A 72,089-nucleotide genomic window follows, 5' to 3' on the forward strand; every position below is an offset into this window, starting at 1 on the left:
TTGAATGGGGTAGAAAGGCTCACAATAACTTGAAAGTCACACAAGACTCGAAAAGACAAGATATTAGTCACAAAGCCCCACCTTTTTAGTAATGGACCTTTTCAAAGTATCATTGTCATAATACAGAAAATGATACGAGCACGCCCCGCGAACTCCATCGAACAAGTCTGTCAAGCCGAGCATTGACATGTTGGCAAGCTGATCCCAGCTCGTTTCCAGCTCCACGAGCTCCGTCCAGCTCAAATCCAGCTTATTCGAGCTCAATCCAACTTGCCTGAGCTAAACCGAGCTCACTCCTAGCTCATATTCAGCTCACGAGCTAAACCTTAGCTCAACTTCAGCTTAGGAGTTTAATCTTAGCTCAACTTTAGCTCACGAGCTAAAGCTTAGCTCATTTTAGTTTAACTCGGTTTTGTCTTTAATGCATTAAATAAAATTTGCACATATTTATTTAAGCATTAAACTTGTCTGATATTAATATTTGTTATTAATATTTCATAGATATCACATAACTTAAATGTGTTCACATTGTGCTGAATTTATGTGTGTTCACATGATGTCTTATGAATTGTTTTATTTCTTGTAGGTACAATGCTCATGGATGGCGCAATGAATGCTTGAAGAAACATCTCTTTGGACATCCCACATGCATGAATGAACAACATTTAATTAGGTGCATGTATGACCAGATTCAAGGTGTTTACAAGTTCATGTATTTGTCAAATACATGAATGCACAAAATACATGAATGTTTGGGTTCAAATGCACATTCGGTTACATGAATGATGAAGATTCATGCATGAATGTATCTAGAAGATCCAATCCCTTTGGACGGTACACATGCATGCATGGAAGGAAATTAATGCAAGTTCATGTAGGGCTTGGTGCAATGTATGAAGAGGTGCATGTAGAATTGAGGTTCAATGGACGGCATTTAAGGGAGTACATGTACTGGGGACGTTCATGCAAGTAGGGGCTATTTAATGTTCATGTTCTGAAGGTTCATGGACCGAATTTATGGAGGAACATACATTGGGACGTTTCATGCATGATCCATGCATTTTCAAGCTAACCATTCAAGTATTCAAGGTGCATTAAAGCTTCATTCGGCCAAGGGGGATGATGGAACATTAAAGGGCTGCACATTCATGGATATTCATGATTTTTCTTCTGGAATTATCTATGTGTTTATGGCCGAATTTATTAGCTTCTAAGCTTGTCCATTCAGCTACTTTTATTTAGGCTATAAATATATATTATTTCATTTGTAAGAGGTTAGACTTTTCACTTAATGAAACTTTGTTAAACTTTTATGGAATTTGTGAGATTTCTTTCTCTCATATTTCGTTGAGGACTTCGTTGGCTTATCTAGGAAGCCTAGTGGCGTCAACCTTGTTCTTCACTATCCCGAACTTATCACTACCAAATAGTGTGGCGTTCACCCATATACCGAGGTTTCTACTTTGCTAAGTAGCGGGTCGAGGTTTATCACTTTCATCCTCCACCTTAAAAGCCTATAAGCATTTGGGTCGATATTTTCTAATATTGGTTCGTGCTTACTTTTAAGAACCCTTTTCTTCCATATCCATCCTCTATTTACTTCTTTCACTTTCCCTTCCAATTTAGCCGAACCTATACATATTATTCTTATCCATAAACCATCATAGAACCATTATACATAGCTTTCGTCCTATTTTTCCATCAACTTCATTTCAAAAGTGAATTGAACGATACTTTCTAGAGCGATTGGGCAACTCAAAGATACGACTCGACTCTCCCCGAGGCGTTCAGACGTAAAAGGATTAGGGACATATCGAATTATGAACTTACAGAACCATGCCAAATCTTTAATCCAAACTAGAGCAAGTAAACCATTGCCGAATTTAAGTGTATAAATAGGTCTTACCTTGTCAAAATGGATCTTCAAGGTCGGCAAAAATGAAAGCTGAGGAATCAATTTGAAATCAGCTTGCACAAGTGTCGTTTTCTTAACTAAGTGCCAAACATCAATTAGGCACACTTCGCACTCAAACTTATCTTCACAAAGTTTGTATGGATTGATCTTTCTCATACTAAACAAAGAAGATGAGATCAAGTAATCATATAACCCAAGTCTCACTTGATCAGACTTACATAAACATGCAGGATTTATGAAACAAAGCAAAAATGACACATCACTATCAGAATCAAATAAACTAGGCATTTTACATGTAAACCTTTTATCATACAGGCTCAAGATGTGTTTGTGACGATTTAATCTTACTTCATCCACACATTGGTCAACGCAACAATTTTTATTAAAGAAACTCTCCTTGCCTTTATTGAATACAAAAGAATCAACATTGATCAAAGAAGGGCAAATAACCATGTTAGAAATACAATCACAATCATTTAACTTTAATTTCCACAATTCAAAAACAAAGATGGGCCTTACCTTTCCGTGGTGAATCAAGAATTTCTTCAATGGTAAAATACCAAAATCATGAAGTTTTCGAAAATTAAAACTTTGGACTGCAGAAAACCATGTCTAAAATCCCTTGATCAATAACAAGAAACAATTTAAAATCATAGAAAGATCATGGAGTAATTTGAAGTCATTATTAAACAAAACATTCTCAAATCTTTTAAACCACAATTTTAAATAAATTCCAGAATCAAGAACATGATTTTGACTTTGCAAGTCAACTACATTCATGTGCTTTACCTTCAGACAAAAGGATAAAATTTGGAGCACACAGAAAAGGACAACACGTTTATTCAACATACAATCACAATGCTCACACTTACTTGGCATCAACTTAAGAAAACACGCTCCGAGTTTGAACACATGATTTTGTTCACCCGTTCCAAAACGTAGCATAAAATTCGTTGTCACCAATAAATCACTCATGCTAGGCCAAGGGAAATTAAGCACACACATACTCAAACAATCGAATCTCTTAGATCTCATGAGAACAGACTGGCATAGACATGTGAGTTTTGCATAACTTAAAAGAAATTCAATAACATCACAAGGAAGAATATTAGGTGTTTTATGTATCAACTTTTTATTGCATGAGATCATATGTGGCTTGTGCTGAATTAATCTTTCTTCAACAAGCTTGCCACTGCCATACTCTATAATAAAAAAATTAGTCAAACCATGATTTCCTTCAAAAATCAGAAAGTGACCCGTGAACAAATCATGATGACGAGCTCTTTCAAAAGTTACATCTTCGGTGGTTTGTTCAACAACATTCAAGTAGGATAAATGAAACTCAAATGTTATAGAACCCTTACCTTGCTTACCTTTAAGCAATGGTGGGTGGATATCATTCTCATTCATACCTTTCTCAAGCAACTGAAATCGCCTCTCGTTGGGAAGGTAATGAAGTTGGAGCTCGTCACATGAACCATTAGAAACCTGAAAAGAAGAAACAGAACAAGGACAACTCACATGTGGTTTAGTTGAAACAACATTCACTCTCGTTCTCTCTTTTCTTTTTCTAGCTCACGTTCTCTTTTAACAACACTCACTTCTTACTCATTTTTCTTTCTTTCTTCATACTCACTCTCTTTTTCAATTTCCTTTTCTTGATCAATTTCTTTTTCTTTTTTAATTTTCTTTTTCTTTTTCTCTCTTTCTTTTTGCTCTCTTTCACACTCTTTTTCTTCCATTTCTTTTTTTCTTTCAAATTCTTTCTCATTTGCTTTTTTGATTTTATTACAAGAGGAAGAATACAAGAAGGAATCAGAATGAGAGACTTCTCATTGAGAATGAGAAAAGGGGTCTTCATACAAACGACGATCATCTCTTCGAGATTGATTCTTCATGGATGGATAACTTGGTGTACATGAAGATCTACTTGGACCTTCTCATTCATCACCATAATAGGCTTCAAACTCGAAACTTGTTTGATTTTGTCTCGAATTCCTTGATGAAAAAGAATCACGATATAGGTCTTTTCCAAAATAGTCATTGGACGATTGTTTTCTTGATAGTCTTGAATCTGTCCCTTGACTTTGCTCTCATTGGGCTCTTGCCCGATGATCTCGATTTTCTTGGATGGGCTTGATTTTTCGGTCGAGCATGCACTCCATCTCTTTCAAAAATACTGAAATTCAAATTCTAAAAATTCTTCTCGCAACATGATTTAGAAACAAAAAAAAAATTAAAATAGAAAGATGAAATCCTCGCCACAAACCTCACTATTTCACTCGGAAAGAAAATAATGGATGAGCACTCCACTCGTGTTTGCACTCATTTTAGGCTTTTTCAACACTCGAATGCTCTCACACTCTCTAGCCTTTTTCCACTCAAGCTTTCTCTTGTAACCTCGTATTTTGTTTCTCTTGACTCGTCTTGGTGCTTTGGGGTTGGCTTCAAAATTGGTTACAAGGGATAAATACGTATGGTGATGTGATCCGGCCCGGGTAGGTGAGTCGAATTCACGTAGTTGCTCAATCGTAGTTCGAGAGAGTCGTTCGTGCCTCTGACTTTAGTAATAAAAGTAAAATAATGGATTAGGATAAGCGGAAGGTTTCAAGAAGGGTAAGTTTAGTAATAGGTTCGGTTATGTGTAGTAAAGATGGGTGATGGATAAATGGGTCGGTTTGGTTACAAGAAGGAAAGTTGAAAGATGGGGGATGGAAAAACGAACTCAACGTCAGGAATGATTCAACACTAAGAAGTGTCACCCCGGTTCCTATATTGTTAAGGTGAAGTATGGATAGATGGATAGGTGAACGCCACACCAAGATTGGTGATAAGTTCAAACAAGATGATTGACGCCACTAGCACAAGCCAGATAAGTCTTTCGAAACTTGTACGAGATATGAGAGGAAGGAACCTCACAAGAACAAATGTTCATTAACAAATTTGGCAAAAGTCCCTTTACAATGAAATGTGCAAACTATTTATAGGCTAACAAGTAGTAGCCAAATGGACAAACTAATAGCTTTAAAGACTAAATAAATTCAGCTATGAATGCACTAGAATAATCTAGAACAAGTCTTTAATGTGCTAGGACTAAATTCGGCTGATGGGAACTCCATTGGACAGCTTCATGTTAAGCAAAGCATCTTGGATGAATGTGTAGTCTTGGGAACTCAATAGCTTGTCTAGATTCGGCCATGGAAGGAATGAATCAATCAAAAAGTGTCTCTTGGCTGAATAGGTGCTTAGGGAAGTCATTTGGGCAGCGAACAATTCATGTATTTCACCCACATACATTCGGCCATGCATGAACTAGAAGGGAGCTTGAATCTAGTCGTACATGAACATGCAATAAATGCCTTCATTCATGCATGTGTTCCATTCAAAGTGAATGTATCTTCTTAATCCACATGCATGTAATTAACCTCCCATGTATATGAACTTAATTCCCTCCAAGCATTGAACCAGGCCGTCATGAATCTTCCCATTCATTGAACTTTTTCGTTCATGCATCTCTCCATGAATGTACCTTCCACATTCGGCTAACCTACATGAATTAACACACAATTAATTAAAATATAACTATTCATAAAAATCATAATTAATAATTAAACAATTTAATGAAATTAACTAAATTCAAATATAATAATTATAAGTCAACTTATGAAGCAAATTCGGCTAGCTCAAAAATAGTCAAAACACTTAATGAGCTGAAATTGAGCTGGTGGTTTCGGCATGAGCTGTAGCAAACTTAATTATAAACTAAATTAAGACTTAGTTTATTGAAAGGAAGAAAGAAGGAGCTGAAAGTAAGCTCGATTGAGCTCAAACGAGCTGAAACGAGCTCAAATGAGATGAGTTGAGCTGGACGGAGCTCGAAGAGCTGGAAATGAGCTAGGATCAGCTTGCCAACAATGCACGGGTCCTTTGGATAGTTGCTTCAAGCTGATTTTGTGAGCCACCCTTGTTTCGAACCAAGGTTTTGCATTAGAAGCTAAAATAGCTTCTAGGAAATGTTTAGCATGAGCTTGAGTTATAGGTCCTTTAGGCAGCTAGTTTAGATCTTGGTTTGCACTCGAAGATGCCCCGGGCGTGCTCACATCATATGGGTTGCGGGTAGGCTAAAAGAAAATAAGCTTAATGTAGTGTGGCGTTTTGGGAGGGGTTAAAATTGATGAAAAGATTACAAAACGATCGGAACAAGATGTAAACAGCAGAAAAGAACTTACTCACTTCAATTTTTTTTTATAATTTCATAATTCTTTTTTTTACAACTTCAATATAGCACTTTTACAATGATAAAATGAAAATACAACTTGAAGAATTTTTTTAACTCGAAAATATTTTTTACAACGAACCTATTTCGATCTTGATACAAATGTCGGCGCCTCTTGTTTTACAAGCTCTGATACCAAATGATGTGATCCAGCTCAGGTGGTTGAGTCGAATTCACTTAGTTGCCCGATCGTAGTCGAGAGATTCGTTCGTGCCTCGAATTTAGTAACAGAAGTAAAAGAATAGAATAGGATAAGCGGAAGGATTCAAAGAAAGGTAAGTTTAATAATAGGTTCGGTTATGGGTAGCAAAGGTGGGTGTTGGATAGTTGGCTCGATTTGGTGAAAACAAGAAAGAAACTCAAAGGATGGGGATGGAAAACGAGCTTAACGTCAGGAATGATTCAACACTAAATAGTGTCACCCTGATTCCTATATGGTTAAGGTGAAAAGGATGAATAGATGGATAGGTGAACGCCAAATCAAGATTGGTGATAAGTTCAAACAAGGACGATTGACGCCACTAGCACAAGCTAGATAAGTCTTTTGAAACTTGTACGAGATATAAGAGGAAGCAACCTCACAAGAACAAAGTTCATTAACAAATTGGCAAAAGTCCTTTTACAATGAAATAAACAAACTATTTATAGGCTATCATGTAGTAGCTGAATGGACAAACTAGCTAGCTTAAAGACAAAGCAAATTCAGTCATGAACTAACTAGAATGTTCTAGAGTGAAAACATTAATTAACTAGTCTTGATTCGGCTGATGGGGATGTGTTTGGACAGCTTCATGTATGAGCTTTAATCACTTGAATGAATGTGAACCTTTGGAAGCTCAATAGGCGCCTAGGTTCGGCCATGGGGTACATAAAGCTTCCAAGAGGTGTCTCTTGGCCAAAAAGGTGCATAAAAACTCCAAGGGTCCTCCCACATACATTCGACTATACATGGAACTTGGAAGGGAGCTTGAACCTAGCTGTACATGAACTTGTATTAATTATCCTTCATTCATTCATGTGTGCCGTCTAAAGGAGATGTATTCTTCAATATCCAATGCATGCAATTAATCCTCCATGTTCATGAATGTAAGACCTCCAAACATTGAACCGAACCATGCATGAATCTTCCCGTTCAATGAACATTCCCGTACATGCACCTTGCCATTAATGAGCCTTCACATTCGGCTGAACCTACATGATTAAATAACATAATTAAATAAAACACAACTATTCATATAATCATAATTCAAACAACAACTAGACAACTTAATGACACCAACTAAATTTGGGCATATTAATTATAAGTCAACTATCATATTAACTTCGGCTAGCTCAAATAATCAAAAACACTTAGTGAGCTAAATTGAGCTAGGGAATTCAGCATGAGCTGTAGCAAATTAGATTGAAACAAATTTTAAACTTAGTTTATTGTAAAGGAAAAGAAATGAGCTGAAACGAGCTAAAATCGAGCTCAAACGAGCTGAAATGAGCTCAAAAGTGAGCTGATTGGAGCTGAATTGAGTTGGGGGACCTGGAAAGGAGCTAAAGTCGGCTTGCAAAAGAGTGCATTGGGTCTTCAAAAGAGTGTCCATAGCTTCTCCAACGTCTAGGGCCTTGTTCTCTTCCAAAATGCGCATCACCAAGGCTGATAAAGTGTCTTGAAATTGCTTGGTTTGAGCTCGAGTCATGGGGCCTTTTGGAAGTTTTATTAGTTCTTGATTTGCATTCGACGATGCCCCAGGCATGCTTACATCATTGAGCTAAGGAATTTGGCATGAGCTGTAGCAAATTATGCTAAAACAAAGTTAAAACTTATTTTATTAAAATAGAATAAGAAACGAGCTGGAAGGAAGCTAAAACTAGCTAAAACGAGCTAAAACAAGCTCAAGTGAGCTAGTTGGAGTTGAGTTGAGTTGGGGGAGCTGGAGAGGAGCTGAAGTCGGTTTGCAAAAAAGTGCATTGAGTCTTCAAAGAGATGTCCACAGCTTTTCCAACGTCAAGGGCTGTTGTTTCATCCCAAATTCGAGACAACAAAGCTGTTAAAGCTTCTTGAAGTCACTTGGTACAAGCTCGAGTCATGGGACCTTTTGGCAGCTTGATAGGATTTTGATTCGCACTTGAGGAAGCCCTGGGCGTGTAAAACATCATCTACAAAATAGATTTACCTGGTGAGTATGGAGTTAGCACTAGTTTTAATGTTGCTGATCTCTCCCCTTTCGATGTAGGTGATGATTTGGGGACAAATCGCCTCGAAGAGGGGGGAATGATGAGAGCTTGGCTGTGGAGCTAAGTGCAAAACCCTTGGAGCTGACATCAGGACCAATCACTCGAGCTCGAGCAAAGAAATTCCAAGAGTCTATTTCAAGCTACATAAATCAGACTTGGAAAGAAGGAGTGTTCGAACAGCAAGTGAACAACTCAACAAGCTCATGTTACAATGTCCTACAAGCTGACGTTCGTTTCAGCTCAAAGGAGTTCAATTCGATACAAAGCTAGCTCGTTGAGCTGATTTCAATTTATTTAATTTTATACATTTTTGTGTTGAAATAAATTTATTAAGTTGTGTTAGTTAATTAGTTAATTTTCAGCTCAAATAATTAATTATTTTAATGGTGTCTTAAATCTGGACTTTTTTTTTAGTATATTAAATTTGTCTCATAGTAACATATGTTTAATGTGGCTAGCTTAGTACATAATTTAATGTGTCTAGAATAGAACAAATTAATTAGCTGTTGCTAATTTAATTTGTCCAGCCGCATGACATAAATAACATTGGTTTTAGTTGCTGCCTATTTTAATGTGTCTTAACTCATTAAATTGTTGTTTTATTTTGCAGTAAATGCAAAGCATGGGATGGCAATAACAAGGGGAGCATGCTAGTTGATGGATTTAATGAGCTGCTGGTGGACTCATTTAAGTGTGGTTTAAATTGCAGCAGAACACATGCATGGATCAGCCTAGGGAAGAGATGAATTAACTTCACTTTCCAGCTGAGTTTTTGTGAATAGCAATAGTCAAGGAGGATTAAATTCAACAGCAGCCTTTTCCTCTATTCTAGGTGACGCCTTGAGCCAAGTAAGGGACACCCTTCTACATTAAGCAATCAACTGAAGAAGGGGCTGACATTTGGGGTCTTCCAAGATATTTTAAATACCTCCCATGACCGTTCAGCTCAAAGAAGCACCACCAGCTAGCTGCTTGCATTCGGCTGAACCTTCCAATAGGCTATTTGAACCCATTTAATTCACCAGAAATTGAGGAAGTTTCAAGGAAACTTCCATGGACTATTCTAGCATGTTCTAGCTGATTTTCAATGTCCAATGAGCTGCCAAGAGTGACCATTCTGATACAACCACACCTCCCGAGTTGTCGGCTGCCAATGAAGATCCTCTCGAATTGCCCGTAGGACCGATCACTCGAGCTCAAGCAAAGAGATTCAAAGATGCAACAACAGCCTTAGTTGATAGAGTTTGGGGTGAAACCGTTGCTGGACTTCTTGAAAGCTCTTGGACCAGCAAGCCAAGCAAACCATGCATACTCCTTCAAGCTCAAATCAGATCAACTTCAACTTAACTTAGCTCAACGAGCTCATTTCAGCTCATTTCATTATTGCGTTTATTATGCTAGAATAAATCATTTAAGTTGCTGTTAGTTTTATTAGTTATTTGTTTTAATAATTAATTTGTCATAATCTGGACATGTTTTAATTATGTTCTAAATTAAGTACTTAATTAATTAGGACCAATTAAATATGTCTTAACTATTACAAAGATTAATTATGTCCAGCCTAATTTATGGTGCAAGATTTATTTGTCTATGTTGCCGAATTTAATGTGTCTAAAAGGGATTTAATTTGCTGAATTAAATGTTGTAGGTACATTATTCCTTGGACGGCATAGGTGCATGGATGATTTAAAATTGGTGTGCTGATCTTTGGTGTCCCCTAAGTGACCATTCAGCCAAACCTTACAACTCTTCAAGAAGACCAATTGGCTGCCCAAGACAAATTAAGGCTGTTCACACCCACCCGATTATTCGTTTCACACCAAGGGCTGTTCGGTTTTGTTTGTTCACACATGTGTGGCTGTTCAAATCGATTTGTTCACATTCTAAGACTATTGAAGTGCTCTAGACAACTCCTTAATCACATGAACATTCGACTGAATCAAGCAGCAGCCATTAATTCCAAATTCAAGCATTTGGCCGAACCTATTGATGGCATTTCAGCTCCCAAAGAATTCATTATATTTTTTGATTGAATCAAGGCATCTAGAAGCTGCCCCTTACCATTCTCCATGCACAAGAAACTTCAAGGAAGCTTCATCAAAAATTCTGGAATTTTCAGCAACCATCTAGCTACCTCAAGAGCCTATTCGGCTATCCCTGGCATTCACTATAAATTGTGGCTTGTGTTACTTTGAAAAGAACTTTTTTAGACTTTTGTTAATGTTATGCTGCCGAATTTGTTAGGCAAAACTTGATACGAGCACGCCCCGTGAACTTTATCGAGCAAGTCTATTAAGCCGAGCAATGACATGTTGGCAAGCTGATCCCAGCTCGTTTCCAGCTCCCCGAGCTCCGTCCAGCTCAAATCCAGCTTATTTGAGCTCAATCCATCTTGCCCGAGCTAAACCGAGCTCACTCCTAGCTCACTTTCAACTCACGAGCTAAACCTTAGCTCAACTTCAGCTTAGGAGTTTAGCCTCAGCTCAACTTTAGCTCACGAGCTAAAGCTTAGCTCATTTTAGTTTAAACTCTGTTTTGTCTTTAATGCATTAAATAAAAATTTGCACATATTTATTTAAGCATTAAACTTGTCTTATATTAATATTTGTTATTAATATGTCATAGTCATTACATAAATTGATTATGTTCACATAGCTGAATTAATGCATGACATTAATGTGTTCACATCATGCCGAATTTATGAGTGTTCATGAGATATCTTAATGACTTGTTTATTTCATGTAGGTACATCCCTTTGGACGGTACAATGTATGGATGAAGAAACATCTCTTTTGGACATTCCACACTCATGAATGAAGAAGTATTAAATGCTGGTGCATGTACGGCTAGATGCAAGGTTTCTACAAATTCATGCATGTGTCAAATGCATGTATGGACATTAAAGGCTAGTCCATGAATGGATCAAATGCATGGGATGATAGACTGCATGAATGGCTTAAGTGCATGTATGGTGGCTTTCTCCTAACTTTCCAAGGACTTATTTGGCCAAGAAGTAGCTGTTCACACTTTGAATCGACCTATAAGCTACTACACATGCATGGATGGGTTCAAGAACGTCCAAAGGAAGGAATTAGCTCAATAATTCAACACATTGATTGAATTAAGTGTATGCACAAAGGGGAGAACGAATTTACTAGGTTCATGCTGCCATTTATGAACCTACATGCTATTAAAGAGTTTAATTATGAGGATACATGTTCCATACAAGTGCATGAACGTCCCAAGGAGATGAATGCAACCTTTGGTGCACATACAAGTCACTTGAAGCCTTTCTTTATGATTAAGCATTCATGCACACACTTAGGGGGAAGAAAGTGTCCATTCAACTAGTTCATGAATCTGCCGAATTTATAAACTATTTTAATACATTAGTGTGAACATTTTTATTATTGTGTGAACACCTAGTTGCCGAATTTGAATGGTCAGCTATGCGCCTATAAATATTTTTTTTCTTTCAATTGTAAGAAACTTTTTGCCAAAATTTTTATTGAATTTAATCTTGGGAGAATTTTCTTCTCTAAACTTTGTTCGAGACTTTGTTGACTTATCTACCTAGTAGTGGCGTCAACCCTGTTTCGTTCACCCATATACCGAGGTTCCTACTTTGTTAAGTAGTGGGTCAAGGTTCTATCATTTTCATTTTCGCCTTGAAAGCCTATAAGCATTTGGGTCGATATTTTCTAATATTGGTTCGTGCTTGCTTTTGAGTTCCTTCTTTCCATTCTTTCATTTACTTTAAACCGAACCTTAATATTCATATTTTAACCCCTTCATTTGAACCCCTTGAATAGCTTCCGCATAATTTATTTAGAAACATCTTTTTTGAACAAACTGAACGATACTTTCTCGTAGACGATCGGGCAAACTCGCATACGACTCGACTCTCCCTGAGGCGGTTCGTATCAAAACTTTTTCTCAAATTTCGTTCAAAGATTCGATTGGCTTCCTAGCGTCTAGTGTGTCAACTGTTGTTCTTTGTCGAAACCGAACTTATCACTACTCGTAGTGTGGCGTTCAAACATACCGAGGTTCCTATCTTGTTAGATAGTGGGTCGAGGTTTTCATTTACCAATTCCAAACCGAACTAAAAGAGCTTATAAACAACGGGTCGATACCAAATCGGTATTGGTTCTTGTTTGCACTTTTTTTTCAACCCCATTTCTCCATTTACCAATTGTACCTAAACCGACTATTCCATTCAAACCATTTCTTAATACCATTTCGTTCTTACCCTTCATTCCATTACGTCCTTTTCTTCAATTCCCCCTTACCTAATTGAACCAATTCATTCATCCATACCTATTCGGACTCCAAACCCGAACTTTCAAATTCTTCTTACCTATTCTAATTCGAACCCAAAACCAATATCCTTCCTTCCTTCATCCGACCTTTTCAATTAAACCTAACGTAGCTTCTTGTTGACGATCGGGCACACTAATACGACTCGACTCTTCCGAGGCGGATCGTATCACATTTGGCTAGCTTTTCATTTGGCCTATAAATAGTTGTTCAAATTATTGTAAAAGGGACTAATGTCGAATTTATGCTAAAATTGTTATTTGTGAGATTGTTCTCTCGTTTTTCTCCAAAGACTGATCTGACCATCAAGTGATCCTTGTGTTGTCAAACCGTCTTTGTTTACGAACTTATCGGTTTTTACCAAAGTGTGGCGTTCACTTATACCGAAGGTTACTATCAATCTTAATAAAGGGTCTCGGTCTTCAATTTATCCTTCAAATATTCCATTGCCATTCTTTCATTCACTAAGTGTTCATATAAGTTTTGGGTTAACACATCAATATTATGTTAGTTCACACTTGAACCTTAGCCAAAACCATATCCTTATTCCTTAACCGACTTTGCCATTTCTTCCTCAACCATTCCTACTTTGAATTTTTAGCCTATTTGCAAACCACTTAAAGCTTACCCAATTTAATGATCGGGCAATCTTTTACTACTCAACTCTTCATCAAGGCGAGCGTATATCATTTGGTATCAGAGTTGGTTAGATTGAGGTGAGATTCATTATTTTAGTATTCTCGAGATTGCAATTCAGTAAAAAAAATTCGTAAAAAAATTCAAAAAAATCGTACCAAAAAAAGAATATATATAGAAAAAAATATTGAAATATACATAAAAAATTAAATGAAATTAAAAAAAAAAAAGAGAGAGAGGAAGTGAAAATTTATTTAAAAGAGTTTTTCTTCTTGAGATTTTATCATTCCTTTTTAAACCCAAAAATGCCACATTTCTATCCGTCCATTTCTTTTTCAAGCCTACCTATTCGTCCCACATTATTTCCTCTCCCAACCAGCATTATTTTTGCAAGTCGACTCACAAACGGACGTTGATTTGTCTAAGTAGTCTGCGGAAAACCTCGAGAGGTGAAATTGAGCGAAAAAAGGCACGAGAGCGTGAGACTATTCGAGAGTATAAAAGCCAAAATTGTGTGTTTTTCCTTGTGAGTGAAATTGCGAGATTTGCTGTGTGCTTCAAACTTATATGTCGAGAAGTCCAGAAAGAAATCCAATGGCTAGAGAAGGATTGTGACCTCTTCGCAATGTCATTGGCGGAGGAGTCCCTGACTTAACTTTACAAGCCCTCATGTGAGAAATGGAGTTGCTGTTTGACCGCAAACTCGAGCCCATTGAAGATAGGCTATATCGGGTCGAAGCACGGGGACAACGCTAAGAAGATCCTAATGAGTCAAGTGAGGAAGAAAGAGATTATTCTCCTATTGATGTATGCACGCCCGGGGCATCCTCAAATGCCAATCAAGATCTAATCAAGCTTCCAAAAGGCCCCATTACTTGAGCTCAAACCAAGCGAATACAAGAAGCTTTATCAGCTTTAGTGATGCACATTTGGGAAGAGAACAAAGCCCTAGACGTTGGAGAAGCTATGGACACCCTTTTGAAGGCTCAGTGCACTCTTTTGCAAGCCGACTTTAGCTCTTCTCGAGCTCCCCCAGCTCAATTCAGCTCCAACTAGCTCACTTGAGCTCGTTTCAACTCGTTTGAGCTTGATTTTAGCTCGTTTCAGCTCATTTTTTTTCCATTTCAATAAACTAAGTTTTAGCTTTGTTTTTAATTTAATTTGCTACAGCTCATGCCGATTTCCCTAGCTCAAATTAGTTCATTAAGTGTTTTTGATTATTTGAGCTAGCCAAATTTAATATGCTAGTTGAATTTTAATTAATGTGTCCGAATTTAGTTACTGTCCTTTAAGTTGTCTAGTTGCTATTTAAAATTATGATTATATGAATAATTATATTTTATTTAATTATGTGTTTATTTCTTTGTAGGTTCAGCCGAATGTGGAGGTACATTAATGGCTAGGTGTATGTACAGGTTTGTTCATTGAATGAGAAGGTTCATGCATGGTTCGGTTCAATGCTTGGATGAATTATGTTCATGTACATCGAGGATTAATTGTATGCATTGGACTATGAAGAATACATCTCCTTTGGACGGCACACATGCATGTATGCATGGCATTTAATGCAAGTTCATGTAAGGCCAGATTCAACCTCCCTTCCAAGTTCCATGCATAGCCGAATGTATGTGGAAGGACCTTTGAAGTTTCTATGCACCTATTCGGCTAAGAGACACCTCTTGGAAGCTTCATGCACCCCATGGCCGAACCTAGACAACCCATTGAGCTTCCAAAGCTTCACATTCATTCAAGGGGTTTTGCTTATACATGAAGCTGTCCAAATACATTTCCATCAGCTGAATCAAGACTTTGTTAATTAATGTTTTCATTCAAGAACATTCTGGTTAGTTCATAGCTGAATTTACTTAGTCTTTAAGCTTGTTAATTTGTCCATTCGGCTACACATGTTAGTCTATAATAGTTTACTCATTTCTTTGTAAAAGGACTTTTGCCAAATTATTGAATGAATATTGTTCTTGTGAGGTTGCTTCCTCTCATATCTCATACAAGTTTCGAAAGACTTATCTAGTTTGCGCTAGTGGCGTCAATCGACCTTGTTTGAACTTATCACCATTCTTGGTGTGGTGTTCACCTATCCTTCTATCCATCTGTCCACCTTAACAATATAGGAATCGGGGTGACACTTTTTAGTGTTGAATCATTCCTGACGTTAAGTTCGTTAATCTATCCCCACTTTCCCAAATTTCTTTCTTTCATTACCAAAATCGAACCACCCTTCCAACAACCATCTTTTCTACCCTTAGCCAAACCTATCACTATTCTTACACTTATTTGAAACCTTCTACTTATTCAAACCTATCCATTCACTTCTATTTCCAAAATTGAGGCATGAATGATTCTTCTCGTTTACGATCGGGCAACTACGTGAATTCGACTCAATCACCCGAGCCAGATCACATCACCTGTTCAAGGTAATCGACAAAGGGGTCAAAGAAACCTGGGCCATAGGGAAAGAGATCATCCTGACGATAATTTGAAGAATATCAAAATAACAATTCCTCCATTCCAAGGCAAGAATGACCCCGAAGCGTATTTGGAGTGGGAGAAAAAAATAGAGCTCGTCTTCAAGTGTCACAATTACTCAGAGAGAAAAAAGGTGAAGCTCACGGTAATAGAGTTTTTAGATTATGCAATTGTGTGGTGGGATCAACTCGTGACAAGCCGTAGGAGGAACGGAGAAAGGCCTATTTCAACTTGGGCTGAAATGAAGGCTATAATGCACAAACATTTTGTCCCTTCATATTACCACCGAGATTTGTACTAGCGGCTGCAAAATTTTAGCTATATTGGATTGGAAACCTCTGAAGAATGTTTCTAAAGTCTGAAGCTTTTTGGGACTTGCTGGTTATTATAGACGGTTCGTGAAAGGTTTCTCTATGATTGCAGCCCTGATGACAAAGCTATTATAGAAAGATATTAAGTTCGAGTGGTCAGAGAAGTGCCAGAAAAGCTTTGATCAGTTGGAAGCCCTTTTGATCGAAGCTCCAGTACTAGTTCAGCCAGAATCGGGTAAGTAATTTAGCTAAGAATGCACTAGAATATTCTAGAACAAATCATTAAAATGGCCAAATCCACATTCGGCTGAACATAACTCCAATGGGTAGCTTCATGATTAAGGAAAAATCATTTGAAGGATGATGAATGAATAGCAGCTTAATGGCTTGTCTAAATTCATCCATGGATTGAATGGAGCATTAAAGAAGTGCCTTTTGGCCGAATAGACACCTAGGGAAGTCATTTCGGCAACAAACGATTCATGTATCAAGAACTAGATGCATTCTCCCATTCGTTGTAACTTGCTGTCCATGCATCTTCTCTTAATCTTCATTCATGAATTGAATTTGGAAATTGATTATGCAGCTACCCCTTCGCTGAATAAGTACTTAGGAAACCCAATAGATCACCCACATACATTCGGTCATGCATGGAACTAAAAGGGGTCTTGAATCTAGCCATTCATGAACATTCAATAAATGCTCTCCATACATGCATGTGTGCCATCCAAAGGAAATGTATGACATTAATCCATATGCATGTATCCAAGCCGTCCATTTACATGTACATGATTCTTTCCAAGCATTGAACCAAGCTGTGCATGAATCTTCTCATTCATTGAATTAAACCTGTGCATGCACCTAGCCTTAAATGCACTTCCATATTCGGCTGAAACTACGAATGAAATGAACACATTTAATTATAATATTTAGACATAATTAAACAGCAACTAAAAAACTTAAATAACAACTAACCAATTTGGACACAATAAATTAAAACTAACTAGCATATTAAATTCGACTAGCTCAAATAAACAAAAACAATTAATGAACTGATTTGAGCTAGGGAATTCAGCATGAGCTGTACAAAATTGAATTAAAATAAAGTTAAAACTTAGTTTATTGAGATGGGAAAAGAAATAAGCTAGAAAGAAGCTAAATTGAGCTCAAACGAGCTGAAACAAGCTCAAATGAGTTGATTGGAGCTGAGTTGAGCTCGGGTAGCTGGAAAGGAGCTAAAGTCGGTTTGCACAAGGGTGCAATGAGTCTTGAAAGAGTTTTCCATAGCTTCTCCAATGACAAAGGGCTTTGTTTCATCCCAAATTCGAGTCAATAAAGCTGTAAAAGCTTCTTGAAGTCACTTAGTGCGTGCTCGAGTCATGGGGACTTTTGGAAGCTCGAAAGGATCTTTGTTCATAGTTGTGGAAGCCCCGCGTGTGCTTACATCATCATTATATTCAAGACTGCCCAATGTTAGCTAAGGAAAATCCTGATGTGATCCGGCTCAGGTGATTGAGTCGAATTCACGTAGTTGCCCGATCGTAGATGAGAAGAGTCGTTCGTGCCTTGGTTTTGGAAGTTGAAGTGATTGGATAGGTTTGAATAAGTGGAAGGTTTCAATAAGTGTAAGAATAGTGATAGGTTTGGTTAAGGGCAGCAAAGATGGTTGTTGGAAAGGTGGTTCGGTTTTGGTGATGAAAAAAAGAAATTTGGGAAAGTGTGGATGGAATATCGAACTTAACGTCAGGAATGATTCAACACTAAAAAGTGTCACCCCGGTTCCTATATTGTTAAGGTGGAAAGATGGAATGGAAGAAGGGTGAACGCCACACCAAGATTGGTGATAAGTTCAAACAACGTCGATTGATGCCACTAGCATAAACTAGATAAGTCTTTCGAAACTTGTACGAGATATGAGAGGAAGCAACCTCACAAGAATAATGTTCATTCAATAATTTGGCAAAAGTCCTTTTATAAAGAAATAAACAAATTATTTATAGTCTAACAAGTGATAGCTGAATGGTCAAGTTAACTAGCTTAAAGGCTAAGTAATTTAGCTAAGAATGCACTAGAATATTCTAGAATAAATCATTAAAGGGTTAAATCTACATTCGGCTGATTAAAACTTCAATGGGCAGCTTCATGGTTAAGCAAAATTGGCTTGGATGAATCTGAATGAATGGTAGCTCAATAGCTTGTCTAAATTCGTCCTTGGATTGATTGGAGCATTAAAGAAGTGTCTTTTGGCTGAATAGACACCTAGGGAAGTCATTTGGGCAGCAAACGATTCATGTATCAAGAACTAGGTGCATTCTCCCATTCATTGTAGCTTGCTGTCCATGCATCTTCTCTTAGGCTTCATTCATGAATTGAATTTAGAAATTAATTTGCAGCTACCCTGATACGATCCGCCTCGGGGTGAGTCGAGTCGTATGTGAGTTTGCCCAATCATCTACGAAGAAGTAGCGTTCAATTTGTTCAAAAGGATGTTTTAACGTAAATAATGGCGGAAGCTATGTAAAAGGATTCAAAGATGGGTTTATGGATATAAAGTTTTTGTAGGTTCGGTTATAATGAAATAAAAAGATGGAATGGAATGGAAATGAAAATGATCTCAAAAACAAACACGAACCAATATTAGAAAATATTGACCCAAATATTTATAAGTTTTCAAGGTGGTCGGATGGAGAATATGAGAACCTCGACCCGCTACTTAGCAAAGTAGGAACCTTGGTATGTTTGAACGCCATACTACGAGTAGTGATAAGTTCGGTTTTCAACAAAGAAAATGGATGACACAACTAGAACACTAGGTAGCCAACAAATCTTTGAACGAAAACAGAGAAAAGTTTGCCTCACAAATTTGGCAGAATACCATTAACAAAAATATTCCAAAAAGTGTTAAAGTATTCTTTCAAAAGGCTGGTTACATGAATTTATAGTGTCAAAAGGAAAGCTAGCTGAAAGGTCACTTTTAATGAAGCTAATAATGAGGCCTAATGAAAAGTCAGAACTATAGAAATTCTATTCCAAGTAACTCCAGCCTTCAATGTGATTTACTTCTTCAATTAAGTTGCTTTCAAAGTCTTTTGAAGTCTCCATGAGCAACCGAAAAGACACCAGCTTCTTTGATGGAGAATTGAATGCATGTAGTGATTACTCATGAAGCAAACGGTTATGGAAGATGAAACAAAGTTGCTGCCCAATTTAAAGAAGAATAATGCTCTCCTTTAATTGATAGAAACAACTTCTTAATGATATTTAAAGCCTCTTTGTAACAGCCCTCTCTTTTGTAACTGAAATCTTTTGAAAAGTCAACTTATTGAATGCATAACAGTCCTTAATAATAATAGATGGGAGCTAAAAAGTCACCCTGCAATTAACACATGTAACCGTCACATTTATTCATTTATTAAGCTTAAAACAAATTAACAACTAACTTAAATAAATGAACTAACACTTATGCATCATTTATTCCAGCAACTAGTTTAATTAAGAGAAGCATTATTAAATGAACTTAAATTCATGCATCAATAAATTATCCTAGTAACTAGATTATTTAAAGAAGCAACTATTAAATAAAGTTCAACAAAAACACTTATTAATTAAACTAAGATGAGTTGAATAAATGTCCAGCAACTCATTTATTAAACTAAGATGCTTAAATGAATGGTTTAAAATGCAAACTAAATGAACAAATGAGTTACTTAATGCAAGACTTAATTTAATGAAGCTGACTTAAACTAACATCGGAGTCACATAATGTATGGCTTTATTAAATGCAGAACACATAATGCATGTCATAATTAAAATATGTATTTAATAAATAAGATAATTAAAGACTAAAGTAACTAAAATAAATCAAGTCTTTATTCCAACAACATAAATGAATTTAAAGGTCTCATTTTGCATTTGGGCCCCTCTAGTTTAGGCCAATCTCGATGTCGTCAAGATGTACTGAAACATGATGCAACCGGGATCGCATCATACCCTTTGGCTGAATAAGCACTTAGGAACATCAATGGTTCATCCACATACATTCGGCCATGCATGGAACTAGAAAGGGGACTTGAATCTGGCCGTACATGAACATTCATTAAATGCTTTCCATTCATGCATGTGTGACGTCCAAAGTGAATGTATCTTCATGGATTCGTTGTATCATCCAAGTGGGAATGTATGGCATTAATCCATATACATGTATCCAAGCTGTCCATGAACATGAACTTAATTCCTCCAAACATTGAACCGAAACATGCATGAATTTCCTAATGCATTGGACTTGTTCGTACATGCACCTAGCTTTTAATGTACCTTCATAATCGGCTGAACCTATAAAGACATGAACACATTTAATTATATCATTTAATCATAATTAAAAAGCAACTAACAACTTAAATAATAACTTAACTAATTAGGACAAATTAAATTAAAATTAACTAGCTTATTAATTCAGCTAGCTCAAACTAAATGAAAACATTTGATGAACTTATTTGAGCTAGGATTTTCGTTATTGAGCTGTAGCAAACTAATTAGTATAAAACTAAAACTTAGTTCAATTTATTGAAATAAAAAACGAGCTGAAAGTAAGCTCAGTTGAGCTCAAACGAGCTCAAATGAGCTGAGTTGAGCTGGACAGAGCTCGAGGAGCTGGAAATGAACTAAGATCAGCTTGCCAAAAATGCACGGGTTCTTCGGATAGTTGCTTTGAGCTGATTTTGTGAGCATTGGCCCTTGTTTCAAACCAAGGTTTTGTATTAGAAGCTAAAACAGCTTCTAGGAAATGCTTAGCACAAGCTCGAGTTATGGGTGCTTTTGGAAGCTCAGTTGAATTTGATATGCACTTGAGGGAGCCCCGGGCGTGCATACATCAAATCTAGTGCAAAATACAAGATCGGGTAACATTGCAGCTCGAGGTAGACCACCCAGAAATTATGGTAATATGAGTGGCAGTCAGAGAGGGACCAAAGATATGGCAATCAGATCTGAGGCTCATGCACTTGCTAGGGCCTATGCTATACGTGCACGAGAGGAGGCTTCATCCCCAGATGTTATTACTGGTACATTTACACTTTATGATACTAATGTAATTGCATTGATTGATCCTGGTTCTACTCATTCTTATGTATGTGAAACATTAGTATTCAGCAAGACTCTGCCTGTTGAGTCTACTGAGTTTGTGATTAGAGTGTCAAACCCCTTGGGCCGGTGTGTTATGGTTGATAAAGTGTGTAAGAATTGTCCCTTGATGGTTTGAGATCTGATCTTTTTGGCTGATTTGATGTTGCTTCCATTTGATGACTTTGACATAATTCTGGGTATGGATTGGCTGAATTTACATGATGCTGTTGTAAACTGCAAAAGAGAGACCATTGATCTATGGAGCCAGAATGGTGAAATTATTCGGATTGAATCCACTGATTTTTATGGTTTACCAGCAGTAATTTCTTCGATGCTAGCTCAGAAATATGTGAGAAAAGGGTGTAAAGCTTATTTTGCCTACGTGCTCGATAGTAAAGTAGCTGAAAGAAACATCGAATCAGTACCTATTGTATGTGAGTATCCGGATGTGTTTCCAAAAGAATTACTAGGTTTGCCACCTATTCGAGAAGTAGAGTTTGAGATACGATCTGCCTCAGATAAGTCAAGTCGTATGTCAAGTGCCTGATCGTCAACGAGAAAGTACCGATAATTTAGTTTGGAAATTTAATTAGAAGAAGGAATTTTAGAAGACCTGTATTTGAGAAGGTTTTAAATCAGTTTAAATAGATGGAAAGGTTCTATGGAATAGAAATTAAGGGGTTGGAAGAAGTAAGGATAAGAGAAAGTTTTGGTTCAATATAAGGTGTACTGGATGGAATGATGTGTCTTGGTGAATTTGGTAAAGGAAAATAATAATGATCGATATGGTAAGAAATGGTTTGAACAAAAGTGCAAACAAGATCCAATACCTGATGTGATCCGGCTCGAGTGGTTGAGTCGAATTAATGTAGTTGCCCGATCGTAGAAGAGAAAGTCGTTCATGCCTCGTATTTGAGAAATGGAAGTGAATGGATAAGTTGGGATAAGCGAAAGGTTTCAAAGAAGGGTAAGATTAGTAATAGGTTTGGCTATGGGTAGCAAAGATGTTGTCAGATAGTTGGCTCGGCTTGGTGATAACAAGAAAGAAATTCGAAGAATAGGGATGGAAAACGAGCTTAACATCAGGAATGATTCAACACTAAATAGTGTCACCCCGATTCCTATATTGTTAAGGTGAAAAGGATGAATAGATGGATAGGTGAACGCCACACCAAGATTGGTGATAAGTTCAAACAAGGACGATTGACGCCACTAGCACAAGCTAGATAAGTCTTTCGAAACTTGTACGAGATATGAGAGGAAGCAACCTCACAAGAACAATGTTCATTAAACAAATTGGCAAAAGTCCCTCTTACATGAAATGAGCAAACTATTTATAAGCCTAAGATGCCTATTGATATTTGGCATCTATGATGTTCACACTAACTTAAATTCTATTCACATTTGTATTTAACATGTTCACACAAAAGCATTAAAATTTAGTTCACGCTTAGAGATGGTGCATGAATTGGCTGAACCATCATGTTGCTTCACTTGATGCATTCATGCATACTTAGCCTAGAAGAAAAGCCATAGTTCATGAATGTGCAGCCCTTTAATACTCCTACATCTCCCTTGGCCAAATGAGGCTTGAATGTACCTTGAATACTTGAAAGGACATCTTGGATATGCATGATACATGCATGAAACGTCCCAATGCATGTTCTTCCTTAATTACGGTCCATGAATCTTCAAAGACATGTACATAAAATAGCCCCCACTTGCATGAACATCCCCAATACATGAATTCCTTCAAATGCCACCCATTGAACACTAGTTGTGCATGCATCCTTCCATACGATGTATTAAGCCATGCATGTACTTGCATTAATGGCTCCTTCATGTATTCGGTCACTTTGTGGAACTTAACTCTTGGCCAAAAGGTTGCTTAGGGATCACCAATAGCCAACCCACCATGCATAAATTCGTTCATGCATGAACTCTTATATTCCATGATACGACCACGCCTCCCGAGTTGTCGGCTGCCAATGAAGATCCTCTCAAATTGCCCGTAGGACCGATCACTCGAGCTCAAGCAAAGAGATTCAAAGATGCAACAATAGCCTTAGTTGATAGAGTTTGGGGTGAAACCGTCGCTGGAGTTCTTGAAAGCTCTTGGACCAGCAAGCCAAGCAAACCATGCATACTCCTTCAAGCTCAAATCAGCTCAACTTCAACTTAGCTTAGCTCAACGAGCTCATTTCAGCTCATTTCATTTTTACGTTTAATTTGCTGGAATAAAATCATTTAATTTACTGTTAGTTAAATTAGTTAATTAGGTCTTAATAATTATTTGGCCAAAATCTGGACTTTATAACTAGGTATAATGGTGTCCTAAACTAGCTTAATTTATTAGCTAATTAATTTGTCAAGTTTAAGACCGGTTTTAAATGTGCTGCTCATTAAATTTGCCCAGCCGATTTTTGCTATTAAATTTGTCTAAGTTCCAGCCGATTTAATACATGTCTTAACCTTGCATAATTAATTTGCCTTAGCTATTACAAGTTTTAAATGTGTCTTTAGCACCCAAAATTAATGTGTCTAAATAAATTAATGTACTGAATTAATTTGTGTGTGCAGGTTGATACGATCCGCCTCGGAAGAGTCGAGTCGTATTAGTGTGCTTGGTCGTCAACAAGAAGTTACGTTAGGTTTCCTTGAAAATGTCAGATGAAGGAAAGAAGGGTATTGGTTTTGGGTTCGGATTAGAATAGGTAAGAAGAGTTTGAAAATTCGGGTTTGGAGTCCGAATAGGTATGGATGAAGGAATTGGTTCAATTAGGTAAATGGAGAAATGGGGTTGAACAAAAAGTGCAAACAAGAACCAATACCGATTTGGTATCGACCCGTTGTTTATAAACTCTTTTAGTTCGCTTTGAATTGGTAAAGGAAAAACCTCGACCCACTATCTAACAAGATAGGAACCTCGGTATGTTTGAACGCCACACTACGAGTAGTGATAAGTTCGGTTTCGATAAAGAACACGGTTGACACAACTAGAACGCTAGGAACGCCAAACGAATCTTTGAACGAAATATAAGAAAGGTTTGCCTCACGATTTTGGCAGCATAACATTAACAAAAGTTTCAAAAAGTCCTTTACAAAGTAACACAAGCCACAATTTATAGTGAATGCAAGGGATAGCCGAATAGGCTCTTGAGGTAGCTAAATGGTTTCGAAAATTCCAGAATTTTGATGAAGCTTCCTTGAAGTTTCTTGTGCATGGAGAACAGTAAGGGTAGCTTCTAGATGCCTTGATTCAATAAAAAATTGAATGAATTGTTTGGGAGCTGAAATGCCATCAATAGGTTCGGCGAAATGCTTGAATTTGGAATTAATGCTGCTGCTTGATTCAGCCGAATGTTCATGTGATTAAGGAGCTGTCTAGAGCACTTCAATAGTCTTAGAATGTGAACAAACCGATTTGAACAGCCACACATGTGTGAACAAACAAAACCGAACAGTCCTTAGTGTGAAAGGAATAATCAGGTGGGTGTGAACAGCCTTAATTTGTCTTGGGCAGCCAATCGGTCTTCTTGAAGAGTTGTAAGGTTTGGCTGAATGGTCACTTAGGGAACACCAAAGATCAGCACACCAATTTTAAATCATCCATGTGCCTATGCCGTCCAAGGGGTAATGTACCTACAACATTTAATTCAGCAAATTAAATCCCTTTTAGACACATTAAATTCGGCAACATAAATAAATCTTGCACCATAAATTAGGCTGGACATAATTAATCTTTGTAATAGTTAAGACATATTTAATTGGTCCTAATTAATTAAGTACTTAATTTAGAACATAATTAAAACATGTCGAGATTATGACAAATTAATTATTAAAACAAATAACTAATAAAACTAACAGCAACTTAAATGATTTATTCCAGCATAATAAACATAATAATGAAATGAGTTGAAACGAGCTCGTTGAGCTAAGTTAAGTTGAAGTTGAGCTGATTTGAGCTTGAAGGAGTATGCATGGTTTGCTTGGCTTGCTGGTCCAAGAGCTTTCAAGAAGTCCAGCAACGGTTTCACCCCAAACTCTATCAACTAAGGTTGTTGTTGCATCTTTGAATCTCTTTGCTCGAGCTCGGGTGATCGATCCTACGGCAATTCGAGAGGATCTTCATTGGCAGCCGACAACTCGGGAGGTGTGGTTGTATCATTCCCCTCTCTTGAGCGATTTGCCCCAAATCGTCACCTATATCATAGAAAGAGAGATCAGCTACATTAAAGGGAGCACTTACATTGTACTCACCTAGGAGATCAAGTTTATAAGAATTATCGTTTATTCGTTCCAAAACTTGAAACGGCCCATCTCCTCTCGGCAATAACTTCGACTTTCGCTGAGCCAAAAACCTTTCTTTTCGCATATGAACCCACACCCAATCTCCGGGTTCAAAACTACTGTTTTCGGCCTTTGTTCGCATTACGCACATAGGACTCGATTCTAGCCTCGATATTGGCCCTCACCTTGCTATGTAAATCCTTGACAAAATCTGCCTTTTCTTTGCATCTACATGGACAAATTGATCAGAGGTAAAGGCAATAGATCTAAAGGAGTCAAGGGATTAAAATCGTAAACAATTTCAAATGGGGAGAATTTAGTCGCAGAATGGATGAACGATTATACAAAAACTCAATATGGGGTAGACAGTCCTCCCGTCTTCAAATTCTTAGAACGATGGCCAAGCAAAGTAGATAGAACTCTATTGACAACTTCATTTGGCCATCGGTTTGGGGGTGGCAGTGGTCGAAAATAGAAGTTTGGTCCCTAATTTACCCCACAAAGACCTCCAAAAGTGACTTAAAATTTTGCATCTCGGTCCGACACGATCGACGAGGAATGCCATGTAGTCTAACGATATCCCTAAAAACAAGTTCGCAACATGAACGGCATCGTCGGTCTTAGTACGAGCAATAAAATGAGACATTTTGAAAATCTATCAACAACAACAAAATAGAATCCTTCCCGTTTTTTGTGCGGAAGTCCGAGAACAAAATCCATGGAGATGCCAATCCACGGTGCTTCAGGAATGGGCAATGGTGTGTACAAGCCATGGGGTTGAACCTTTGATTTAGCCTTTTTGCAGGCTATACACCTTTCGCAAACTCGCTCCACATCTTTTCGCATCCGCGGCTAATAAAAATGTTCATGGAGAGTGGCTAGTGTCTTATTGACTCCGAAGTGTCCCATAAGCCCGCCACTATGCGCCTCATGCACTAATAGGTCTCGAACAGATCCACAAGGAATGCATAGTCTACCTTCTCGGAAAAGATAGCCCTCGTACCTATAAAAATTTTCAAAAGGACCTTTCTCGCAAGAAACAAATATCTCTCCAAAATCGGAATCGTTTACATAGGAATCTTTTAATAATGTAAAACCAAGAATCTTAGAATCCAAATATGATAACAGAGTATACCTTCTTGAAAGCGCATCAGCCATAATATTATCTTTACCTTTCTTATATTTGATGACATACGGAAACGACTCAAGGTATTCAACCCACTTCGCGTGGCGTCGGTTCAACTTATGTTGGCCTTTGATGTGCTTCAAGGCTTCATGATCGGAATGAATAACGAATTCCTTAGGCCACAAGTAATGTTGCCATGTCTCAAGGGCTCGTATGAGTAGCGACATCTCTTTATCATACACCGGATAGTTGAGTACGGCTCCATTGAGTTTTACACTAAAGTAAGCCACAGGACGTCCGTCTTGTGTCAACACGGCCCCGATTCCAATGCCTGAAGCATCGCACTCGATCTTAAAAGTCTTCGAGAAATCTGGAAGGGCAAGCAAAGGAGCATTAGTGAGACAATCTTTGATTTTTATAAATGATTTCTCTTGTTCATCGTTCCAAATAAAAGGAGAATTTTTCTTAATAACACTCGTAAGTGGAGCAGCAATTGTGCTAAAATGAAACGAATCGTCGGTAGAAACTTGCTAGGCCATGGAAACTTCGAACTTGCGTAACGCTCGTAGGCCTTGGCCAATCTCGTATGGCCTTAATCTTCTCTTGGTCTACCTCAAGACCATCCGCACTAACTACAAATCCTAGAAAAATAGTTTTGTTAGAACAAAAAGAACATTTCTTTAAATTAGCATATAAGGTTTCTTTCCGCAAAACTTCTAAAATAGATTTGAGATGACTTACATGTTCTTCCATAGATTTGCTGTAAATCAATATATCGTCGAAATATACCACACAAAACTTACCGATGAAAGGCCTTAAGACATGGTTCATTAGTCTCATGAACGTACTAAGAGCGTTGGTAAGGCCAAAAGGCATAACCAGCCATTCGTATAGTCCATGCTTGGTCTTGAATGCTGTTTTCCATTCGTCTCCTTCTCGCATCCGAATTTGGTGGTAGCCACTCTTCAAATCGATTTTTGAGAACACTTTGGCCCCACTAAGCTCATCTAACATGTCATCTAAGCGAGGAATGGGATGACGGTATTTGATTGTTATCTTGTTAACGGCTCGGCAATCCACGCACATGCGCCATGTTCCGTCCTTTTTCGGTACCAATAATACGGAACAAAGACAGGACTTAGGCTCCATGAATGTAGCCTTTTTCCATCAGCTCATTGACTTGTCTTTGCAACTCCTTGGTCTCCTCCGGATTGGCTCGGTAAGTAGGTCGATTTGGAATAATCGCTCCCGGCATGAAATCAATTTGATGCTCGATTCCACGAAGTGGTGGAAGACCACTCGGGGTTTCTTCCGAAAAAACGTCTTGGAAATCCTGCAACAAAGACAAAATAGGAGGGGGTAGGGTATCGGGTAAATCGTTAGTAGAAATTAATGCTTCCTTGTACAAGAGTACAAGAACAGTTCGATTCATCACCAAAGCCTTCCTCACATCACTAACTCTTGCAAAAACACTCATTTTCTCGATTTTCTTTTCTTTTTCTTCTTTTGCTTGGATATTTTTCTTGTCACTCTCTTTTGTTTTCTTTTTCTTAGTTTTCTCTTCTTTTATTTTTTTACAACTTTCTTTTTCTTTTTCTTTTTCTCTCATTTGCTCAATAGAAGCTTTTAGCTTGATTTGGTCTTCATACACTTGTTTGGGAGTCAATGGCACCAACGTCACATTCTTTCCCATGAATTTGAATGTATACCGGTTGGCATACCCGTCGTGTTGAACTCGTCTATCAAACTGCCATGGTCGGCCAAGTAGCAAATGCCCTGCATGCATCGGTACGACGTCACAAAGAACTTCATCCGAATACTTGCCGATGTTGAAAGAGACAAGTACTTACTTTGTTACCTTAAGCTCTCCTCCGTCATTGAGCCATTGTAGTTTGTAGGGGCTCGGATGCTTGGTAGTAGGTAAACCAAGTCTTTCAACCATCATGGTACTTGCTACATTGGTACAGCTGCCTCCGTCGATAATGACGCTACAGACTTTGCCTCCGACTTGGCATCGAGTGTGGAAGATATTCTCTCGTTGGAGATCATTCTCTGCGCCTTAGAGACTTACACTTCGTTTTACAACAAGTAGTTCTCCTTCCATGGGTTGTTCCACGTCCTCCTCGACTTCAGAAGCTGATTCAGATTCTTTCTCCTCCTCATCCTCCATTTCGATCTCGCCATCGGCTCGCAATACCATGGTCCTTCGATTTGGGCATTGGCTTGCTATGTGGCCTCTTCCGAGACACTTAAAACACTTAATATCCCGATTTCGATTGTATGACGATTCGAGTGCCTTGCCTTTGTTCATTTCGGCGATGGGCTTGTTGGTTTTTGGAGGTACCGTGGTCTCCTTCCCTCGAGGATTGACAGGTCCTTTGCTTGATCCTTGGCTCCACCTTGAAGGGTTGGAAGTGGGAAACCCTCGACTTGGGCCTTTTCTCTTGAGTTGTCTTTCCACCTTGATGGCCATATGGACCATATCAACCACTTCAATGTAGTGTTGTAATTCCACTACGTTTGCTATATCTCGATTTAGACCAGCCAGGAATCTCGCCATCGTTGCTTCGGGATCTTCTTGGACATCCGCTCAAATCATCACGATTTCCATCTCTTTGTAGTAATCCTCGACACTTTTGGACCCTTGTGTGAGATTTTGGAGTTTTTGGTGCAACTCCCGGTGGTAGTACGCAGGGATAAATTGTCGCCTCATCACCGCCTTCATTTCGGTCCATGTAGAGATAGGACGTTCACCGTTACGCCTCCGACTAGTGGTTAGTTGTTCCCACCAAATCATGGCGTAGTCCGAAAACTCTATTGCTGCTAGTTTCACCTTTTTATTCTCGGAGTAATTGTGACAATCGAGCACCAACTCTATCTTTTTTTCCCACTCAAGATAGGCCTCCGGATCCGATCTACCTTGAAACGGTGGAATAGTTAGTTTAATGTTCTTGAGATCATCATCTTCGCGTCTTCGATCTCGTTGTCGGTGTTGCCTACGTCGATCACTAGCATTAGACTCTTGTTCACTTTCAAGATCACTAAGGTCATTTGCTTCATCGTCTTGGACCCTTCGTCTTCCCCGGTTCTGATTTGGTCTCTCCCATCTTGGTCTAACCCCCTCGGGTGCTCTTTCACGTTGGCCATTCACTTCAACTTGGAACAAACAGTCTTCGATGGGATTGAGCCTTCGATCTAGGAGTCGCTCCATTTCTCGTAATAAGGCTTGCATGTTTAAGTCGGGGACGCTATGAATGGGTTGTCTTGCGGACGATCTTCCACGCTATGATCGACTCTTGTGACATTAAAATGTTGTTAAAGTAAACCTCACCACAAAAGCTCACAATCTCGAAAAGGAAAAGAAGTTGTTTCTCTCACACTCGTGTTTACACTCGAAATTAGGCTTTTACCTCCACTCTATTGCACTTACAACTCTCGTGCCTTTTACCTCTCTTAACCTTTTCTCGTGATTTCATAAGCAGATTCGTTAAGGCTTAGGCCTTGGTCTAGGTGGTCGGTTCAAAAGGGGTAACAAGTGATTGATGTATTCGGTTTCGGGTAGGCTGAAAGAATAGGGAATTGGGTTAAAAGTGTAGCGTATTAGGAAGAGTAGGATAGAAGATGGATCGGAAACTATATCAAATCAAAGCTTGACGATCAACTAACAATTGAATTGCATAAATCACTTTTTTTTTTCGATTTTTTTCGGAATTTTTTTTTTCAAACTTGTATAATTTTTTTTTGTACTATATCAGCAAACTAAATACAATAGAAGCACTTTTGTACACGATTTTTTTTTCTCCGGCTGCGTGAATTTTTGTTTTTATAATAACAGCAACAAACCAATCAAAATGAGAAAACTTCGGTATACAAATTTATTTTTTCTGACCCTACCTCGGGAATGCTCCGCTTCGAACGTCTAAGCTTCTCGTTTTAAGTAGCTCTGATACCAGATGATACGATCCGCCTCGGAAGAGTCGAGTCGTATTAGTGTGCCCGATCGTTAACAAGAAGTTACGTTAGGTTTCCTTGAAAATGTCAGATGAAGGAAAGAAGGGTATTGGTTTTGGGTTCGGATTAGAATAGGTAAGAAGAGTTTGAAAATTCGGGTTTGGAGTCCGAATAGGTATGGATGAAGGAATTGGTTCAATTAGGTAAATGGAGAAATGGGGTTGAACAAAAAGTGCAAACAAGAACCAATACCGATTTGGTATCGACCCGTTGTTTATAAGCTCTTTTAGTTCGGCTTGGAATTGGTAAAGGAAAAACCTTGACCCACTATCTAACAAGATAGGAACCTCGGTATGTTTGAACGCCACACTACGAGTAGTGATAAGTTCGGTTTCGATAAAGAACACGGTTGACACAACTAGAACGCTAGGAACGCCAAACGAATCTTTGAACGAAATATAAGAAAGGTTTGCCTCACGATTTTGGCAGCATAACATTAACAAAAGTTTCAAAAAGTCCTTTACAAAGTAACACAAGCCACAATTTATAGTGAATGCAAGGGATAGCCGAATAGGCTCTTGAGGTAGCTAAATGGTTTTTGAAAATTCCAGAATTTTTGATGAAGCTTCCTTGAAGTTTCTTGTGCATGGAGAACAGTAAGGGCAGCTTCTAGATGCCTTGATTCAATAAAAAATTGAATGAATTGTTTGGGAGCTGAAATGCCATCAATAGGTTCGCCAAATGCTTGAATTTGGAATTAATCTGCTGCTTGATTCAGCCGAATGTTCATGTGATTAAGGAGCTGTCTAGAGCACTTCAATAGTCTTAGAATGTGAACAAACCGATTTGAACAGCCACACATGTGTGAACAAACAAAACCGAACAGTCCTTGGTGTGAAAGGAATAATCGGTGGGTGTGAACAGCCTTAATTTGTCTTGGGCAGCCAATCGGTCTTCTTGAAGAGTTGTAAGGTTTGGCTGAATGGTCACTTAGGGAACACCAAAGATCAGCACACCAATTTTAAATCATCCATGCACCTATGCCGTCAAGGGTAATGTACCTACAACATTTAATTCAGCAAATTAAATCCCTTTTAGACACATTAAATTGACAACATAAATAAATCTTGCACCATAAATTAGGCTGGACATAATTAATCTTTGTAATAGTTAAGACATATTTAATTGGTCCTAATTAATTAAGTACTTAATTTAGAACATAATTAAAACATGTCGAGATTATGACAAATTAATTATTAAAACAAATAACTAATAAAACTAACAGCAACTTAAATGATTTATTCCAGCATAATAAACACAATAATGAAATGAGCTGAAACGAGCTCGTTGAGCTAAGTTAAGTTGAAGTTGAGCTGATTTGAGCTTGAAGGAGTATGCATGGTTTGCTTGGCTTGCTGGTCCAAGAGCTTTCAAGAAGTCCAGCAACGGTTTCACCCCAAACTCTATCAACTAAGGTTGTTGTTGCATCTTTGAATCTCTTTGCTCGAGCTCGGGTGATCGGTCCTACGGGCAATTCGAGAGGATCTTCATTGGCAGCCGACAACTTGGGAGGTGTGGTTGTATCACAGGTGCAAAGCATGGGACGGCATTTAATCAAATTAAAGTGGCTGAATTAGTTTTCCCAAAAGCCATGATGGTTCGGTCAATGCAACAATCACCATAAGCTGATGGTTACTCTCCCCAACGTGGCTACTCAATTTTCGAAGCTGGCATTCAAGATTTTCACACCAACAACCATGCGTTCACATTGAGGGGCTGTCCATTGATTTGCTTTCGCACTTTATGGCTGGCCAACTACTCAAGGAGCTCATTTAAATGCTAAGGCCATTCATCTCTTCCAAGCATCAGCTTAATTAAGCTCCCAACTTCCAATGCCGAATTTAAATATGCATTTCAGCTCCCAAAACGTGCCATTAATTCTAGCTTCTAGAAATGCCGTCCAATGAGTTCTCCAAAGCCAAGAAGCTTCAAGGAAACTTCCTAAATAAATCTGGAATTTTCTAGCTTAATTAGGAAGAAAACAAAAGGCTATTTAGCTACCTAGTTTGTTTATTTCTTGTAAATGAACTTTTTGGCCAAATTTTATAGAACCGAACTTTTGTTCTTGTAAGAACTTCTTCTGTAAGTCTCGTTTAAGATTTTCATTGGCTTATCTACCTAGTAGTGGCGTCAACCTCTTTCTTCACGAAACTGAACTTATCACTAGTTTTAGTGTGGTGTTCAAAACCCTTTATACCGAGGTTCCTATCTGCCTGATAGTGGGTCGAGGTCTATTTCGTTTCAACCATCCCTTCTTAAGAACTCATAAGTTTCGGGTCAGTATTGGCTAATATCGGTTTAACTTGTTCTTAGGACCACCATTCCCATATTTCATTCCTTTTTCTGAATTAAAACCAAAATTACCAATATCCTAATTCCCTTTCCTTACCCAAACCTAAGATTACTTATCCATCCTGATACGAACCGCCTCGGAAGAGTCGAGTCGTATTAGTGTGCCCGATCGTCAACAAGAAGTTACGTTAGGTTTAATTGAAAAGGTCAGATGAAGGAAAGAAGGGTATTGGCTTTGGGTTCGGATTAGAATAGGTAAGAAGAGTTTGAAAATTCGGGTTTGGAGTCTGAATAGGTATGGATGAAGGAATTGGTTCAATTAGGTAAATGGAGAAATGGGGTTGAACAAAAAGTGCAAACAAGAACCAATACCGATTTTGTATCGAACTATTGTTTATAAGCTCTTTTAGTTCGGTTTGGAATTGGTAAAGGAAAAACCTCGACCCACTATCTAACAAGACAGGAGCCTCGGTATGTTTGAACGCCACACTACGAGTAGTGATAAGTTCGGTTTCGACAAAGAGCAACGGCTGACACACTAGAACGCTAGGAAGCCAATCGAATCTTTGAACGAAATTTGAGAAAAGTTTTTGCCTAACAAATTTGGCAGCATAACATTAACAAAAGTCCAAAAAGTTCTTTACAAAGTAACACAAGCCACAATTTATAGTGAATGCAAGGGATAGCCGAATAGGCTCTTGAGGTAGCTAAATGGTTTCTGAAAATTCCAGAATTTTTGATGAAGCTTCCTTGAAGTTTCTTGTGCATGGAGAACGGTAAGGGGCAGCTTCTAGATGCCTTGATTCAATAGAAAAATTGAATGAATTGTTTGGGAGCTGAAATGCCATCAATAGGTTCGGCCAAATGCTTGAATTTGGAATTAATGCTGCTGCTTGATTCAGCCGAATGTTCATGTGATTAAGGAGCTGTCTAGAGCACTTCAATAGTCTTAGAATGTGAACAAACCGATTTGAACAGCCACACATGTGTGAACAAACAAAACCGAACAGTCCTTAGTGTGAAAGGAATAATCAGGTGGGTGTGAACAGCCTTAATTTGTCTTGGGCAGCCAATCGGTCTTCTTGAAGAGTTGTAAGGTTTGGCTGAATGGTCACTTAGGGAACACCAAAGATCAACACACCAATTTTAAATCATCCATGCACCTATGTCAGTCAAGGGTAATGTACCTACAACATTTAATTCAGCAAATTAAATCCCTTTTAGACACATTAAATTGACAACATAAATAAAACTTGCACCATAAATTAGGCTGGACATAATTAATCTTTGTAATAGTTAAGACATATTTAATTGGTCATAATTAATTAAGTACTTAATTTAGAACATAATTAAAACATGTCGAGATTATGACAAATTAATTATTAAAACAAATAACTAATAAAACTAACAGCAACTTAAATGATTTATTCCAGCATAATAAACGCAATAATGAAATGAGCTGAAACGAGCTCGTTGAGCTAAGTTAAGTTGAAGTTGAGCTGATTTGAGCTTGAAGGAGTATGCATGGTTTGCTTGGCTTGCTGGTCCAAGAGCTTTCAAGAAGTCCAGCAACGGTTTCACCCCAAACTCTATCAACTAAGGTTGTTGTTGCATCTTTGAATCTCTTTGCTCGAGCTCGGGTGATTGGTCCTACGGGCAATTCGAGAGGATCTTCATTGGCAGCCGACAACTCGGGAGGTGTGGTTGTATCATTCCCCCTCTCTTCGAAGCGATTTGCCCCCAAATCGTCACCTATATCATAGAAAGAGAGATCAGCTACATTAAAGGTAGCACTTACAATGTACTCACCTAGGAGATCAAGTTTATAAGAATTATCGTTTATTTGTTCCAAAACTTGAAACGGCCCATCTCCTCTCGGCAATAACTTCGACTTTTGCTGAGCCGGAAACCTTTCTTTTCGCATATGAACCCACACCCAATCTCCGGGTTCAAAAACTACTCGTTTTCGGCCTTTGTTCGCATTACGCACATAGGACTCAATCCTAGCCTCGATATTGGCCCGCACCTTGCTGTGTAAATCCTTGACAAAATCTGCCTTTTTCTTCGTGATCTACATGGACAAACCGATCAGTAGGTAAAGGCAATAGATCTAAAGGAGTCAAGGGATTAAACCGTAAACAATTTCAAATGGGGAGAATTTAGTCGCAGAATGGACGAACGATTATACGCAAACTCAATATGGGGTAGACGGTCCTCCCACGTCTTCAAATTCTTCCAACGATGGCCAAGCAAAGTAGATAGAACTCTATTGACAACTTCCGTTTGGCCATCGGTTTGGGGGTGGCAGGTGGTCTAAAACAGAAGTTTGGTCCCTAATTTAAACCACAAAGACCTCCAAAAGTGACTTAAAAATTTTGCATCTCGGTCTGACACGATCGTACGAGGAATGCCCATGTAGTCTAACGATATCCCTAAAAAACAAGTTCGCAACATGAACGGCATCGTCAGTCTTAGTACAGGCAATAAAATGAGACATTTTTGAAAATCTATCAACAACAACAAAAATAGAATCCTTCCCCGTTTTTGTGCGCGGAAGTCCGAGAACAAAATCCATGGAGATGTCAATCCACGGTGCTTCAGGAATAGGCAATGGTGTGTACAAGCCATGGGGTTGAACCTTTGATTTAGCCTTTTTGCAGGCTATACACCTTTCGCAAACTCGCTCCACATCTTTTCGCTCATGACCAATAAAAATGTTCATGGAGAGTGGCTAGTGTCTTATTGACTCCGAAGTGTCCCATAAGCCCGCCACTATGCGCCTCATGCACTAATAGGTCTCAAACAGATCCACAAGGAATGCATAGTTTACCTTCTCGGAAAAGATAGCCCTCGTACCTATAAAAATTTTCAAAAGGACCTTTCTCGCAAGAAACAAATATCTCTCCAAAATCGGAATCGTTTACATAGGAATCTTTTAATAATGTAAAACCAAGAATCTTAGAATCCAAATATGATAACAGAGTATACCTTCTTGAAAGCGCATCAGCCACAATATTATCTTTACCTTTCTTATATTTGATGACATACGGAAACGACTCAAGGTATTCAACCCACTTCGCATGGCGTCGGTTCAACTTATGTTGGCCTTTGATGTGCTTCAAGGCTTCATGATCGGAATGAATAACGAATTCCTTAGGCCACAAGTAATGTTGCCATGTCTCAAGGGCTCGTATGAGCGCGTACATCTCTTTATCATACACCGGATAGTTGAGTACGGCTCCATTGAGTTTTTCACTAAAGTAAGCCACAGGACGTCCGTCTTGTGTCAACACGGCCCCGATTCCAATGCCCGAAGCATCGCACTCGATCTCAAAAGTCTTCGAGAAATCTGGAAGGGCAAGCAAAGGAGCGTTAGTGAGACAATCTTTGATTTTTATAAATGATTTCTCTTGTTCATCGTTCCAAATAAAAGAAGAATTTTTCTTAATAACACTCGTAAGTGGAGCAGCAATTGTGCTAAAATTCGAAACGAATCGTCGGTAGAAACTTGCTAGGCCATGGAAACTTCGAACTTGCGTAACGCTCGTAGGCCTTGGCTAATCTCGTATGGCCTTAATCTTCTCTTGGTCTACCTCAAGACCATCCGCACTAACTACAAATCCTAGAAAAACAGTTTTGTTAGAATAAAAAGAACATTTCTTTAAATTAGCATATAAGGTCTCTTTTCGCAAAACTTCTAAAACAGATTTGAGATGACTTACATTTTCTTCCATAGATTTGCTATAAATCAATATATCGTCGAAATATACCACACAAAACTTACCGATGAAAGGCCTTAAGACATGGTTCATTAGTCTCATGAACGTACTTGGAGCATTGGTAAGGCCAAAAGGCATAACCAGCCATTCGTATAGTCCGTGCTTGGTCTTGAATGCTGTTTTCCATTCGTCTCCTTCTCGCATCCGAATTTGGTGGTAGCCACTCTTCAAATCGATTTTTGAGAACACTTTGGCCCCACTAAGCTCATCTAACATGTCATCTAAGCGAGGAATGGGATGACGGTATTTGATTGTTATCTTGTTAACGGCTCGGCAATCCACGCACATGCACCATGTTCCGTCTTTTTCGGTACCAATAATACGGAACAAAGACAGGACTTAGGCTCGCGAATGTAGCCTTTTTCCATTAGCTCATTGACTTGTCTTTGCAACTCCTTGGTCTCCTCCGGATTGGCTCGATAAGGTGTCGATTTGGAATAACCGCTCCGGCATGAAATCAATTTGATGCTCGATTCCACGAAGTGGTGGAAGACCACTTGGGTTTCTTCCAAAAACGCCTTGGAAATCCCGCAACAAAGACAAAATAGGAGGGTAGGGTATCGGGTAAATCGTTAGTAGAAATTAATGCTTCCTTGTACAAAAGTACAAGAACAGTTCGATTCATCCTCACATCACTAACTCTTGCAAAAACACTCATTTTCTCGATTTTCTTTTCTTTTTCTTCTTTTCTTGGATATTTTCTTGTCACTCTCTTTTGTTTTCTTTTCTTATTTTTCTCTTCTTTTATTTTTTTACAACTTTCTTTTTCTTTTTCTCTCATTTGCTCAATAGAAGCTTTTAGCTTGATTTGGTCTTCATACACTTGTTTGGGAGTCAATGGCGCCAACGTCACATTCTTTCCCATGAATTTGAATGTATACCGGTTGGCATACCCGTCGTGTTGAACTCGTCTATCAAACTGCCACGGTCGGCCAAGTAGCAAATGCCCCGCATGCATCGGTACGACGTCACAAAGAACTTCATCCGAATACTTTTCGATGTTGAAAGAGACAAGTACTTGCTTCGTTACCTTAAGCTCTCCTCTGTCATTGAGCCATTGTAGTTTGTAGGGGCTCGGATGCTTGGTAGTAGGTAAACCAAGTCTTTCAACCATCATGGTACTTGCTACATTGGTACAGCTACCTCCGTCGATAATGACGCTATAGACTTTGCCTCCGACTTGGCACCGAGTGTGGAAGATATTCTCTCGTTGGAGATCATTCTCTGCGCCTTGGAGACTTACACTTCGTTTTACAACAAGTAGTTCTCCTTCCATGGGTTGTTCCACGTCCTCCTCGACTTCAGAAGCTGATTCAGATTCTTTCTCCTCTTCATCCTCCGTTTCGATCTCGCCATCGGCTCGCAATACCATGGTCCTTCGATTTGGGCATTGGCTTGCTATGTGGCCTCTTCCGAGACACTTAAAACACTTAATATCTCGATTTCGATTGTATGACGATTCGGGTGCCTTGCCTTTGTTCATTTCGGCGATGGGCTTGTTGGTTTTTGGAGGTACCGTGGTCTCCTTCCCTCGAGGATTGGCAGGTCCTTTGCTTGATCCTTGGCTCCACCTTGAAGGGTTGGAAGTGGGAAACCCTCGACTTGGGCCTTTTCTCTTGAGTTGTCTTTCCACCTTAATGGCCATATGGACCATATCAACCACTTCAATGTAGTGTTGTAATTCCACTACGTTTGCTATATCTCGATTTAGACCAGCAGGAATCTAGCCATCGTTGCTTCAGGATCTTCTTGGACATCCGCTCCAATCATCGCGATTTCCATCTCTTTGTAGTAATCCTCAACACTTTTGGACCCTTGTGTGAGATTTTGGAGTTTTTGGTGCAACTCCCGGTGGTAGTACGCAGGGATAAATTGTCGCCTCATCACCGCCTTCATTTCGATCCATGTAGAGATAGGACGTTCACCGTTACGCCTCCGACTAGTGGTTAGTTGTTCCCACCAAATCATGGCGTAGTCCGAAAACTCTATTGCGGCTAGTTTCACCTTTTTATTCTCGGAGTAATTGTGACAATCGAACACCAACTCTATCTTTTTTTCCCACTCAAGATAGGCCTCCGGATCCGATCTACCTTGAAACGGTGGAATAGTCAGTTTAATGTTCTTGAGATCATCATCTTCGCGTCTTCGATCTCGTTGTCGGTGTTGCCTACGTCGATCACTAGCATTAGACTCTTGTTCACTTTCAAGATCACTAAGGTCATTTGCTTCATCGTCTTGGACCCTTCGTCTTCCCCGGTTCTGATTTGGTCTCTCCCGTCTTGGTCTAACCCCCTCGGGTGCTCTTTCACGTTGGCCATTCACTTCAACTTGGAACAAACTGTCTTCGATGGGATTGAGCCTTCGATCTAGGAGTCGCTCCATTTCTCGTAATAAGGCTTGCATGTTTAAGTCGGGGACGTTGCGAATGGGTTGTCTTGCCGGACGATCTTCCACGTTGCGATCTGACTCTTGTGACATTAAAACGTTATTAAAGTAAACCTCACCACAAAAGCTCACAATCTCTTGAAAAGGAAAAGAAGTTGTTTCTCTCACACTCGTGTTTACACTCGAAATTAGGCTTTTACCTCCACTCTATTGCACTTACAACTCTCGTGCCTTTTACCTCTCTTAACCTTTTCTCGTGATTTTGTAAGCAGATTCGTTAAGGCTTAGTCCTTGGTCTAGGTGGTCGGTTCAAAAGGGGTAACAAGTGATTGATGTATTCGGTTTCGGGTAGGTTGAAAGAATAGGGAATTGGGTTAAAAGTGTAGCGTATTAGGAAGAGTAGGATAGAAGATGGATCGAAAACTATATCAAATCAAAGCTTGACGATCAACTAACAATTGAATTGCATAAATCACTTTTTTTTTTCGATTTTTTTTTCGAAATTTTTTTTTTCAAACTTGTATAATTTTTTTTTGTACTATATCAGCAAACTAAATACAATAGAAGCACTTTTTGTACATGATTTTTTTTTCTCCGGCTGCGTGAATTTTTGTTTTTATAATAACAGCAACAAACCAATCAAAATGAGAAAACTTCGGTATACGAATTTTTTTTTCTGACCCTACCTCGGGAATGCTCCGTTTCGAACGTCTAAGCTTCTCGTTTTAAGTAGCTCTGATACCAGATGATACGAACCGCCTCGGAAGAGTCGAGTCGTATTAGTGTGCCCGATCATCAACAAGAAGTTACGTTAGGTTTAATTGAAAAGGTCAGATGAAGGAAAGAAGGGTATTGGTTTTGGGTTCGGATTAGAATAGGTAAGAAGAGTTTGAAAATTCGGGTTTGGAGTCCGAATAGGTATGGATGAAGGAATTGGTTCAATTAGGTAAATGGAGAAATGGGGTTGAACAAAAAGTGCAAACAAGAACCAATACCGATTTGGTATCGAACCGTTGTTTATAAGCTCTTTTAGTTCGGTTTGGAATTGGTAAAGGAAAAACCTCGACCCACTATCTAACAAGATAGGAACCTCGGTATGTTTGAACGCCACACTACGAGTAGTGATAAGTTCGGTTTCGACAAAGAGCAACGGCTGACACACTAGAACGCTAGGAAGCCAATCGAATCTTTGAACGAAATTTGAGAAAAGTTTTTGCCTAACAAATTTGGCAGCATAACATTAACAAAAGTCCAAAAAGTTCTTTACAAAGTAACACAAGCCACAATTTATAGTGAATGCAAGGGATAGCCGAATAGGCTCTTGAGGTAGCTAAATGGTTTCTGAAAATTCCAGAATTTTTGATGAAGCTTCCTTGAAGTTTCTTGTGCATGGAGAACGGTAAGGGGCAGCTTCTAGATGCCTTGATTCAATAGAAAAATTGAATGAATTGTTTGGGAGCTGAAATGCCATCAATAGGTTCAGCCAAATGCTTGAATTTGGAATTAAAGCTGCTGCTTAATTCAGCCGAATGTTCATGTGATTAAGGAGCTGTCTAGAGCACTTCAATAGTCTTAGAATGTGAACAAACCGATTTGAACAGCCACACATGTGTGAACAAACAAAACCGAACAGCCCTTGGTGTGAAAGGAATAATCAGGTGGGTGTGAACAGCCTTAATTTGTCTTGGGCAGCCAATCGGTCTTCTTGAAGAGTTGTAAGGTTTGGCTGAATGGTCACTTAGGGAACACCAAAGATCAGCACACCAATTTTAAATCATCCATGCACCTATGCAGTCAAGGGTAATGTACCTACAACATTTAATTCAGCAAATTAAATCCCTTTTAGACACATTAAATTCGGCAACATAAATAAAACTTGCACCATAAATTAGGCTGGACATAATTAATCTTTGTAATAGTTAAGACATATTTAATTGGTCCTAATTAATTAAGGTACTTAATTTAGAACATAATTAAAACATGTCCAGATTATGACAAATTAATTATTAAAACAAATAACTAATAAAACTAACAGCAACTTAAATGATTTATTCCAGCATAATAAACGCAATAATGAAATGAGCTGAAACGAGCTCGTTGAGCTAAGTTAAGTTGAAGTTGAGCTGATTTGAGCTTGAAGGAGTATGCATGGTTTGCTTGGCTTGCTGGTCCAAGAGCTTTCAAGAAGTCCAGCAAGGGTTTCACCCCAAACTCTATCAACTAAGGTTGTTGTTGCATCTTTGAATCTCTTTGCTCGAGCTCGGGTGATCGGTCCTACGGGCAATTCGAGAGGATCTTCATTGGCAGCCGACAACTCGGGAGGTGTGGTTGTATCACATCCTTGAACCCAACTTACATAACCAATTTAACTTCAATCCAAATTATCTATCCTTTCTATTTCCGACGAAGCTTTCTCGAAGACGATCGGGCAATCTACATACGACTCAACTAAAGTCGAGGTGAGCTCGTATCACTTGGTATCAGAGCTACCTAAAATGAGAAGCTTAGATGTTTAAAGCGGAGCATTCCCGAGGTAGGTTCAGAAAAAAAAGAGTATAGAAAAAAAAATTGTTTCATGAAATTCAAGTATTATACTGTATTTACCTTTTTAGTAGTTTATAAACATATATATATATACTAAAAAAAAACTACTTTGTGAGATTCGAGTATTGTGTTGTAATTATCATTTTAGTAGTTATAAAAAAAAGTATATAAGAAAAAAAAATTCGAAAAAAATTCAAAAAAAAAGAGAGGTGTTTTATGCAATTTGTTTGCTATTTGAACGTCAAGCCTTGATTTGATATAGTTTCCCAATCCATCTTCTGTTCTAAACCCCCTAATCATATGCACGCCACACTTTCTTACCCAATTCCACTGTTCTTTCAGCCAACCTTAAACCTATACGCATTTCCATTGTTACCCTTTTGAAACCGACTCACAAACTAGAAGATCAAGCCTAGTAAATCCTTTACAAGGTTATAAGAGAAGAAAGGAGTGGAAAAAAGCACGAGTGAGTGAGCGCATTCGAGAGGAGGTAAAAGCCAAAAGAGCGTAAAACACAAGTGTGAGAGCCAACATTCTTTCTTTTCAAGAGATATTGTGAGGTTTGTGGTGAGGTTACAACATGTCGCGAAGTCCGGAACATAACGTGAATGAAGGACTACCAAGACAACCTTTAAGGAACGTGGCTCCCGGAGGCAGAAGAGTCCCTGATCTAGTCCAGCAAGCTCTCCTAAGGGAAATCCAACGTATGTTCCGCAACGAACTCGAGTCCATAAACGAAAGACTAGACCGAGTCGAAGAGAGGGGGCGATGAGAAAGAACGCCTCAAGGCCCTAGACGTGAAAGAGGTCGAGCAAGGCCGTTCGAAGATGAGATGTATGACCCAAGTGATTTAGAAAGCGACCAAGGTTCAAATCAAAGTGAGCGACGCCGAGATCAGCGGAATCGGGGTCAAAGGGATCGAGGCCGAGTTGATGATGATTTGAAGAACATTAAGCTCTCCATACCACCCTTCCAAGGCAAGTCTGATCCAGAAGCGTACTTGGAGTGGGAAAAGAAAATAGAATTGGTATTCGACTGCCATAACTACTCGAAGGTCAAGAAAGTCAAGTTGGCGGCAATCGAATTCTCTGACTACGCCATGGTGTGGTGGGACCAAATTAACAACAAGTCAAAGATGAAATGGAGAGAGACCAATCTCAACATGGCAAGAGATGAAGGCGGGTGATGAGAAAGAGATTTATCCCTTCCTATTACCATCGGGAATTATACCAAAAGTTGCAAAACCTTACGCAAGGTCACCGGAGCGTGGAGGATTACTTTAAAGAGATGGAAGTAGCAATGATTCGTGCGAAAGTGGAAGAAGACCGCGAGGCAACCATGGCTAGGTTCTTAGCCGGGCTAAATCGAGAGATTGCTAACGTGGTGGAGCTTCAGCACTATGTCGAGGTGACCGACATGGTTCATGTTGCGATTAAAGTTGAAAGACAACTAAAGAAGAAAAGCTCTATTTGGGCCTATGCCAACCCTGCAAACAACTCAAAGTGGGGACAAGGTACGAGCAAAAAGGACTTCCCTAATCGCCCGAAGGAAGAAAACCATCCTGCAAAGTTTAATAAGCCCGTTGGTGAATCAAGCAAAGGCAAAGAAGTTGCCAACCCAAATCACACGAGGGATATCAAGTGCTTTAAGTGCTTGGGGCGAGGGCACATTGCTAGTCAATGCCCTAACTGAAGAGCAATGGTGATGGACGCCAACGGCGAAATTGAGTCGGAAGATGAGAAAGAAGAAGAATCCGACACCCCTGTTAGTGATGAAGAAGGCAATCTTGAGTATGCCGTCGAAGGTGAAATCCTTGTAATCAAATGTAGCCTAAGTGTACAAAGCACGAAGAATGAACAACAACGCGAGAATATCTTCCATACGCGCTGCCTTGTGCAAGGCAAGGTGTGTAGCCTTATTGTGGATGGCGGGAGTTGTACAAACGTCGCTAGTACGTTAATGGTAGAGAAACTCAGCTTGGCCACAACGAAGCACCCTTGTCCATATAAGCTTCAATGGCTTAATGATGGTGGGGAGTTGAAGGTGACAAAACAAGTATTGGTGTCGTTCTCCATCGAAAAATACAATGATGAAGTTCTCTGTGACGTGGTTCCCATGCATGTCAGACACCTTTTGTTAGGCCGTCCATGGTAATTTGATCGAAAGGTGGTACATGATGGCTACACCAACCGATACACCTTCAAGCATTTAGGCAAGAACATCAGTTTAGCGCCTTTGACACCGAGACAAGTATACGAAGATCAAGTGAAGTTGCGTGATTCAATTGAAAATTTTAAAGAGAATGAAAAGAAAGAAAAGAGTGAAAAGGTGTGTGAAAAAGTGAGTGAAAAGAAACGAGGGAAACAAGTTGTTAAAATGAGAGAAAAGAATAAAGAACAAGAAAAACAAAAGAGTGAAGAAAAAATGAGTGCAAAAATGAGTGTTTATGCGAAAGGGAGCGATATTCGAAAATCCTTTATGTTGAGGCAGCCTATACTTGTTGATACGAACCGCCTCAGGGAGAGTCGAGTTGTATGCTGAGTTGCCCGATCGTCTACGAGAAAGTATCGTTCAATTCACTTTTGAAATGAAGTTGATGGAAAAATAGGATGGAAGCTATGTATAATGGTTCTATGATGGTTTATGGATAAGAATAATATGCATAGGTTCGGCTAAATTGGAAGGGAAAGTGAAAGAAGTAAATAGATGATGGATATGGAAGAAAAGGGTTCTTAAAAGCAAGCACGAACCAATATTAGAAAATATCGACCCAAATGCTTATAGGCTTTCAAGGTGGAGGATGAAAGTGATAAACCTCGACCCGCTACTTAGCAAAGTAAGAACCTCGGTATATGGGTGAACGCCACACTATTTGATAGTGATAAGTTCGGGATAGTGAAGAACAGGGTTGACGCCACTAGGCTTCCTAGATAAGCCAACGAAGTCCTCAACGAAATATGAGAGAAAGAAATCTCACAAATTCCATGAAAGTTTAACAAAGTTTCATTAAGTGAAAAGTCTAACAAAAAAATGTCTAACCTTTTACAAATGAAATTTAACAATTATTTATAGCCTAAAACATGGTCAACCGAATGGCCTCAAAAAGTAGCTGAATGGTCACTTAATTAAACCTTTAAATGAGCTGAAATTTCTAGAAAAATTTAGGAAATTCTAGGATGCTTCCTCAAGCCTTAAGAACGTATTTGGATAGCTTCCAAGGTGTCTTCATGCAGCTGGTTTCATTTAAAATAAAGGTGAGCTAATCAGCCACCTAGAAAGCTGAATGGTCACTTTGTAATTCAACTAGAAGAGTTGAGAATTTTCTTAGAAGTTTCCTCATCAGCTGGAGAATTAAATGAGCTGAAAAATCTTGTAATATTCGGCCAAAGAGAGTGCATGATATTAAATATATTGCTTTGACCAGCTGGATAGGCTTGGGCAGCTTAAATGCTCCTTGAGGACGCTAATGGACAATAGATATAGAAGCTGAATGTGAGCAGCTGAATGGGATTAATTATAATCAGCCATGGCCGGATGCTTCCTCCAGCCTTAAGAACGTATTTGGACAGCTTCCAAGGTGTCTTCATGCAGCTGGTTTCATTTAAAATAAAGGTGAGCTAATCAGCCACCTAGAAAGCCGAATGGTCACTTTGTAATTCAACTAGAAGAGTTGAGAATTTTCTTAGAAGTTTCCTCATCAGCTGGAGAATTAAATGAGCTGAAAAATCTTGTAATATTTGGCCAAAGAGAGTGCATGATATTAAATATATTGCTTTGACCAGCTGGATAGGCTTGGGCAGCTTAAATGCTCCTTGAGGACGCCAATGGACAATAGATATAGAAGCTGAATGTGAGCAGCTGAATGGGATTAATTTTAATCAGCCATGGCCCTTGTTATTCCCGAAAAGCACCTAGAGAAACTTAAATAGTAGCTGGCCTTTTAATTCAGCTTGGAACATTGAATATTCAGCCATCTTTTGACTGAATGGCCATTTGGGAACACCAACCAGCAGCCTGTTCCCAAATGGCCATTCAGTCAAAAGATGGCTGAATATTCAATGTTCCAAGCTGAATTAAAAGGCCAGCTGCTGTTTAAGTTTCTCTAGGTGCTTTTTCAGGAATAACAAGGACCATGGTTGATTATAATTAATCCCATTCAGCTGCTCACATTCAGCTTTATCTATTGTCCATTGGCGCCCTCAAGGAACATTTAAGCTGCCCAAGCCTATCCAGCTGGTCAAAGCAATATATTTAATATCATGCACTCTCTTTGGCCGAATATTACAAGATTTTTCAGCTCATTTAATTCTCCAGCTGATGAGGAAACTTTAAGAAAATTCTCAACTCTTCTAGTTGAATTACAAAGTGACTATTCGCTTTCTAGGTGGCTGATTAGCTCACCTTTATTTTAAATGAAACCAGCTGCATGAAGACACCTTGGAAGCTGTCCAAATACGTTCTAGATATAGAAGTTGAATGTGAGCAGCTGAATGGGATTAATTATAATCATCCATGGCCCTTGTTATTCCCGAAAAAGCACCTAGAGAAACTTAAACAGTAGCTGGCCTTTTAATTTAGCTTGGAACATTGAATATTCAGCCATCTTTTGACTGAATGGCCATTTGGGAACACCAACCAGCAGCCTTCAAGCATTAATCATGTTTCATGCTCCTAGGCTATTCATGCACCAGCAGCTTTTTAATGCATTAATCACATTTCATGCCCCTATGCACCAGCAGCTCTTTAATGTGCCGTCCATGCCACTAGAACAAATTAAAACATGTTCCAATTCAGACATATTAATTTCGGTTGGAACATATTAAAACCCAATTATTAAGCTAAACATAATTATGAGCTAAGTAAATTAACTAATTTAACTAACACATTTAAACATAATTAAAAATGTCTAGATTTTAATTTATTAAAAATAACACAACCAAATTATTGAGCTGATTTAATTAAGTTTAACTAGACTCAATTAATTTATTCCAGCAACTAATAAAATGCTTAAATTAAAATAAACTAGAAAAATGAGCAAACGAGCTCATTGAGCTAAAATCGGGCTGAATTAAGCTTGTTGAAATTTAAGATCAGGCTTCATTTTGAACTTGGGCCCCTCGAACTTAGGCCATGCTTGATATTGTCGAATTGTGTCGAACCATGATACGTCGGGATTCGTATCACTTGTACTCATATACAAGGAATCATATTTGAATACTAATGAATTAGATGCTGCTTTGCCTTCTTCTGTTGTCTCTTTTTTGCAGGAATTCGAAGATGTATTTCCCGACGAAGTTCCGAGTGGCTTACCACCTATTCGGGGAATAGAACATCAAATCGACTTCATTCCTGGCGCGTCTATACCAAACCGACCGGTTTATCATAGTAATCCCGAGGAGACCAAGGAGCTACAAAAACAAGTGAATGAACTCCTTGGAAAGGGATTCATCCGCGAGAGCCTTAGTCCATGCGCTGTTCCAGTTTTGTTGGTGCCGAAGAAGGATGGGACTTGGCTCATGTGTGTTGATTGTCGCGCCGTGAACAAAATCACGATTAAGTATCGTCATCCAATACCGCGCCTAGATGATATGCTCGACGAACTAAGTGGTGCTCAGTTGTTCTCCAAAATCGACCTCAAAAGCGGTTACCATCAAATACGGATGCGCGAGGGAGATGAGTGGAAAAAAGCATTTAAAACTAAACATGGTTTGTACGAGTGGTTGGTAATGCCATTCGGTCTTACTAACGCTCCTAGTACCTTTATGCGTTTAATGAACCATGTTCTGTGAGCTTTCATTGGTAAATTTTGTGTGGTTTACTTTGATGATATTCTTGTTTATAGTAGATCCTTAGATGATCACTTAAAGCATTTACGAGCTATTCTTGATGTGTTGCGAAAGGAAACTTTATATGCCAATCTTAAAAATGCACATTTTGTTCTAACCAAGTTGATTTCCTAGGATTTGTTGTCAGCTTGCAAGGACTTCAAGTTGACCAAGAAAAGGTGAAAGCCATCCGAGAGTGGCCTAGACCGACCAGCATAAGCTAAGTACGAAGTTTCCATGGCTTGGCGAGTTTTTACCGTCGGTTCGTCCCAAATTTCAGCACATTGGCCGCACCTCTCACGAGCGTGATAAAAAAGAATTCTGCCTTCTTTTGGGGCGAGGAGCAAGAAAAATCTTTAATTTCACTTAGAGATCATTTAACTAACACTCCATTACTCATATTATCTGATTTTGATAAAACATTTGAAATTGAGTGTGATGCCTCAGGTATCGGGATTGGTGCTGTGTTGACCCAATAAGGGAAGCCCGTGGCGTATTTTAGTGAAAAGCTAAGTGGCGCACCATTGAATTATCCCACATATGATAAGGAAATGTACGCTTTGATCCGGGCATTGGAAACATGGCAACATTATTGATACGAACCGTCTCGAGCAGAGTCGAGTCGTATGTAGATGGCCCGATCGTCTACGAGAAGTTACGTTAGGATTAGTTGAGTTGAAGGTATAGTCAGAGGAGAAAGAGGGGTACGAATGGAATGGTAGGAACGAAAGGGTAGGAACAAAATGGTATGAACAAATTGGTCGGTTTAGGTTCGATTAGGTAAAGAAGAAAGAACGGGTTTGAACTACTAAAGGTACTTTCAAGAACCAAATACCGAAATGGTATCGACCCGTTGATTTAGCCTTTTGAGTTCGGTTATAGGTTTGGTAAAGAAACCTCGACCCACTATCTAACAAGATAGGAACCTCGGTATGTTGAGCCACACTACGAATAGTGATAAGTTAAGATGCGACAAAGAACACGGTTGACACAACTAGAACGCTAGGAACACCAAACGAATCTTTGAGCGAAATATAAGAAAAGTATGCCTCACAATTTTGACATAACATTAACAAAAGTTTCAAAAGTCCTTTACATGGAAATTGAACAAGTATTTATAAGCCTAAGTCTAGGTAACGAATGGCCTTTCATACTTACACATTAATTAAAAGAAAATTCTAGAAAAATAACTCTTAATATGCATGACCAGATTCGGTTTTGGGAATGGTGGATGAATGCATCTTCATGCTTAAGAAAACTCAAAGTGAATGCATGATATCCAATGGTCACTTGTAGATTCAGCCAACCTTGTTAAATGAAGCAATGTTTGGCCAAAAGTATGAATTAATTGTGGACACTCCAAGGGCCATCATGAGTGTGAAACCGAATGTTGAAGAGTCTTCTAGTGTGAACAAGGTGAACCGAATGGTCTTGCCATGTGAACATAGGTGTGAGCAATTAAGGAGAGTCATGGGGAAGCTAATTGGCCAAGCTATCTTCATGCATGTGTGAGTGCCCTTTGGCCGAATGGTCACCTTGGAGAATGAAGAGATAGCACACCATACATGAATGGAAACATTCATGAACCTTAAAGACATTGAATATGGTCATACATGCACTTGGCGAACATGCACCTAAGAGATTCAAGCCCCCAACCGTCCATGCACCTTCAAAATTCATGCTTGCTTTTAATCTCCATATGTCCACTGCGTTCCTACAAGAAATGTGAACATAATTAATTCAAACTAATGTGAACACAAATATCAACATTAAATTCGGTTATGACAAATTTAATTATCATCAATAAACACTTTTAAGACATACTTAATATAACTAATGTGAACTAAATTTAATATGTAGGATATTAATTAACTAATTATTGAACTTATTAATTAAAAAGTCAATAGTAGTCAAATGAATTCAAAGTGAACTCCATGAGCTGATGGTTAATTCATGATTTAAACCCAGTGGGCCTAAACTCGTGAGTGATAATGAGTGGTCCGAGCTAATGAGCTGGTGTGGAGCTACATCGAGCTAACTTGAACTGAAGGTGAGCTTGGTGAGCTGAAATGAACTTGTAGAAAAGTTCGGCATGGATTTCCAAAATGGCCACTAACTGGTTCGATAGGTCTAGCATTGACATCATCCCACACATGCTAAACTAAAGCTATAACAGCTTCTTTAAATTGTTTTGTACGAGCCCTTGTGATAGGCCCTTGAGGTAGCACCATCGGATCTCGGCTTGGACTTGGCTTATGGGAAGCCGTGATCGTATCAATTATTTATGGCCGAAGGAGTTTGTCATCCATTCGGACCATGAATCGCTCAAGCACATCAAAGGCCAACACAAGCTCAACAAAAGGCACACAAAGTGGGTAGAATTTCTTGAATCCTTTCCTTATGTTATACGGTACAAAAAAGGTAAGGAAAATATTGTGGCCAATGCACTATCTCGTCGATATACCTTGTTAAATCATTTGGATTCAAAACTGCTTGGGTTTGCATTTTTGAAAGATTTGTATAAGGGATGTATATAAATTGTGTGAACATGCTGCTGTTGATAAGTTTTTCAGGTTCGATGGCTTCCTTTTTCGAGAAGGTAAGCTCTGTATCCCACAAAGCTCCGTGCGAGAGTTGCTAGTACTCGAGGCACATAGTGGTGGTCTCATGGGCCATTTTGGCATTGCAAAGACCTTGGCCATGCTGCAAGAACACTTCTTTTGGCCACGGATGAAGCGGGATGTCGAGAAAATATGTTCGCAATGCTTGGTTTATAAGAAGGCAAAATCAAAGGTTAACCCACATGGGCTGTACATGCCTTTGCCTATTCCCGAAGGGCCTTGGGTTGATCTTTCAATGGATTTTATCTTAGGTCTACCGCGAACTCGAACCGGAAAAGATTCTATTTTTGTTGTAATAGATCGATTTTCAAAAATGTCACATTTTATTGCTTGTTCGAAAACTGATGATGCTGTTAATATTGCTAACCTTTTCTTTAAAGAAGTTGTCAGGTTGCATGGAATTCCAAAGACGATAGTGTCTGATCGCGATGCAAAATTTCTTGGCCATTTTTGGAGGACACTTTGGAGCAAGCTAGGCACGAAGCTCTTATTCTCCACGACATGTCATCCTCAAACGGATGGAAAAATCGAGGTGGTGAACCGTGTAATATCCACTCTACTATAGGCCATCATCCGCAAAAATCTCAAATCATGGGAGGAATGCCTGCCTCATATAGAATTTGCTTGTAACCGAACCGTTCACTCTGCTACTAAATTCTCTCCATTTGAAATAGTTTACGATTTTAATCCTTTATCTCCTCTTGATTTAATTCCATTACCTAACGATCAAATTGTTAATGTAGATGCCAAGAAGAAAGCGGACTATGTGAAACAATTGCATCAAAAGGTCAAAGCTAATATCGAGGCTAGGACGGAGCAATATGTGCGCAAGGCCAACAAAGGGCAAAAATAAGTCATATTTGAACCCGGAGATTGGGTGTGTGTTCATATGCGAAAAGAAAGGTTTTTAGCTCAGCGAAAGTCGAAGTTATTGCCGAGAGGAGATGGGCCGTTTCAAGTTTTGGAACAAATAAACGATATTCTTATAAACTTGATCTCCCAGGTGAGTACAATGTAAGTACTACCTTTAATGTAGCTGATCTCTCTTTGATACGATCACAGCTTCCCATAAGTCAAGTCCAAGCCGAGATCCGATGGTGCTACCTCAAGGGCCGATCACAAGGGCTCATGCAAAACAATTTAAAGAAGCTGTTATAGCTTTAGTTCAGCATGTGTGGGATGATGTCAATGCTAGACCTATCGAACCAGTTAGTGGCCATTTTGGAAATCCATGCCGAACTTTTCTACAAGTTCATTTCAGCTCACCAAGCTCACCTTCAGTTCAAGTTAGCTCCCATGTAGCTCCACACCAGCTCATTAGCTCGGGACCACTCATTATCACTCACGAGTTTAGGCCCAGCTCGGGTTTAACTCATGAATTAACCATCAGCTCATGGAGTTCACTTTGAATTCATTTGACTACTATTGACTTTTTAATTAATAAGTTCAATAATTAGTTAATTAATATCCTACATATTAAATTTAGTTCACATTAGTTATATTAAGTATGTCTTAAAAGTGTTTATTGATGATAATTAAATTTGTCATAACCGAATTTAATGTTGATATTTGTGTTCACATTAGTTTGAATTAATTATGTTCACATTTCTTGTAGGAACATAATGGACATATGGAGATTAAAAGCAAGCATGAATTTTGAAGGTGCATGGACGGTTGGGGGGCTTGAATCTCTTAGGTGCATGTTCGGCCAAGTGCATGTATGACCATATTCAATGTCTTTAAGGTTCATGAATGTTTCCATTCATGTATGGTGTGCTATCTCTTCATTCTCCAAGGTGACCATTCGCCAAAGGGCACTCACACATGCATGAAGATAGCTTGGCCAATTAGCTTCCCCATGACTCTCCTTAATTCGTTCACACCTATGTTCACATGGCAAGACCATTCGGTTCACCTTGTTCACACTAGAAGACTCTTCAACATTCGGTTTCACACTCATGATGGCCCTTGGAGTGTCCACAATTAATTCATACTTTTTGGCCAAACATTGCTTCATTTAACAAGGTTGGCCGAATCTACAAGTGACCATTGGATATCATGCATTCACTTTGAGTTTTCTTAAGCATGAAGATGCATTCATCCACCATTCCCAGAACCGAATCTGGTCATGCATATTAAGAGTTATTTTTCTAGAATTTTCTTTTAATTAATGTGTAAGTATGAAAGGCCATTCGGCTACCTAGACTTAGGCTTATAAATACTTGTTCAATTTCCATGTAAAGGACTTTTGAAACTTTTGTTAATGTTATGCTGCCGAAATTGTGAGGCATACTTTTCTTATATTTCGTTCAAAGATTCGTTTGGCGTTCCTAGCGTTCTAGTTGTGTCAACCGTGTTCTTTGTCGTGCCCAAACTTATCACTATTCGTAGTGTGGCGTTCAACATACCGAGGTTCCTATCTTGTTAGATAGTGGGTCGAGGTTTCCCTTACCAAACCTATAAACCGAACTCAAAAGGCTAAATCAACGGGTCAATACCATTTCGGTATTTGGTTCTTGAAAGTACCTTTAGTAGTTCAAACCCATTCTTTCTTCTTACCTAATCGAACCTAAACCGACCAATTTGTTCATACCATTTTGTTCCTACCCTTTCGTTCCTACCATTCCATTCGTACCCCTCTTTCTACTCTGACTATACCTTCAACTCAACTAATCCTAACGTAACTTCTCGTAGACGATCGGGCAATCTACATACGACTCAACTCTTCTCGAGACGGTTTGTATCACTCTTTCTATGATATAGGTGACGATTTGGGGGCAAATCGCTTCGAAGAGAGGGGGAATGATACGACCACACCTCCCGAGTTGTCGGCTGCCAATGAAGATCCTCTCAAATTGCCCGTAGGACCGATCACCCGAGCTCGAGCAAAGAGATTCAAAGATGCAACAACAGCCTTAGTTGATAGAGTTTGGGGTGAAACTGTGATACGATCACGGCTTCCCATAAGCCAAGTCCAAGCCGAGATCCGATGGTGCTACCTCAAGGGCCGATCACAAGGGCTCGTGCAAAACAATTTAAAGAAGCTGTTATAGCTTTAGTTCAGCATGTGTGGGATGATGTCAATGCTAGACCTATCGAACCCGTTAGTGGCCATTTTGGAAATCCATGCCGAATTTTTCTACAAGTTCATTTCAGCTCACCAAGCTCACCTTCAGTTCAAGTTAGCTCCCATGTAGCTCCACACCAGCTCATTAGCTCGGAACCAGCTCATTATCAGCTCACGAGTTTAGGCCCAGCTCGGGTTTAGCTCATGAATTAACCATCAGCTCATGGAGTTCACTTTGAATTCATTTGACTACTATTGACTTTTTAATTAATAAGTTCAATAATTAGTTAATTAATATCCTACATATTAAATTTAGTTCACATTAGTTATATTAAGTATGTCTTAAAAGTGTTTATTGATGATAATTAAATTTGTCATAACCGAATTTAATGTTGATATTTGTGTTCACATTAGTTTGAATTAATTATGTTCACATTTCTTGTAGGAACGCAAAGGACATAAGGAGATTAAAAAGCAAGCATGAATCTTGAAGGTGCATGGATGGTTGGGGGGCTTGAATCTCTTAGGTGCATGTTCGGCCAAGTGCATGTATGACCATATTCAATGTCTTTAAGGTTCATGAATGTTTCCATTCATGTATGGTGTGCTATCTCTTCATTCTCCAAGGTGACCATTCGGCCAAAGGGCACTCACACATGCATGAAGAAAGTTTGGCCAATTAGCTTCCCCATGACTCTCCTTAATTTGTTCACACCTATGTTCACATGGCAAGACCATTCGGTTCACCTTGTTCACACTAGAAGACTCTTCAACATTCGGTTTCACACACATGATGGCCTTTGGAGTGTCCACAATTAATTCATACTTTTTGGCCAAACATTGCTTCATTTAACAAGGTTGGACGAATCTACAAGTGACCATTGGATATCATGCATTCACTTTGAGTTTTCTTAAGCATGAAGATGCATTCATCCACCATTCCCAAAACCGAATCTGGTCATGCATATTAAGAGTTATTTTTCTAGAATTTTCTTTTGATTAATATGTAAGTATGAAAGGCCTTTCGGCTACCTAGACTTAGGCTTATAAATACATGTTCAATTTCCATGTAAAGGACTTTTGAAACTTTTGTTAATGTTATGCTGCCAAAATCGTGAGGCAAACTTTTCTTATATTTCGTTCAAAGATTCATTTGGCGTTCCTAGCGTTCTAGTTGTGTCAACCGTGTTCTTTGTCGAACCCGAACTTATCACTATACGTAGTGTGGCGTTCAACATACCGAGGTTCCTATCTTGTTAGATAGTGGGTCGAGGTTTCCCTTACCAAACTTATAACCGAACTCAAAAGGCTAAATCAACGGGTCGATACCATTTCGGTATTTGGTTCTTGAAAGTACCTTTAGTAGTTCAAACCCATTCTTTCTTCTTACCTAATCGAACCTAAAACGACCAATTTGTTCGTACCGTTTTGTTCCTACCCTTTCGTTCCTACCATTCCATTCGTGCCCCTCTTTCTTATTTGACTATACCTTCAACTCAACTAATCCTATCGTAACTTCTCGTAGACGATCGGGCAATCTACATATGACTCGACTCTTCTCGAGACGGTTCGTATCATCGGGGGTATATCTCCGTGGGGTTCTTGGTTCTGTTTTACGACTTGAAGAAACTCGATCACTTTGGTCTTGTTTAGTCGACATTCTTTGTATTTCTTGCACCAAGTATTGGTATTCCGATTCGGTGAACTCTTCGCGTGACATGATTTTTGTTGCTAAAAAGAAAATGTTAGATCACAAAACAAAATAATAAAAAAATTAAGTACCTCACCACAAACCTCACAATTTTGCTCGGAAAGAAGAAGAAAAAAAAGGTGTCACTCCCGCTCGTGTTTATACTCATTTGGCTTTTACCTCCACTCGAATGATCTCACTCGCTCATGCCTTTTTCCGCTCCTTTCTCCTCTTATAACCTTATAACAGACTTAGTATGACTTGATCTCTAGTATTGTGGGTCAGTTTCAAATGGTTTTAAAAGGATAACATATGAGGGGTTACGGGTTGGCTAAAAGAAAAGGAAATTGGGTAAAAAAAAAGTGTGGCGTGGATGAGATTAGAATAGAAGATGAATCGGGAACGATATCAAACCAAGGGCTTTGACGTTCGAACAACAATCGAATTGCATTAAACACTTTTTTTTCAGATTTTTTTTTCAAATTTTTTTTTGAATTTTTTTGACTTGTATAACTTTTTTTTGTACTATATTAACAAACTAAATACAATAAAAACACTTTTGTACACGATTTTTTTCTTCGGCTGCGTAGATTTTTGTTTTTATAGCAACAGCAGCTAACTAATCAAAATGAGAAAACTTCGGTATACGAAATTTTTTTCTACTCTTTTTTTTCCCGGATCCTACTTACTTGCGTTCTCTTGGACTATCCGGGATTAATTTCGTCGCACGATCTTCTCGTTTTAGTAGCTCTGATACCAAATGATACGAACTGACTCGGGGAGAGTCGAGTCGTATGCGAGTTTGCCCGATCGTCTACGAGAAAGTATCGTTCAATTTGTTCAAAAAAGATGTTTCTAAATAAATTATGCGGAAGCTATTCAAGGGGTTCAAATGAAGGGGTTTAATATGAATATTAAGGTTTGGTTTAAAGTAAATGAAAGAATGGAAAGAAGGAACTCAAAAGCAAGCACGAACCAATATTAGAAAATATCGACCCAAATGCTTATAGGCTTTCAAGGCGAAAATGAAAATGATAGAACCTCGACCCACCACTTAACAAAGTAGGAACCTCGGTATATGGGTGAACAAAATAGGGTTGACGCCACTACTAGGTAGATAAGTCAACAAAGTCTCAAACAAAGTTTAGAGAAGAAAATTCTCACAAGATTAAATTCAATAAAAATTTTGGCAAAAAGTCCCTTACAATTGAAAGAAAAACAAATATTTATAGGCACATAGATGACCATTCAAATTCGGCATCTAGGTGTTCACACAATAATAAAAACGTTCATACTAATGTATTAAAATAGTTCATAAATTCGGTAAATTCATGAACTAGTTGAATGGACACTTTCTTCCCCCTAAGTGTGTGCATGAATGCTTAATCATAAAGAAAGGCTTCAAGTGACTTGTATGTGCACCAAAGGTTGCATTCATCTCCTTAGGACGTTCATACACTTGTATGGAACATGTATCCTCATAATTAAACTCTTTAATAGCATGTAGGTTCATAAATGGCAGCATGAACCTACTAAATTCGTTCTCCCCTTTGTGCATACACTTAATTCAATCAATGTGTTGAATTATTGAGTTAATTCCTTCCTTTGGACGTTCTTGAACCCATCCATGCATGTGTAGTAGCTTATAGGTCAATTCAAAGTGTGAACAGCTACTTCTTGGCCGAATAAGTGCCTTGGAAAGTTAGGAGATAGCCACCATACATGCACTTAAGCCATTCATGCATTCTATCATCCCATGCATTTGATCCATTCATGGACTAGCCTTTAATGTCCATACATGCATTCGACATATGCATGAATTTGTAGAAACCTTGCATCTAGCCGTACATGCACCAGCATTTAATACTTCTTCATTCATGAGTGTGGAATGCCCAAAAGAGATGTTTCTTTATCCATACGTTGTACCGTCCAAAGGGATGTACCTACATGAAATAAACAAGTCATTAAGATATCTCATGAACACTCATAAATTCGGCATGATGTGAACACATTAATGTCATGCATTAATTCAGCTATGTGAACATAATCAATTTATGTAATGACTATGACATATTAATAACAAATATTAATATAAGACAAGTTTAATGCTTAAATAAATATGTGCAAATTTTTATTTAATGCATTTATGACAAAACTGAGTTTAAACTAAAATGAGCTAAGCTTTAGCTCGTGAGCTAAAGTTGAGCTGAGGCTAAACTCCTAAGCTGAAGTTAAGCTAAGGTTTAGCTCGTGAGTTGAAAGTGAGCTAGGAGTGAGCTCGGTTTAGCTCAGGCAAGATGGATTGAGCTTGAATAAGCTGGATTTGAGCTGGACAGAGCTCGTGGAGCTGGAAACGAGCTTGGATCAGCTTGCCAACATGTCATTGCTCGGCTTGACAGACTTGCTCGATAAAGTTCGCGAGGCGTGCTCGTATCACTTTCGACTTGTCTTGGTGCCTTGGGGTCGGTTTCAAGATGGTTACAAAGGTTAGAATGTCACGGTGTACGGGTAGACTAAAAGAAAAATAGTCTTTGGTGTAGTATGGCATTTTGGAAATGGGGTGCAAAGTTGATGAAAAGAACACTTTGTCGATCGGGTCAAAATATAAACAACAGAAGAACTTGATCACTTCACTTTTTTTTTATAATTTTCGTTTTTTTTTGTCTTTTTTTTAATACTTCACAATATCACTATTACAAGAGAGAGAACGAAAATTACAACTTGAATTTTTTTTTTAATTCAAATTTTTTTTTCACAACGAACCTAGTTCGATCTTGATATGAATGTCAGTGCCTCTCGATTTACAAGCTCTGATACCAAATGATGTGAACTGCCTCGAGGAGAGTCGAGTCATATGCGAGTTTGCCCGATCGTCTACGAGAAAGTATCGTTCGGTTTGTTCAAAAAGGATGTTTCTAAATAAATTATGCGGAAGCTATTCAAGGGGTTCAAATGAAGGGTTTAAAAAATATGAATATTAAGGTTCGGTTTAAAGTAAATGAAAGAATGGAAAGAAGGAACTCAAAAGCAAGCACGAACCAATATTAGAAAATATCGACCCAAATGCTTATAGGCTTTCAAGGCGAAAATGAAAATAATAGAACCTCGACCCGCTACTTAGCAAAGTAGGAACCTCGGTATAAGGGTGAAAGAAACAGGGTCGACGCCACTACTAGGTAGATAAGTCAACAAAGTCTCAAACAAAGTTTAGAGAAGAAAATTCTCACAAGATTAAATTCAATAAAAAATTTGGCAAAAAGTTTCTTACAATTGAAAGAAAACAAATACTTATAGGCACATAGATGACCATTCAAATTTGGCATCTAGGTGTTCACACAATAATAAAAACGTTCACACTAATGTATTAAAATAGTTCATAAATTCGGCAGATTCATGAACTAGTTGAATGGACACTTTCTTCCCCCTAAGTGTGTGCATGAATGCTTAATCATAAAGAAAGGCTTCAAGTGACTTGTATGTGCACCAAAGGTTGCATTCATCTCCTTGGGACGTTCATGCACTTGTATGGACGTTCTCCCCTTTGTGCATACACTTAATTCAATCAATGTGTTGAATTATTGAGTTAATTCCTTCCTTGGACGTTCTTGAACCCATCCATGCATGTGTAGTAGCCTATAGGTCAATTCAAAGTGTGAACATGTTCAAGGAGCTCTATGGTCAACATAGAATTAGTTAGCAGCTACTTCTTGGCGAATAAGTGCCTTGGAAAGTTAGGAGACAGCCACCATACATGCACTTAAGCCATTCATGCATTCTATCATCCCATGCATTTGATCCATTCATGGACTAGCCTTTAATGTCCATACATGCATTCGACACATGCATGAATTTGTAGAAACATTGCATCTAGCCGTACATGCACCAGCATTTAATACTTCTTCATTCATGAGTATGGAATGCCCAAAAGAGATGTTTCTTCATCCATACATTGTACCTTCCAAAGGGATGTACCTACATGAAATAAACAAGTCATTAAGATATCTCATGGACACTCATAAATTCGGCATGATGTGAACACATTAATGTCATGCATTAATTCAGCTATGTGAACATAATCAATTTATGTAATGACTATGGCATATTAATAACAAATATTAATATAAGACAAGTTTAATGCTTAAATAAAATGTGCAAATTTTTATTTAATGCATTAAAGACAAAATCGAGTTTAAACTAAAATGAGCTAAGCTTTAGCTTGTGAGCTAAAGTTGAGCTGAGATTAAACTCCTAAGCTAAAGTTGAGCTAAGGTTTAGCTCGTGAGTTGAAAGTGAGCTAGGAGTGAGCTCGGTTTAGCTCAGGCAAGATGGATTGAGCTCAAATAAGCTGGATTTGAGCTGGACGGAGCTCGTGGAGCTGGAAACGAGCTTGGATCAGCTTGCCAACATGTCATTGCTTGGCTTGACAGACTTGCTCGATAAAGTTTGCGGGGCGTGCTCGTATCACTTATCTGGCTTGTGCTAGTGGCGTCAATCGTCTTGTTTGAACTTATCACCAATCTTGGTGTGGCGTTCACCTATCCATCTATCCATACTTCACCTTAACAATATAGGAACCGGGGTGACACTTCTTAGTGTTGAAGCATTCCTGACTTTGAGCTCATTTTTCCATCCCCCATCTTTCAACTTTCCTTCTTGTAACCAAACCGACCCATTTATCCATCACCCATCTTTGCTACACATAACCGAACCTATTACTAAACTTACCCTTCTTGAAACCTTCCGCTTATTCTAATCCATTATTTTACTTTTATTACTAAAATCAGAGGCACGAACGACTCTCTCGAACTACGATCGGGCAACTACGTGAATTCGACTCATCTACCCGGGTCGGATCACATCATTAAGCTATCATTGTTGATTGTAAGATCAATAAACACTTAGCAAACATGGTTAAATTAAACAACAAGAAGGAAAGAGTAAACTCTAACTTAATTGAACAGCCTTTCAGATCTTTTCGACTGAGGCATTTCTCTGATTCGCCCATTGCTCCTTTGCTAAGGGTTTCTAAAGGTGGTCGGCCAAGAGATGGTCTTGTCAAGGCTTTTGTTGGCTAAAGAATGGAAGGGAAAATGGGGTGGTTAGGGGGGCCCCGAAAAAGAAAAGGGAAATGGAATGAGAGATGTGTTATTGATACGAACTGCCTCGGGGAGAGTCGAGTCGTATGCGAGTTTGCTCGATCGTCTACGAGAAAGTATCGTTCGGTTTGTTCAAAAAGGATGTTTCTAAATAAATTATGTGGAAGCTATTCAAGTGGTTCAAAAGAAGGGTTTAAAAAATATGAATATTAAGGCTCGGTTTAAAGTAAATGAAAGAATGGAAAGAAGGAACTCTCAAAAGCAAGCACGAACCAATATTAGAAAATATCGACCCAAATGCTTAAAGGCTTTCAAGGCGAAAATGAAAATAATAGAACCTCGACTCGCTACTTAGCAAATTAGGAACCTCGGTATAAGGGTGAAAGAAATAGGGTTGAAGCCACTACTAGGTAGATAAGTCAACAAAGTCTCAAACAAAGTTTAGAGAAGAAAATTCTCACAAGATTAAATTCAATAAAAAATTTGGCAAAAAGTCCCTTACAATTGAAAGAAAACAAATACTTATAGGCACATAGATGACCATTCAAATTCGGCATCTAGGTGTTCACACAATAATAAAAACGCTCACACTAATGTATTAAAATAGTTCATAAATTCGGCAAATTCATGAACTAGTTGAATGGACACTTTCTTCCCCCTAAGTGTGTGCATGAATGCTTAATCATAAAGAAAGGCTTCAAGTGACTTGTATGTGCACCAAAGGTTGCATTCATCTCCTTGGGACGTTCATGCACTTGTATGGAACATGTATCCTCATAATTAAACTCTTTAATAGCATGTAAGTTCATAAATGGCAGCATGAACCTAGTAAATTCGTTCTCCCCTTTGTGCATACACTTAATTCAATCAATGTGTGAACAGCTACTTCTTGGCCGTTCTTGAACCCATCCATGCATGTGTAGTAGCTTATAGGTCAATTCAAAGTGTGAACAGCTACTTCTTGGCCGAATAAGTGCCTTGGAAAGTTAGGAGACAGCCACCATACATGCACTTAAGCCATTCATGCATTCTATCATCGCATGCATTTGATCCATTCATGGACTAGCCTTTAATGTCCATACATGCATTCGACACATGCATGAATTTGTAGAAACCTTGCATCTAGCCGTACATGCACCAGCATTTAATACTTCTTCATTCATGAGTGTGGAATGCCCAAAAGAGATGTTTCTTCATCCATACATTGTATCGTCCAAAGGGATGTACCTACATGAAATAAACAAGTTATTAAGATATCTCATGGACACTCATAAATTCGGCATGATGTGAACACATTAATGTCATGCATTAATTCAGCTATGTGAACATAATCAATTTATGTAATGACTATGGCATATTAATAACAAATATTAATATAAGACAAGTTTAATGCTTAAATAAAATGTGCAATTTTTTATTTAATGCATTAAAGACAAAACCGAGTTTAAACTAAAATGAGCTAAGCTTTAGCTCATGAGCTAAAGTTGAGCTGAGGCTAAACTCCTAAGCTGAAGTTGAGCTAAGGTTTACATCGTGAGTTGAAAGTGAGCTAGGAGTGAGCTCGGTTTAGCTCAGGCAAGATGGATTGAGCTCGAATAAGCTGGATTTGAGCTGGACGGAGCTCGTGGAGCTGGAAACGAGCTTGGATCAGCTTGCCAACATGTCATTGCTCGGCTTGACAGACTTGCTCGATAAAGTTCACGGGGTGTGCTCGTATCAGTTATGAATGAAGGGATGGAGAATGAGGGATGAGTAGTGTTATTTATAAGTGAAGGTGAGGGTGACTAAAAATAGAGTTTAAATCCCTCCAACTTCTCCATTGTATAGCCAGCCACAAATTGTGGAAAGGGAGGCGGATTGATTGATTATTTCAAACATAAAATCATGTTATAATTAGCATAGATTGGATGGTTTCGAAGGCATAGTTTGTGTGTCAATTTCTGATTAAATTGCAACTAAAGGGGACTTTAATGAAATATCCTAAAGTTGATTTTTGGGCAGCCATATGCTTTGTTGAAATTGGGCTTGACTCCCATTGTTGGACGGTTTCATGATCGAAAATTTAATCAGACATGTCCACTTTGTAACACACTTTAACTAGGTCAAATTAGCATCCTTATGACCCAATTTTGCATGGTATTATTGTCTAAGTAATGTGGATGTGTCCATGTCCATGCATCCTTATGGTAATATCATCTTCCATAGATCCACTGCATAATAAAAATCACATATTAATAATTAACATGAAAATAATACAATTTATGCACAAAAATCATGTAATAAAGCATAATTTTGCATACTTCATATTAACATTTAAGCAAAATACACATGATTTATTAACAATTAATCAAGATTAATATAATTATTAAGTCAAAACGTGGTAAAAATATGTAGAAATCCTATATAATTTCAAGTTTACACACCCCTTAACTTAAACCATTGTTCATCCCAAGTAATGTTTAGGCACAACACAACTTTTGCTAAGGCGATTTTGCAATATTATAAAGTAGCATCAATCTTTGCAAATAATCATGCATTAACAAAATCATGCTAAAAATGCTTTTTTACTGATAAGTAGCTCGAATGCAAATATTATTTCCAAACTTTACACTAAATACAACATAATGTTAACATGGGTCATAGTATGCATGCATTTCAAAGTCATATATAACATTCACCAATCAATAAACTTTTGATGCAATCCCAACCGCATCAGGTTTTGAAACAATTTGATGACATCGGGATTAGCCCAAACTCAAGGGGCCCAAGTGCAAAATGATGCTTTTAATTCCAAAAAGTCCAAAAGGCTGGTCACATAGCTACAAAAGGGCTGTTCGTTTGCCAAGAAAATCAAATGCTGTCACATTTAATTGGCTGTCTAGTTTCGGCATAAAAGAGTGTGCATTTGGTCACTTAATTGCTGGTGCATATTTGGAACAATTTTGGTGGGTATTGAAGCACTCAAAGCTCATTATGGTGACTTTTCAAATGGACCAAGAGTGACTCTTCAAGTCTGATCGGTTTCATGCCCTCAAAGCTAGTTATGGTGCAAATTAAAAGATGAATACACAAGCATTAAGGCATTTGGTTAAGGGGAAAATGAAGGGACATCAAGCAGCACATGTAATGGACCATTGAGCCTTCATCAAGTGAAGAGGCATGACTTTTCAGCTATGCATGAGTCAAGTGAAAAGACATGACTCTTTGGATGCCCATTAAGAGTTATTACTAAATTTTAATATTTTGTTAATAGCTGATATGAATGTTGAATTTGAATAGTCATAATAATGCTTATAAATATGATACGCACTCGCCTCAGTTGAGATTTGAGTCGTAACATTTGCTCGATCGTAAATCGAGTAAGTTAAGGTTTTTTTGAGAATGGTTGTATAGAAAGGAAAAACTAGGCTCAAAATGGTTCAATGTGGTTATTGGATAGTTTGAGAAATGGTGGATGGGATTCAGCTAAGGGTTCAAGTATGAACTAACATAATATTAGTGTGTTAACCCGTAACTTATGAGAACACCTAAGTCAGAAATGCGATGAAAGGATATTGGATAGTTGATGAAGACCTTGACCCGCTATCAAAGATGATAGGAACCTCAGTATAATTTGAACGCCACACTTTGGGAACAAAGTGATAAGTTTAAACAAAGACAGGTTGACACCACAAGGGTTACTTGATAAGTCAGACAAGTCTTTGGAGAACAATGAGAATTGAAAACAAACTCACAAAGTAAAAAAAGTTCATAAAATGTTCATTAGCCTTTTCAAGTAGAATGAACTACATATTTATAGTCTAAAATAGAAGCTAGCTGAATAGGCACTTAGGGGACTTAAATGGACAGCAACTTACTTCTTTAAAGCTTCCTAGGACTTGGGGGATGTCAATGGACACTCTTGGGAGATCTTAATTAGCTGAAAATAATTAGAACAATTTTAATGGGCTGAATAACATGGGCAGATTCGACCAAGGTGATTTAAGGCTGCTTGGATGCTTCTTTAATTTGTTGCTTGGATGGACTAAAAAGGCTTGACTTTAATGAGCATTTTGAGGCACTCCAATGGCCAGGCAAGTGTGAAACTCAAATATGTGTGGTCCTTTGGTGTGAATGCATGAAAATGAATGGCCATTCCATGTGAAATGATGCTACAGCAATGTGAAAGCTCCAAGATATTGCTTTGGAGAGTTGGACAGCCTGCCTTGAAGAGAGGAAACATTAGCTCCCTTGACCCTTAGTGTCCACGAAGAGGTGCTGAATATTGAGCACTTATGAGCTGCCCAAATTCATGCCGTCCCATGCATGTTCCTAGACAAATTAAATGGAACAATTTAATTAGTTTAGGACATCTTTAATTGATGCATGAACTTAGACACATTTAATACTTTAATTTATTATGTCCAGATTTTGACAAATTTATTTGATCTTAAATATTTTAATAACTTAATAATTTTATTCCAGCAACATTAATGCTTTAAATAAAAATGAAACCAAGCTCCTTGAGCTAGCATCAAGACACCATGAGCTCGTTGGAGTTGAAATGAGCTAAGTTAGCTTGCACAATATTGCAAATTGAACTACTTGAGCTGGTCACTTGATGTTCGGCCATTCCTTCTATTCTAAATCGAGCAATGTAACTTGACAAAGCTTCTTGAAACCTCTTGGCATGAGCTCAAGTGATTGGTCCCAATGGCAGCTCCATAGGTTCGGCATCTAACTCATTGGCCGAGCTCGCATCATTCCCCCCTCTTCGAGGTGATTTTTCCCCAAATCATCACCTACATCAAAAGGGGAAAGATCAGCAATCTTAAAGCTTGCACTTACTCTATACTCACCGGGTAAATCAAGCTTCTAAACATTATCATTGATCCGCTCTAGAACTTGGAATGGACCATCACCCCTTGGTAAAAGTTTTGATTTTCTTTGCTCGGGAAGTGATACGAGCCGCCTCGGGGAGAGTCGAGTCGTATACTGAGTTGCCCGATTGTCTACGAGAAAGTATCGTTCAATTCACTTTTGAAATGAAGTTGATGGAAAAATAGGACGGAAGTTATGTATAATGGTTCTATGATGGTTTATGGATAAGAATAATATGCATAGGTTCGGCTAAATTGGAAGGGAAAGTGAAAGAAGTAAATAGATGATGGATATGGAAGAAAAGGGTTTTTAAAAGCAAGCACGAACCAATATTAGAAAATATCGACCCAAATGCTTATAGGCTTTCAAGGTGGAGGATGAAAGTGATAAACCTCGACCCACTACTTAGCAAAGTAGGAACCTCGGTATATGGGTGAACGCCACACTATTTGATAGTGATAAGTTCGGGATAGTGAAGAACAGGGTTGACGCCATTAGACTTCCTAGATATTGTTGAAGAATCCTTCGTTCGATTTGTTGGAAAACCCTTGCTTGTGCTTTGGCCCCATTTAGAAGGATTGGTGTGAGGATAGGCTCGGGTGGTACCTTTTCGCTTCAACTGCTTCTCCACTTTGATAGCCATGTGGACCATGTCCACAACCTCAATGTAATGTTGCAGTTCTACGACATTTGCAATCTCTCGATTAAGTCCCGCTAGAAAGCGAGCCATTGTGGCTTCTCGATCTTCTTGTATATCGGCACGGATCATAGCCACTTCCATTTCTTTATAATAATCTTCCACACTCTTTGTCCCTTGGATGAGATTTTGGAGTTTTTGATGCAACTCCCGATGATAGTAGGATGGAATGAATCGTCGTCGCATAACCGCCTTCATTTTGGTCCAAGTGGAAATGGGATGCTCCCCGTTACGCCTCCGACTAGTGGTCAACTGATCCCACCATATCATTGCATAATCTGAAAACTCAATTCAGGCAAGTTTGACTTTCTTATTTTTAGAGTAGTTATGACATTCGAACACTAGTTTGATTTTCTTCTCCCACTCAAGGTACGCCTCGGGATCATATTTACCTTGGAAAGGAGGAATGGAGAGTTTGATATTCTTCAAGTCATCATCTTCTCGCCTTCGATCTACTTGTCCACGGTTTCGGGGACGTCTCCTTTCTAGGCTTATGTTAGACCCGTGATCGCTTTCATCTTCACTATTTTCATTAACATCATCATCTTGAACCCTTGGTTGTCTTCGTCATTGATTGGGCCCTTCACGTCTTTGCCTAGCAACTTCAGGATATTCATCGCGTTGTCTTTGGGCCTCGACTTGGTAGAGTCGATCTTCAAGAGGATTAAGCCTTCGGTCAAGTAATCGTTCCATCTCACGAAAAAGAGCTTGCATTTGCAAATCTGGAACGTTTCTGACGGGTTGTCGCCCTTATTGTTCTTCCATGTTTTGTCCACTATTTTGGGACATCTATTCGTTTAAGATAGCCTCACAAACAAATCCTCTCAATCCGCTCAGAAAGAAAGAAGCTTGATGACACTCACACTCGTGTTTACACTCTTAGTTCGGCTTTTACCTCCCCTCAAATGCGCTCACGCTCTCTTGCCTTTTACCTCTCTTGACTTTTCTCGTAATTTCATAAGCAGATTCGTTAAGGCTCGGTCCTTGGTCTAGGTGGTCGGTTCAAAAGGAATAACAAGTGATTGATATATTCGATATAGGGTAGGCTGAAAGAATAGGGAATTGGGTAAAAAATGTGGCGAATTAGGGAGAGTAGAATAGAAGAAGGGTCGGGAACTATATCAGATCAAAGCTTGACGATCAAATAACAATTGAATTGCATAAATCACTTTTTTTTCGATTTTTTTTGAATTTTTTTTAACTTGTATAACTTTTTTTTGTTGTACTATATCGACAAACTAAATACAATAAAAACACTTTTTTACACGATTTTTTTTCGGCTGCGTAGATTTTTGTTTTTATAGCAACAATAACAAACTAATCGAAATGAGAAAACTTCGGTATACAAAATTTTTTTTTCTATACTCTTTTTTTTTTCTTTTTTTTCTAAACCTACCTCGGGAATGCTCCGCTTCGAACGTCTAAGCTTCTCGTTTTAGGTAGCTCTGATACCAGATGATACGAACTGTCTCGGGAAGAGTCGAGTCATATGTAGATTGCCCGATCGTCTACGAGAAGTTACGTTAGGTTTAGTTGAGTTAAAGGTATGGTCAAAGTAGAAAGAGGGGTACGAATGGAATGGTAGGAACGAAAGGGTAGGAACAAAAGGATATGAACAAATTGGTCTGTTTAGGTTCGACTAAGTAAAGAAGAGAACGGGTTTGGAACTACTAAAGGTACTTTCAAGAACAATACCAAAATGGTATCGACCTGTTGATTAAGCTTTTTGAGTTCAGTTATAGGTTTGGTAAAGGAAACCTCGACCCACTATCTAACAAGATAGGAACCTCGGTATGTTGAACGCCACACTATGAATAGTGATAAGTTCGGGTACGACAAAGAACACGGTTGACACAACTAGAACGCTAGGAATGCCAAACGAATCTTTGAACGAAATATAAGAAAAGTTTGCCTCACAATTTTGGCAGCATAACATTAACATAAGTTTCAAAAATCCTTCACATGGAAATTGAACAAGTATTTATAGACCTAAGTCTAGGTAGCCGATTGGCCTTTCATGCTTACACTATTAATTAAAGAAAATTCTAGAAAAATGACCCTTAATGCTAGATTCGGCTATGGTAATAGGAAATGAATGAATCTTCATGCTTAAGAAAACTCAAAGTGAATGCATGATGTCCAATGGTCACTTGTAGGTTCGACCAACCTTGTTAAATGAAGCAATGTTTGGCCAAAAAGTATGAATTAATTGTGGACACTCCAAGGGCCATCATGTGTGTGAAACCGAATGTTGAAGAGTCTTCTAGTGTGAACAAGGTGAACCGAACAGTCTTGCCATGTGAACATAGGTGTGAACGAATTAAGGAGAGTCATGGGAAAGCTAATTGGCCAAGCTATCTTCATGCATGTGTGAGTGTCCTTTGGCCAAATGGTCACCTTGGAGAATGAAGAGATAGCACACCATACATGAATGGAAACATTCATGAACCTTAAAGACATTGAATATGGTCATACATGCACTTGGTCGAACATGCACCCAAGAGATTCAAGTCCCCCAACCGTCCATGCACCTTCAAAATTCATGCTTGCTTTTAATCTCCATATGTCCATTGCATTTCTACAAGAAATGTGAACAAAATTAATTCAAACTAATGTGAACACAAATATCAACATTAAATTCGGTTATGACAAATTTAATTATCATCAATAAACACTTTTAAGACATACTTAATATAACTAATGTGAACTAAATTTAATATGTAAGATATTAATTAACTAATTATTGAACTTATTAATTAAAAAGTCAATAGTAGTCAAATGAATTCAAAGTGAACTCCACGAGTGATGGTTAATTCATGAGCTAAACTCGAGTGGGCTTAAACTCGTGAGTGATAATGAGTGGTCCCGAGCTAATGAGCTGGTGTGGATCTACATGGGAGCTAACTTGAATCGAAGGTGAGCTCGGTGAGTGAATCGAACTTGTAGAAAAGTTTGGCATGGATTTCCAAAATGGCCACTAACTGGTTCGATAGGTCTAGCATTGCAATCATCCCACACATGCTGAACTAAAGCTATAACGGCTTCTTTAAATTATTTTGCATGAACCCTTGTAATCGGCCCTTGAGGTAGCACCATCGGATCTCGGCTTGGACTTGACTTATGAGAAGCCGTGATCGTATCAGGAAGCCTCTCTTTGCCCATGTAGAGCCAAACCCAGTCATCGAGTTCGAATACGACTCGTTTGCGCCCCTTGTTCACTCCTTGAACATATTGTTTGGTTCTTCTTTCAATATTGTCTTTGACGTTCTTATGAAGCTGATTAACCAAATCGGCCTTCTTTTTGCCATCTACATGCACTAACTGATTAGAAGACATAGGAACCAAGTCGAGAGGGGTTATAGCGTTAAAGCCGTATACTACCTCGAAAGGAGAATGTTTTGTGGCCGAATGGATTGTGCGATTGTAAGCAAACTCCACATGAGGTCAACACTCTTCCCATAACTTCAAATTCTTCCGAAGGATGGCTTGAAGTAAGGTTGATAGAATTCAGTTAACTACCTCCGTTTGGCCATCCGTTTGGGGGTGGCACGTCATCAAAAACAGCAATTTGGTGCCTAACTTGCCCCACAATGTCCTCCAAAAATGACTTAGAAATTTTGTCTCTCGATTAGAGACTATAGTATGAGGGATCCCGTGCAACCTAACAACTTCCTTGAAAAATAAATTAGCAACGTTAGTAGCACCATCAATTTTATTACAAGGTATAAAATGAGCCATTTTTGAGAAACGATCCACAACAACAAATATTGAATCTTTTCCTTGTTTGGTTCTTGGAAGACCTAGAACGAAATCCATTGAAATGTCAATTCACGATGCATCTGGTATAGTCAATGGTGTGTACAAACCATGTGGTTTGATCCGTGACTTTGCTTTCTTACAAGTAATGCATCGATCGCACTTTCTTATTACATCACGTTTCATCTTGGGCCAATAGAAGTGTTCGTGCAATGTGGCTAAGGTCTTCGTAACTCCAAAGTGACCCATAAGTCCACCACTATGGGCTTCATTGACAAGCACTTCCCTAACGGACCCTTGGGGTATACACAGCTTTTCTTCTAAAAAAAGATAGCCTTCATACTAAAAATACTTTTCATATGCACCATGCAAACGACACTTATATATTGCACCAAAATCAGCATCATTTTGATAAAGATCTTTCATAAATTCAAAACCAAGCAGTTTAGAATCCAATAAGTTGACAAGTGCATACCTTCGTGATAATGCGTCGGTAACAACATTTTCCTTACCTTTGTTATACTTTATCACATAGGGAAATGACTCCAAATATTCCACCCATTTGGCATGGCATTTATTAAGCTTGGTTTGTCCTTTGAGGAGCTTTAAGGCCTCATTATTCGTTGGATTACAAATTCCTTCGGCCATAGATAATGTTGCCAAGTCTCTAAGGCTCAGATCAAGGCATACATCTCCTTGTCGTATGTTGGATAGTTCAACATGGCACCGTCGAGTTTCTTGCTAAAGTAGTGATAGATCCGACGACGTGATGAATCAAATTGTATGTAAAATGCCCAATCGTCTACGAGAAGCAATGATAATTTAGTTTAGTGAAAATTGATATGGAATGAAGTTGTTATGACAAATTAGTAGCTGGTTTAAGCAGATATGGTATGAAAAAGGTAAGTTAGAAAAGAAGGAATTTATTTTGGTTTGAAATAGTAAGATGTGAAAAGAAAGAATTAGTTTTGGAACCAAATGGTTAAGAAAGGAAAATGGATTGAATGAAAGTGCAAACAAGAACCAATACTGATTTGGTATCGACTCGTTGCTTATAAGCCCTTTAGTTCGGTTTAAGAGTGTTAAGGTGACCTCGACCCACTATTTAGCAAGATAGGAATCTCAGTATGTTTGAACACCACACTACAAGTAGTGATAAGTTCAGTTTCCGACAAAGAAAACGGATGACACAACTAGAACACTAGGTAGCCAATGAATCCTTGAACGAAAATGGAGAAAAGTTTGCCTCACAAATTTGGCAGCATAACATTAACAAAATGTCCCAAAAGTTCTCCATTCAATAAGCTGATTACATATATTTATAATGTCAAAAAAAAAAAAGGCTAGCTGGATGGTCACTTTTAATAAAGCTAATTATGAGCTCTAATGGAAAATTCACAACTCTTGAAATTCTATCCCAAGTAACTCCAACCTTCAATGTGATTTACTTTTTCAATTAAGTTGCTTTCAAAGTCTTTTGAAGTCTCCATGACCAATCGAAAAGACACCAGCTTCTTTGATGGAGAATTGAATGCATGTAGTGATTACTCAAGAAGCAAACGGTTATGGAAGATGAAACAAAGATGCTGCCCAATTTAAGGAAGAATAATGCTCTCCTTTAATTGATAAAACAACTTCTTAATGATGTATAAAGCCTCTTTGTAACAACCCCCTTCTTTTGTAACCCAAATCTCTTGAAAAGTCACCTTATTGAATGCATAACAGCCTTTAAATGTAATGGATGTGAGCTGGAAAGTCACCTGCAATTAACACATGTAACCGACACATTTATTCAATTATTAAGTTTAAAACAAACTAACAACTAACTTAAATAAATGAACTAACACTTATGCATCATTTATTCCAGCAACTAGTTTAATTAAGAGAAGCATTATTAAATGAACTTTAACTCATGTATCAATAAATTATCCTAGTAACTAGATTATTTAAAGAAGCAACTATTAAATCAAGTTCATAAATGATACGATCCGCCTCGGGGTGAGTCGAGTCGTATGAAAAATGCCCGATCGTCTACGAGAAGTAATTGACAATTTAGTTTAGTGAAATTGGTATGGATTGAAGTTGTTTGACAAATTAGTAGTTGGTTTAAGAATATGTATGAAAAAAGGGTAAGATGTGAAAGAAGGAATTTATTTTAGTTCGAAATGGTAAGAAAAGAAAATGGATTGAACCAAAAGTGCAAACAAGAACCAATACCGATTTGGTAATGACTGGTTGCTTATAAGCCCTTTAGTTCGGTTTAAAAGTGGTTAAGGTGACCTCGACCCACTATCTAGCAAGATAGGAACCTCGGTATGTTTGAACGCCACACTACGAGTAGTGATAAGTTCGGTTTTCAACAAAGAAAATGGATGACACAACTAAAACACTAGGTAGCCAACAAATCTTTGAACGAAAACAAAGAAAAGTTTGCCTCACAAATTTGGCAGTATATCATTAACAAAAATATTCCAAAGATCCTTCTCAAAAGGCTGGTTAATTGAATTTATAGTGTCAAAAGGAAAGCTAGTTGAATGGTCACTTTTAATGAAGCTAATAATGAGGCCTAATGAAAAGTCACAACTATAGAAATTCTATTCCAAGTAACTCCAGCCTTCAATGTGATTTACTTCTTCAATTAAGTTGCTTTCAAAGTCTTTTGAAGTCTCCATGAGCAACAGAAAAGACACCAGCTTCTTTGATGGAGAATTGAATGCATGTAGTGATTACTCATGAAGCAAATGGTTATGGAAGATGAAAC

The 72,089-nt window shown here is 38.5% G+C and overlaps 1 pseudogene; it reads left to right on the forward strand.

Moving 5' to 3' along the window:
• Positions 1 to 15,722: 15,722 nt before the first annotated feature.
• Positions 15,723 to 53,713, forward strand: LOC128295408 (uncharacterized; annotated as a pseudogene).
• Positions 53,714 to 72,089: the final 18,376 nt, after the last annotated feature.

This window comes from Gossypium arboreum, chromosome 7, assembly GCF_025698485.1.
Source record: "Gossypium arboreum isolate Shixiya-1 chromosome 7, ASM2569848v2, whole genome shotgun sequence".
In the NCBI taxonomy this organism is placed as follows: domain Eukaryota; kingdom Viridiplantae; phylum Streptophyta; class Magnoliopsida; order Malvales; family Malvaceae; genus Gossypium; species Gossypium arboreum.